Source organism: Odocoileus virginianus, chromosome 27 (genome assembly GCF_023699985.2).
Source record: "Odocoileus virginianus isolate 20LAN1187 ecotype Illinois chromosome 27, Ovbor_1.2, whole genome shotgun sequence".
NCBI classification, from domain to species: domain Eukaryota; kingdom Metazoa; phylum Chordata; class Mammalia; order Artiodactyla; family Cervidae; genus Odocoileus; species Odocoileus virginianus.
The window spans coordinates 4,979,709-5,046,915 of NC_069700.1; the positions used below are offsets into that span (position 1 = coordinate 4,979,709).

Sequence of the window (67,207 nt, forward strand, 5' to 3'; positions counted from 1 at the left end):
ATTGATTGGATTTCTTCTATGTTATTCAGGCACTTACAAGTCAATTTTATGAATTGGCTTAAGTTCCTTGAAAGAAACCTTACTTTTCTCATCTTTGTGTATGACATGGTTTGACATGTCTGCCATAGCCTATTTTTTTAAAAATTTATTTTATTGAGGTATAGTTCATTTACAACGTATTAGTTTCTGTTGTATAGCAGAGTAATTCCGTTATATATGCATATATATATATATATACACATAATTCTTTTTCATATTTTTTCCATTATGGTTTATACCGAATATTATAGGATCTTGTTTATCCATTCTGTATATAATAGCTTGCATCTACTAAGTGGAAACTCCCACACCATCCCTCCCACCTGCCCTCTGCTTTGAAAACCACAAGTCTGTTCTGTGTCTCTGAGTCTCAATTTCATAGGTAAGTTAGTTTGCATCATGTTTTAGATTCCACTTAGAAGTGATGTCGTATTTGTCTTTCTAACTTCATTTAGTATATAAATCTCTGGGTCCACTCATGTTGTGGCATTATGTCATTCTTTTTATGGCTGGGTAATATTCCACTGTGTGTATGTACCCTGGCTTTACCTATTTGTCTGTTGATGGACATTCAGGTTGCGTCTCTGTCTTGGCTGTTGTAAATAGTGGTGCTGTGAACACTGGGGTTGCCTGTATCTTTGAATTACTGTTTTCTCTGGATACCTTTCCAGGAATAGGATCCCTGGATCATATGGTAGCTCTATTTTTAAAGGAACCTCCACACTGTCCTCTATGGTGACTGCACCAGTTTACATTCCCACCAACACTGCAGGATGTTCCCTTTTCTCCACACCCTCTCCAGCATTTGTTCTTTATAGACTTTTTGATAATGGCCGTTCTGAGTGGTGTGAAATGACACCTCCTTGTAGTTTTGATGTGCATTTCTGTAATAATTAGCAATGACGAACATGTTTCTGTGCACCTGTTGGCCATCTGTATGTCTTTGGGAAAGTGTCTATTTAGATTTCCAGTTTTATTTTATTTTTTTTAATATATTGAGGTGTATGAGTTGTTTGCATATAAAATATTTACTCTCCAATCCAGGACATTGTATGTCCCTTCATATAGTTCAAATTTTGGGGTGTTTTTTTTAAAGTGTCTTAAAGCATTTATTCAGTTTTTAATTTTAAACTAATACCCATTTTCTGTTGCATGATCTCATCTAGGATAGCATATTACATTCAGTTGCCATGTAGGGTCCTCTTGGCTGTGACCATCCCTTCGACTTTCCTTGCCTTTGGTGACGGAGTTTTGAGGAGTACTGATCAGGTGTTGTATAGAATGCGCTTCCATTGAGATTTGTCTCCTGGTTTTCTCATGAGTAGACTGAGATCTGGATTTTTTTAGGAGGAAGATCACAGAGGTGAAGTGTCGATTTCATCACATCAGATGGAGGTTACATATATGAACGTAGATACATTATTGTTGATGCTGACCTTGATCATCTGGCTGAGGTAGTGTTCCTCAGGCTTCTCCATGGTGAAGTTACTCCCTTTTCCCCCACTTTCCCATGTGGTACTCTGAAAGGAAGTCACTGCATGTTCCAGAGTGTGTACATAAAAATTACATGGAATTCGGCTGCATGGAAGGTGTCGCCTCATCCCTGTTGGGTGTCCATCTGGCCATCCACTCGTTCAGTGTGGGCTCAGGTATTTTCCAGTTTGGGTTGTAATCCAATACTTCTCCATTGATTTTCTTGTTCGGATTCTTGCGGTTTTGAACATGGGGAACTCTTTTAGTTGGCCCATGGCCCATTGATATAGCCAGTCAGTGTAGGCTTTTTTTGTTTTGCTTGCTTGTTTTTATAGAACTTCACTACCTCCTGGCACTGTAAGAGGCTCCAGGCTCATCTTGTATGTTTCACACCCCAACGCTAGAATTGGCCGTTTCTCCAAGGAGCCCTGGTTCTTTTATTGGACAGTGTATCAGAAACCACTACCTGCTGCTGGATAACGCTTGTTGCTCCTGGGATGTTATGTTATACTTTCACCTTAATTCCTTTTTACTCTTGAAAGTTATTATTCCTCTTTCTAGTTTCTTAAGCTGAATGCTCAAGTTCACCATGTCTTCAGTGGTTTTGTTTCTCTCAAAATGAAACAAGTGTATAGTTTTTTCTTTGCAATCTGTTTTGACTGACTTTTACAAGTTTTAATACAGAAGTCTGTCTTTCTCCATTTCTGAGGGTATTTATTTCAGATTTGATTTTCCCTTTTGACTTTGAAGTGTTTAGAACAATATTTTTGAATTTTCAAGGGATAATGTTTAAGTAATACTTTTTTATTCTACTATTACTATACTGCAAAAAGAAGTAGTTTACATATTTCTATATTTGAGATTTTCTTTGTAGCCTAATATAAGGTAAACTTTTTGTGCATGTTAAATGTTAGTATTTTGCCTTATTGGTTAAAAGTCTATATAGTATGTATGTTGGATACCCTTTGTTTGCTATGTTACTCATGTCTTATTTTTAAGGCCTTTGAATCTGTTTTCTAAGAAAAACCTCCCACTCTGTGTTTGTCAGTTTTTTCTGGTATTTATGATTAATCTTTGCTTCACATATTTATGTTGTCTTAACATTTAATTTAAAAAATTTTCAAACCTAGTGAAAAGTTTTGATCTCTGTTTCTCTATATATATATGAACATAGGTGTAGAAATATATATTAGCAAATCACATCCAACAATATATACAGGGAATTATGTAATATGATCAAGTGGGATTTATTCTAGGTATACAGAACTGTCTCAAGCATTTGAAAATCAATGTAATCCATTGTATCAACAGACTAAAGAACAAAAATCTCATGATCAGTGATCATTCTCAGTAGATGCAGAAAAAGCATTTGACAGAATCTAACACCCTTCATAATAAAAACTCTTGAAAATATAGGAACATCTTCAACTTAATCAAGAAAGTCTACAAAAAAAAAACCCTACAGTTAACATCTTGTTTAATAAGGCAAAACTGAATGTTTTCCTGCTAAGATCAGGATGAGGGCAAGGATGTTCACACTCACCACTTCTATTCAGCATTGTACTGGAAGTCCTAGCTAGTTCAATAAGACACAGAAAGGAAATTGAAAGTATGCTGTAGATTGAGAAGAAAGAATAAAACTATTTTTGTTTGCAGATGACATGATTGTCTATGTAGAAAATTTCAAATAAATTTTCCAAGGGGAAAATTCCTGGATTTAATTATTTAATGTTATAAGTGATTAAAACAGGTATTAGGGTACAATTTTAGTATAAAAAAGTCATTTGCTTCCTTGTAAATGAACAATGAGCAATTCAAATTTGAAATTAAAAATTATAGTAGAATTAAACAGGTATGAATCCAACAAATACGTATAAGATCTATGAGGAAAATGATAAAATCTAATGAAAGAAGTCAAAGAAGATGTAACTAAATAGAGCGACAGTTGTTGTACATGAACAGGAAGGCTGAAGAGTGTCAGGATGTCAGTTCTTCCTGACTTGACCCATATTGCTTGTTCATTGCAATCCCAATAAAAAAAAAAATCCCAGTTATGTTGTGGATATTGGCAAACTGATGCTAGAAGTCGATACGGAGCAGAGAGAGACCCCAGATAGCAAACATGATACTGAAGGACAGAAACAAAGTTGGTAGGCTGACATTATGTAACTGATACAAAAGTGCTGGAATCAAGACAGCTGGTGTTGGTGAGAATACACACATAGATCAGTGGAGCAGAACAGAACCCAGAAAAAGATGCACATGGATATGGTCAGCTGATCTTTGACGAAGTTCCAAAGGCAGTTTAATGGAGAAGAATCTTTTCAACAAATGATGCTGAAACAACTGAACATCAACGTGAAAAAGAATCTTATCAGAGACCAAATACCTTTCCAAAAAATGGATCTTAGCTAGGTCTAAATATAAAACTGCAAAATGTCTAGAATATAGGAAAAGAATTTCTGGTGACCATGGGTTTGGTGATGGCTTTTTAGATACAACACCAGAAGCATGATCCATGAAATTAAAAGCTGATAAGTTGGACTTCATTTAAATTAAAAACTGCTCCACAGAGAACATTGAGAGAATGGAAAGACAAGTTGCGGACTGGGAGGTAACATTTGCAAAAGATAACTGATAAAGGTCTTGTTCAAAACATACAAAGAACTGTTCAAATTCAGCAATAAGAAAACAATCTAATTTTTGAAGATACACAGACAAGCGTGTGAAAAGATGCTTCACATCCTATGTTATTAGGGAGTTGCAAATTAAAAATGAGATCCTACTGCACACTTAACGAGAGTACCAAAATCCAAAACACAACACCAAGTGCTGGTGAGGATGTGGAGCAACAGAAATTCTCATTCGCTGCTGGTGGGAATGCAAAAGGGTAGAGTCACTGTGGAAGACAGTTTTATTCTTACAAAATCAGACATGCTCCTACCATATGATCCAGCAGTGAATCAAGTGAAGTGAAAACTGACATCCACACAAAAACGTGTACATGAATGTTTATAGCAGCTTTGTTCATCATTGCCCAAACTCTGGAAGCAGGCAAATGTCCTTCAGCTGGTGAATGGATAAACCATGATACAAGGGGCATATAGACAAGGGAACACTATTCAGTGATAAACAGAAATGAGATACCAAGCCAGGAGAAGACAGCAAGGAGGTTTAAATGGATATTACAAAGCAAGAGAAGCCAGTCTGAAAAGGCTACATGGTACGTAATTCCAACTGCATGACATTGTGGAAAAAGAAAAACTGTGGAGATAATAAAAAGATCAGTGGTTGCCAGAGGTTTCCCGGGAGGAAGGAATGGGTGCAACAAGGGATTTCTGGGGAAGTGAAACTGTTTTGTAAGATACTCTACAACTTTGGTTGTTAAATGTCATTAGACATGTTGTCCAAACCCACAGAATGTACAGCACGAAAACCTGAACCCTGATGTAAACTGTGGGCTTTACTAACAGGGAATCAATGTTGGTTCGTCAGTTGTAGCAAATGTACCACACTAAGGCAAGATGCTCATGGTAGGGAGAACTGAGGAGGGGGAGAGGAAGGAGGATATGGAAACTCTACTTTCTGATTAAACGTTTCATAAACCCACAACTGGTTTAAAGAAAAAAAGTTGACATTAACAACAAAAACAGGCCTCAGAGTACGAGTACAAAGTTTAAAAATGTAAAGAAAACAGACTAGTTAACCATATCAATTTTAATATCTATTCACAATTTAAAAGTTTCCCAGCAACACAAAAGAATATTTTAGCTTCGAGACATTAAAACTACAAATATATATGTGCCATTATCACTAATATTAATATAAATTACTCTTTAGATTTTAACATTTTTCAACAAGGTGAGCTCAATCTTCTGTACAAAAATACCATATTCTTAATACAATGTGCCTTTATATAATGTCCACAAGATGATACCAGTTACATTTGTTATAAAGTCATAAAATGCATAATCTTATGCATTTTGATAAGCAGTTTGATAAGTTATCAGCAGTTTGATAACATTATTCTTTAAAAAGAATATCCAGTCTATAAAATGACAGGCTTAAATAGACCAGTCCTAAGTTCAAAATGTCGATTTTAAATAGCAATTTAAAAATAAAACTAAGAAAAACATGTCGTAAGTGAGATCATCGCTATAGCAACCGAATGCATTTGCTCTTCAGAGCAAGTGTGACGTTCAGAGCTGAGTCAGTGATGTGTCTGCAGCAGCAGCAGCAAGAACTTGCTTTGGAGGACAAGCTGGCGTACTGTGTGTCTGGTGGGAATGCGGCAACAATGCGTTTTGAAAGTGATGAACACGCTGGATGTGAAGATGACAGAACCTTGACTTGATCAAGCTGGAAGGCATCAAGCATTGGGTTTGATACGTCACCATTAAATCACAGCGGTTGTATTGGTCAAAATCAAACAGGAGACTCTTTCTTTGCTATAATCAGGTGATGTAATTTTGAAATCTTTGTTAAAGAAGTATTTCTAAGAAAGACACCCTGCTCTAGGTTGGAATTATCATTGCTTCCAAAATTGTCTCATTCCAAAAGAGGAAAATGATGAGGTACCATCTTTTATAAATTGCCACTGCCCAATGGTAGAGCAGAACCTCGGCCACACAGAACTGTAAGGGACAGCCCACAGCCATCTACGGAATTGCTGTAACAAAACAAACCTTTGAGGCCAAGCGACGTATTAGTTGGGGCAAATATAAAACACTCTAAACACTTAATTTCTGGAGGCATTTTTCTTTTTTAAAAAAAGCTTCTTAGAGTATTTAGTATCTACTAATTTATAGATCAAATACTTGATACTTTGGCAAATAAAGTTTATTCAATACTTTGTAAAGTCCTACCCGTATTATCAGCACTGTGGGCAATGATGCTAAGAAAATGCATTTCATTTCTAGGAAATAAAATAGATGAGTTTTGCTCTTCAGGGTACCCACTGTTATATATTTCTTTCAGAACACAGCAGAAATAGACATCTGTAGACGTTTCCCGGGGTCGGGGGACTTGGTGAGCTCGGCGGCGGGCGCCGTGGGGCTTCACACTGGATCCCTACCGGCGGCCCCCGTACTTGGCCGCCCAGTCTGTCCTCCCGTGCACGGAGGGCACCGGCTGTGCCCGGGCCACAGTGTTTAGACCCTTGGCTGCAGGACTGTAAGTAGGTCCTGAAAACTGCCCCCGACCAGCTTTGGTGCTCCAGGAATGTTCTGAAAGAAAGCACAATCAGAAATTAGAATTTTATTCAGATGACCATGCAAAATAAAGCAGGTCATTTCATGGGGGGAAATCTGAATTTAAAAGATTAATTTGTTATTCTCTGAAGTTTTTTTATATATATGCATATATAAACACCAAAAATTCTAGTGTAGAATTGTGCTGATGCCAATTAGCATTTTCAGCAGCTTCAGAGCCATAATTTTGGTTTATAGTTCTGACACCGCCGCTCTTCCATGTTTTGCTCACTGAAGCACCCATCGTATTTAGATAGGCAATACCATCTTGGGTGACCAAGAGCCGCTCCTTGGTTTCAGTTCAATGGACAATACCCACACGGTTGTTGATCAGTCGCTAAGTCATGTCTGACTCTTTGCAACCCCGTGAACGGCATCCCCAGGGAGCATGCCAGGCTCCCCGGTCCTTCACTATCGTCCCTGAGTTTGCTCAAATGTCCGTTGAGTCACTGATGCCAATCAACCATCTCATCCTCTGTTGCCCCCTTCTCCTGTTGCCTGCAGTCTTTCCCACAGTGTTAGTAACTATTTATATCACACTGTGGTTACATCTAAATGACACTTGAACACAGCTTCACTACAGAAAATGCATTCCCAATTGTCAGTCCTGTAAAGTCTGACTTCGTGGGGTCCCATTGTAGGTTCCTCTTTAAACCTGAAAATGTGGTTTTTAGAGTCAAGAAACTTAAATGTTTTATTGGGAAATTGATGGATGACAACAAACACCCTTTGAATGGTGAGCCATCTTCGGACCCCAAACCTTTCATTACGAGGCTCGTTTTATTCATACTTAGATTTGGTAGATGAAGACTTTGTGAAACATTTTACTATGTTAGACATTTGTTACCTGAACCATTTCTAAGCTCTGATTGCTTGAGTATCTCAAATGACAAAGCAGTAAAATCATTTTCTAGAGAACTTCTCAGTCCCTCCTCTGCCCCTCCTTGCTTCCAACTGGCAGCCAGGTGTCAAGCTGTTCTCACTTGATGGTCCATCTTTCTGTTTGGGATTTAAATACCTTTTGACACGATGTGGTCAGTATCACTCTTGGATTATAGGAGTCAATTCTGAAATGACTAACCATTCTGTACACTTTAATACTAGCTCTGCTCTATTTATTCGCATGCTTTTCCTGTTCTTTTCTTACATTTTTACTGTAGAATCGGGAGTGTAGGAGGAACTCATGGGGGCAGGTGGGTCCTGACGTGCTGCTAACCTTGGCTGACAGGGAACGAAGCCTTAAGTGAGGCACCATCCTGGTGACGGTCAGCTGGGGGATTGGTGGCTTGGTCGGGACAAGGAGGCCAGGAGCTCTTTCTTGGTTTTACCAGGTCATTTCATCCCACGCGTACTGGGTTTAAAGTTCTCAGAGGCAACACAAAGCTCCCTAACAAAGACAGGGACAGCGTCTAGAAGGGCCAGGTAAGTGCGCCATGTTTTCTAGAATCGCCCTTTGGTTATAACCCCCTGGGATACAGACCAGCATCAGTATGATAAATTAGCGGCCTCACATCTGAAGACGCCGGCTGAGCAGAATGGTACCACGGGCGGGCGGAGGAGAGGGCACTTGGGAGACGGCCCCCCGTAGCTCAGAGACGGGGAAAGGGAACCCACTCCTGAGTTACCAGTGGGTGAGAAGCGAGGGCCCGGGGAGTGACACCCAGAGCAGCTTTCTTTCCTCATCGTGACAGTCTAAGTCAAGTCCCGGTGCATTTGAAGGAGACTGTTCAGGCCAGTATTCGTAAAACCCTCTTTCAAAAGGGAATCATCTTGCCGGTGAGGCAGGAGTCCTTCCTGGGAAGTAACTGTTTTAGGGCTCCAGCCCCCCGGGGGTGACAAACCTGGTGCCCACCCTGCACCACCCCCCCCGAGCGGAGCTGAGAGCCTGCAGACGCTGGCTGTGCGTTCGTTTTAAAGCCGGCCTGTCTCCTCTCAGGGTCGTTTAGCCCCTTGCCGAAAACAAGGAGTTCCTTGTTGGCCAAAGGAAAAGGTGTTTGCCTCCAGTTAAGAAGGTGATCCATAACTTTTAGCAAGACAGAAAACCTCTGTGCGGTGGAGCTCACGACGGCGCCTTCTGCCGCAGAGGCGCTGGGAGAATTCAGTGAGTTAGCGCGCCTCGGGGCAGACAGTGTCTGAACCGGGTCCCTGTGGCCGTCAGAGCAGGGGACACGGAGGCACCAGGGGGATGAGAGACAGCCTGGCGAGGGAGGAGGCGGCTCATCTGACGTTTCTGCTCCAAACTCGAGGATGAGGACTAGAGCAGAGAGGGAGCCCGAGAGACGGGAAACAGGCAAATAAATACGGTAATGACCTGGTTTATTCTCTTGTGGGCAACTGTCACACCAGTGGGAGGGCTGGAAGACACATCTCTTACAGAACAGTGTTTTCCTAAGGATTTGCATTGACCACTTGAGAATGGTTAATATTTACTTCTTTTTTTAACCTTTCCTCCTAGCACGATCTGTAGGAAAATCTGATAAGCAGAGTAAATGGAAGAGATGAAAAGTTATGAGAGAGCATTTTACTTAAAAAATGAAACCAGGAATATGCATGCTAATCTGACAGAATAATTAATATATAAAGGCCTCCAATCTCTTATAAAATAATATATTCAAAAGTACTCACTTTTACTTTCTCAGGTACTCAGAATAACTTTAAGACATTATGATTTTCTGTCTTCATATTAAAAAGTGCTAGCAAGTCGTGGCTAATGACTCGTGATAATGCTGGCTTAAAATATTTCAGGCTTTATAAAAAGTATTGCTGGGTAAAATGTTTACTTATATATTTTGTTTCAGCAGAGAGACCCTGAAGCATTTCTTTTCACAGATAAGGTAACAGTACTGATTAAGCACTTCTACTGTGGTAAGACATAAAATGCGAGAGTCCAGTGCTTTTTACACTTTTAACTCCAAGAGTGTGAACTTTAAAGAGTGGTGACTCTAACTAGGATTTCTAATATAAGATCCTGGCTGGGAGAAGACTTTTGAAGTCAACTTTTAAATTAAACTGTAACTTGGTACCCTATCAAACCTGAAGTTATCTGCCTCAGTGTTTATTTTAGGTGCTTTAATCAGGCAGGATATCTATTTCAGATTGAAATAATTTAGACAACATCCATGGTCAAATCGGGTCAATCCCAGTCCAGAATCCTCACTTCAGTTTCAGTAGTGTCCCCCTGCACGTGGCTGCTGCACTCCACACCACCACAGAGGAGTGACCTAACTCCTCCTCGCGTCGGAGGGTGGGGAAGGAGACTTCACCGCCTACTGTATTGCAAGGCAAGTGCCGGTGAGAGTTCTGCGATTTATTTCTAAAGTCTTAAGACGGACCTGCAGAAGAGCCTCCCGTTACCTGACACGTGGCGGAGCCTCAGCATCTGTCACGGTTTTTTTTTGCTCAGTGCCCGGTACCAGGCAGGGAGCTCTGAGAGATTCACCCTCTCACGTCTCCTCGGGCAGCACAGCCCTCTCTCTGGACTTGGACGGACAGGCTCAGTCCCAACTCCGCCGCTTACGAGCCGAGTGACCCTCAGTGAGCTGCTCACAATGTCAGCTTCCTCATCTGTAAAAGGTCGACCTGATGAGGTCGTTGGGACAATTCAGTGGCAACATCCTTGTGTAAGTGGCTCCTGTCATTAGACTCATCAAACCACATCTTTGGAAGGAAAATGGGACATTTTGCCAAAAGCTATTAGAACTGTACTTAATAGATGAGACTAATTTAAAGGTCTTCACTCAGGAAAAGTGACTACAGCCTTTGGAAGTGCCATTCTCATCAGAATTCTCAAAAACTGTGATCTGAAGTTGTTCTTACCTGAAGCTGTCGCACCAAGAGGTGCGAAGTGTATCCTCTGGCCAGCTGACCCCACTTCTTTTTTGAGAAAGGAAGGAATATATCCTGCCTGATTGTAAGGAGCATAACTTCCAAGATTTCCTAGTGACGTATCATAAAGTTTCAGAGTCAAAAGGTGAATACTTTTAAAGCACCGGAGAGTAACTTTGATTACAACCACTACTAACGCTAAATTCTACTTGGAGGGCACCTTCTATATTTCATGCAAGGCACTATGAGCTTAGAGGCACTCACTCCCATTCAGTCCGCATAGCAACCCCCTTAGAGGCATGTTACCCACACCTGACCTGGCTAAGTTCTCACAGTAAGTGACTGAGATCGAACGTGAACCCAAAAGGTCCCCTGAGGTTTGTGTGACTCCAGTTCGTGACCTGAGAATGGGTTTCCTTCCGGGAAGCCCCCATCCCTCTGGGCACTTCATTATCTCATAAAATCACCCTGGCGAGTGCACCTGTTCTCATGGGGTTGTTGTACGGACTGAGCGAGGTGGATCCGAAGCGCTTAGCACAGGATCTGCTGTCCAACATGTGTCAGCTGTTATCACCCTCCACCACCATCAGTGAAAATACTCTTTCAGTTATTTTCAGCAGATTTGCTTGATTTCTATAAATTGTCACAATTTCAGAAGACAAGTGTAGAGCTTTTTTGAGAGCAAATTACTCTTAGAATCCCAACGACTGAAGAAAGAGGCCGCTCACGGTGTGGACGCTCCTGTCTCTCCTAGTCCTGATCTGACCCCTGGAAGCAGGTGCCTTCGGCCATCACAGGGGCCTCTTACGACCATGTTTGGGATAGATGTGGAGAGGCACATTGGACAGGAGATTCGAAGGACACGCTGTACTCATCTACCGAGCCCAGAAATTACCTTGTGGGTCCTCTAATTTTTCAGGGAAGCTTTCATTGCATGATAGCTTTTCAATGGGTTTGATTATGCTTTCTTCTAAAGAGAAGACAGAAAGAAAGAATGAACAAGAAGGAGAACGTTACAGGAAAAGCAGAGGAAGAAATGGATTCCATGATTAGTGATGAGATCCAGAAAGAAACCTTAAAAGGAGAATATGTTTCCTGTGCAATCACAGCTTTCATTTTCTGTCGATCATCTATTCCCCTGAGGCTCAAAGCTGTGGGGCTGTTGTTTGTATTCAACCATTTGGTTCGGTGAATACTGTTTTTAAGTAACTGAGAGAAAAAGAAGCCAAGTGCAGTGCCGCAGCGTGGGACACCTCGGCACTGTTGGGTGGGCCGAGTCTTCGCAGCGTGGAGAGTTTGTGAGGTGTCCAGAGTGTGTGGTGTCGCTCAGAACCCCTCAGTGGCCAGAGCAGTGACCCTCACCCTCTTGATCCAATACCACCTACATCTCCTTTTTAAAAAAGAACTCACTTTCAGCTGCTATCTAAAATGTTTCATCATAAGTCTTAGCAGTGCCAAAGGATGTACCTTCTGGCATAGTGTGATTATAGACATTTAAAAATAAAATATTACATCTCTCTCTTAAATACAACCAATGGAATCTAAATACCATAGTGATCTTAGCCTCACCAATACTGACTTAAGAAATTCGTGACCACAGTCCTTTGTGACAGGTAGAAATTTCACATGAATCTCTTTTCTTTCTAAAATTTTATTTTTATTCATGTTAACTCATTTTATCCAAACATAATATTAGATTTAAAAGCCTTTAACCCGTCAAAAATATGTATAGATTAAAACCTTTAAAAAGGGTCTCATAACCAACCATAAGTATATTAAAATACTTTTTTTCTGTTTTAGTTAGAATGATTCATTGTATATAATTAATCAAAAAGATGAATATTATAAAACTTTATTATTAAAAATGAAAGGTTGGATTTTTAAAAAAATTCATCTCTTAATGAGAAAGATGGACCCGTTTGCAAGTGGTTCATATATCCATAAATAAATATAGCATGCTAGTCGTGTCTGACTCTCTGAGGTCCCATGGACTGTAGCCTGCCAGGCTCCTCTGGCCATGGGATTTCCCAGGCAAGAATACTGGACTGGGTTGTCATGCTCTCCTCCAGGGGATCTTCCCAACCCATGGACTGAATCCCCATCTTCTGCATTGCAGATGAATTCTTTACCACTGAGCCACCAGGGAAGCCCAAATAAATATTATTTATTGCTAAAATCAGAATTCAGCTTCGATTTTTTTTTTTAAGATGGGAAGCAATGAGAAATCTCTAGAAATCTCATAAATGTTGGAGTACAATGGAATTAATACAATATTGTATTAGTTTTAAGAATGATTTTTAATTATTCAGCTGTAACTCAGGTTCTCCTTCAATTTTCTTACAAGTTAAGAACTGGAAACCACTTGACTTAAAAAGAATCTGTCCCCCAATCATCAGAGGAACTCACTTTCTCAACACTGACACCAAAACATCAAACTGGCCCTCTGACTGGCACCCCAGATATTTTCACACTTGAGTGGTGGGTGTGAGAGGGGAACACATTGTAGTGAGTGGTGACAAGTCTTTTCTTTTGTAAAACAGGAGAAAAGAGACCCCTGCTCAGGCAGATCCATTTTAGGAAAGAACCCACAGAGAAGTTAAGGTCTAGCAAGTGATTTCCTGAAAACTCTCCTGCTGAGGACCAGCTGGAAGCCCTCCTGTGCCCCCCAAAGGCATTTTGGTTGGCAGAAGGCAGCCACAGTACATTTTAAAGTAAAGATCTGCAGAAGGAGAACAACGTAAATTCATACTTTGGATGCAATCTTGCTTTACCTGCGTTATTCCTTCTGAAAGCAAGCTCTGCCCCCAAGGGTCCCAGGGACTTAGGAAACAACTGGCTGTTCCAGACATATGGGTTCATATCCTTCCCACTGGCAATCAGGGACACGTCCTTGGGGTTTACACCTTAGAAGGACAAAACAGTCATTTCAGAGGTTACAGTGTGATCATAAACTTGAAGAAAAAAATATACATTCAAACTAAGACTAGAAACAACTTGGGGGAATGGAAATAAATTTTGGCTGTAAGATAGCAAATACTTACTATGTGGACCCTGACACCTTCCTAACCCTCAACACAATCACCTGAAATCCTCACAGTGTCTTTTAGAAATATAAGTTTGGTTTTTTTTTTTCATGCAAATAATAATAAACATTGGACATTTCCTGCTAAATGTTTTGTAAAAACTGAGATGGCACAAAAATCTTCCAAAAGACATTTCCATGTCACTCACTCATTTTGAGTGTGCACTCTGTGCCAGACCCTTGCGGAACACTTGGTTGGTTTCAAGCTGGGTAAACATGCTGGATTCAGCTGGAAAAACAGACATGTGGCCAAGAACCCAGGGGAACTGAGAAGTTGGGAAGTACACATAAAGATTCATCTGGGAAGCTTATTTGCATGTCAGATACAGTAAAATCTCAACAGTTTATTTATGATTTTCCAAAATCTGGGAAAGGTGGAATCAGCCTTCGTTACCCAGTGGTCAGAGGGTGTTGGCTTAACATGTGTTAAAGAGACTTGGACACTTCCTGAACTTGCTGTCTTTTCACTGATAAGGAAATCGGGTTCAGTTTAGGAGACACCGGAGTCGTCACACTGTCTAAGCCTCTGGGTCATACGCGTAGGTTCCCAACTATTAATGCAGTGAGTCAGAAACTCTCCCCAGGGGATACGGGCTCTGGCTTTTCACAGACTGAGCTCCTTGACAAGGTTTCACGTTTATGAGACATGTAATATCCCTTGTTTGAAAGCCAGAAGCAAGCCTGGTGGTTTCTGAATTGAACCTCAAGGTTACTCATCATCAGTTCTCTAAGGAAACACTCCATCAGGCAAATCATTTCCCTTTATTGTAGGATGTAGCTCCTTATGGAGTTTGGTTTCTGATGAAATTCCTACAAATAGAGCTACAATAAGCAATCACCAAACAATAAAGAAGATGCAGCAAGTAGCAATGACTCAGGTTAAAAACATCTTTAGATATTTACCCACAGAGTAGGTATAAGGTCAGGGGGAAAAACTACAAATCTCTCTAGGTGAACATTTTTTATAGTTCAACAAAGAATGGGCCCTGAATAGTTAAGTTATTTTAATACAATTAGCCTTGCGATACTCCGAGTTCTTAAAAGTACATACATACTATTGAAGGTAACTGCTTCAATTCTTTGTCTTTTTAAAGATTTCCGTTTTCTTGGAAATAGGCAAAATGTAGAATTTTAAAACATGTATTAGTTTACAGGCTTTTCTAGACCACCTTCTTAAACTAAACACTCTTAAAGAGAAGCAGAAATCACTCTATCATCCCTCCCCTCAAAGGAAGTTAAAAAGTCAGTTAGCAAACATTTACTGAGCACCTACTGCATGCCAGGCAGTGTGTGGGCATTGGAGAAAACGTGGTGAACAGAACAGACCCGCCTCTGCCCTGTGGCCCTTACAATCTACTCTGATTAAAAAGGAGACATCAACAGCTGTAGAGAAGCCAGTTATTAGCAGTGTGGGGATTATTTAAGAATCTGGTGCCGAGGGGGCAAAAAACAGAAGCAACTAAGCCGGTCTCTTTTAAAAGGTAATTTAAAGCTGAAATGTGAATCATGCTGGGGACCGGGTAGTGGGTAGGGAGGTGCGTTTCTGGAAGGGAAAGACCTTGGGGCCAATCCCAAGGATGGCGGGGGTAGGGGGAACATGACATGGCCTGAGTGGGCGGCAGATCCCAGAATTCTGTCCTGCTAAGAAAGTGTGAGTACAGTTGGGAGGGGCACACACAGAAATGACACAGGACGCTGGGTTCACCGGGTGGAAGGAAGGACCGTATGTGATAACGAGACTCGAGAAGGTCCACTCGAGCCGGGTTTCAAAAGTGCCAGAACCAGGAGTGAGACCAGAGGGCATCGCGGAGATGGTGAGCATGTCCTCCGTACACTATTTGCAACAACTACCATGTGATCATGAAGTTCCTGAGGCTTACAGGGGGAGCTGATGACTGCAGTCCCACTGCAGTAACAAAACAGAACCTCAGAGTCGTGCTCCAGTACACGGCCAGTCAGCAGCAGCTCAGTAACTGTGACTCTTGCATCTCTCTCCCTGAAGGCCTGTGTCACAGATCTGCCAATCCTTGCAGTATGATGTCATGCTGCCCTGAAATTATATGGCACATTTTGGGAGCTCCCATGATCCTGAAGGTTGATGTTTCATAAGACCTTAATACTTAGCTTTACAGTTAAAAAAAAAAAAAAAGGCAGGGGCCCAAAGGCAATATTCTTTGTTATTCCTGAAGATATTCAATGAATAACTATGGCCAGAAATAAATGTCAAAGATCACTTCTTTGTGTATCTGTTCTCTGCTGGCTCACGGTAGGTGCTCAATAAATGTTTGTCCAAGTGACTGAGCTGAGCTCATTCTAGTTTCAATTCTCATCCAGCTCTAGAGGGGCTGTCTTTGAGACAGAATATGTCAGGACAGGGTACAGAAAGGCTCAGGTTTAGATTGCAAACAATTCATTCTAATTTTGAGTGTTTCTCAGGCTTCAATTTACAGCCATGCTTCTGACCCAGAGTAAGCAGAATTGGTTAGAGCTTCCTGGGTAAAAAGGAAACAATCAGACAGGTCTCAGATACCCTGAAATAACTTGAAAACTACATTAGGAAACAAGCAGAACTGGGAAAAGGGCGTTTGGGATCCATTCATCTTCTGCCCTGCTGGCTCAGACACTAAAGAGTCTGCCTGCAATGCAGGAGACCCAGGCTCAGTCCCGGGTTCGGGAGGATGCCCTGGAGAAGGGAATGGCAACCCGCTCCAGTATCCTTGCCTGGAGAATCCCATGGACAGAGGAGCCTTTGTCGCAAAGAGCCACTAACACTATCCTCGGCCGAAAATTTTACAATCGCCTTTCCCACCACGAGAGGGCGCACTTCTGTAGGTAACATAATCACTGATTTTATTTCGGTGAGGTGGATTCAGCTTAAAAAAAAACAACAACAAACGGGGAAATGTCCCCCAGGAATCTGTGTTCTGAAAACCTTATTACACTCCTGCTCTTGCAGTCAGAACAGAACCTCCGCATGGTTTCAACACCAAAACTGACAAGCTGACTGATGCCTTTGCACCTTTCCAAAGCGCAGCCTCTCTTACGGTCATAATTCCCACCCCTCCCGCCGTGGTCCTGAGGACGTCAGTCCCAGAACAAGTCATCGCCCTCTCTACCCAGATACGGGCAGCGGCCCCGCGACCAGTCCCCCCGACCCCTTTTGAGCCCCTAAGCTGGTCTACCTAGCAGTTAGATGATCTTTTTAAAGCACACAGCAGATTACTTAGTGAACAGCATATAAATTCCATCTCTTATATATATATATATATATATATATATATATATATATATATATATATATAAACTAGTAATGGGAGTGCAGAACTGTCTGAATCAAGTTCTGCTTTTACTGAAGGCACACTTTGGTGGGGAGGGTGGTGTTCTCCGGAGCACTCTCGTCATCTTGATTTGCGGCTCCCAGGCGTTTCATGAGCCCATTTCGCAGGGGCAGAAAGTCCAGAACAGTGCCTGGTGACAGGCTGGGCCAGCGGAGGGCTGCGACGGCGGGTCACGGGCGCCCTTGCGTCAAAGACTCAGGGACGCCGGAGCACGACCCGCTATAGCGTGCTTTCGTCACCAGGAAACACTTTGTGGTCTCTACTTACCCGGAAGGTATCTTGACTGTTTCAAATAGTACTGTTTGGCCGTGGAAGCAGTTGACAGTTCCGAATCCGATTTCAGGGTCGCAGCAGCAGGGAAGCTCTTGTTTTCCCTCGGTGAGTAGCTGGAGCCCGCGGGCACCGACTCTGGAAGCCTCGAAAGTCAACATGAAGGGATGTCACCGGGTGAAGAAGAGCAAGGTGACGCCGCGAGGCGCTCCCCACCCTCTGCACACCTCTTCAGACCCGCCAGCGGTTTCCATCGGCGTCCTTTGGCCGATAAGACACCCTTGAGTGTCAACTCCGGCTGAGCGGAGACGCGGCAGCGGACAGAAATCCTTCCCGATCCCGGACAGCGTGCAGCACAGATTTTAGACCTAAGCGGCAACCGCCCTGTGGACAGTGTGTTTCCGTTTTTTTTTTTTTTTTTTTTTTTTTTTTGTCTACACCTGTGGCAGCTGTGGGTTCAAGATGTTGTGTTTAAAGGGGAGAGACTCTCAGCCGTGTCCACCCGTCTACTCCGGGAGTGCGGCCCCACGAGGGGTGTTTGTTGGGACACGCTTCGGGCTGGGCTAAGGAGGGCTGCGTTAGGAAGAAGGGCTAGGAGAGATCCCAGACAAAACTTCTGCGAGCCTAATGCCCTGCAGGGAAATAACGCGTTTGCGGAGACGTGCCAGGTCCCAGGAGGAGGGACCCACGCGGCCCGCCGCGCCCGCCTCCCCAGCCCCGGTTCGGCGCCGGAACGCAGGCCTCCGGTGAGCCGGCCTGGCTCTGTCCAGCGCGGAGGGCATTTCTCCGAGCAGCAGCCGTCGCTGCCAGAGGAGGCATTTGTGATTTTGGCTTTTTCGCTGCCTGTTGCTCTGCACGTGGCCCCTCACCACCACCTTCTCCCCGCTCCTCTGCGGAGGCCTGGGCCACACTGGCTGTTCTTGTCACCTATCTGACCCCAGGCCTCCGTGGTCACCCCGGGAGGAGTAGGGTGGAGTAGGGTCACCCCCTACTCACCCACTCGACCCCCTGAGAGATGGACACTCAGGTGACTGGCCCTCTACGAACCACTGGCCACAGCTTTGGGGTGGCCCTGGACACAGGGAGACCCTTCATGAGAAACAGCCCTACTGGAAGGAGGGGACACATGTATTCGTATTGATGTCGGGCAGAAACCATCACGATATTGTAATTATCTTCCAATTAAAAATTTAAAAAGAGACTGCTAGACATGTTGAACTTTCAGTAAGAGTCCAGAAAACGAGCAAAAATTCAGAGCAGCAAGCAAACGATCCACTCTGAACACCACCGGCAGAGGAAACCGTGACTGCAGACTGTGCTTCGCTTTTTGCAAAGAGGCGTGTGGGCTTCGAAAGGCAGTAACGGTGGATCGTAATGCAACGGGGGCACACGCAACACTGAACGTGATAACCTCTCACCGCACACCCTCAGTCAGTGATCCTGAGAATCCTTCCCGTGCGGAGTCAGGGGTCTAAACTTCCCCAGCGGGAAGCGCAGAGATCTGGGTTTGAGAGAAGAAGGCACCACCAAGCCACTTCTTACCTTTTACCAGCTACACTCATTTGCGCTTAGTGAGTAGAGTTAAGTTGACGCGGGCTGAAAATATAGGTTCCCGAGAAAAACGCGAGACCTCCCTTACCGAAACGGAGACTCCTTTCTCCTTGCTTCCTTGGACAAGCCCATGCTTGGCTTCTTGGAATGGGAGGCTCCAAAGTCGCCGTCCTCCAGGTCTGCCCAGCCGTCTCCAGCCTTGAACACAGCCTGGCCCCAGCGCCTCCGGGCGCCTTTGTGGCCCAGGGCGCCGCACGGCTTCTGTGGTGGGAAAGCGGCATCGCTGTCTTTAATCGGGGGCCGAGGGCCTACTGTGTGCAGGCTGGCACACTCGGTGCTGACTGTCCCCGGCCTCAGGGAGCTTTGCGCAGAGTTAAGGAGACACACAGGTGCAGTGTTCTAAGATGCTGACAGAGACAGCCCAGGTTAAAAGTGTGATAGGATGCTGAGAGGTCTCTGGGATCCTGGCTTGGGGGAGGCTTGAGTACTTAGGATCAGAGCTGAGTCTTCGTTGATGTGCAATCTAGAAAACTGCCCTGGGTGGCTTTTTGGGCAAATGACCTAACTTTTCAAAGCCTTCTTTTCCTTCCCCTTAAATGGCAGTGGGGGTGGGGGTGGGGGGGGCAGATACAGTGTTTATATCTAACTTCAGTGTTTTTGGATTTGATAGTAAAATGTATTCAAAGTTTTTAGCACGGGTCCTTGTACACATGGGCTTCCCTGGTGGCTCAGCTGGTAAAAAATCCGCCTGCAATGCGGGAGACCTGGGTTCGATCCCTGGGGTGGGAAGATCCCCTGGAAAAGGGAATGGCTACCCACTCCAGCATTCTCGCCTGGAGAATTCCATAGACTGTATAGTCCATGGGGTCACAAAGAGTTGGACACGACTGAGTGACTTTCACTTTCTTGCACGTAAGTGTGACCATGTTAGGTATGCTGGGTGTTGTTGCTGTTGTTATTCTACAGCTTGGAAGAGGAAATGGATAAAGTATGTCTTTTTAATAAAGAAGTGTCAGTGGGTGTTCCAGGGAGAAAAGGTAGACGGAGCTGACTGGAGTGGATGTGTTGTGCTGGTTGGAGGACAAGGCTGTAAAGACAGACGGGTGCTCTGTGATGAAAGGCCTTCCATGAATCCCTAAGACGTGGCAGCTGTCCTCTGGGCCGTGGAGAACGGTGGATGTTTTTGAGCTAAAAAAGTGATGTAAGAAAGGCAGCATTTGGGAAAGGTCAGCCTCCTTAGAGAGGAGGCCTTTGCAGTTAGAGCGGCATGCAGTGACAAGGACAGTGGACTCATTGTGGTTGGAATGCTTGAGAAAGCACACGCTTCTGTTAACAAGGAATAAAGGGTCTGGACTCAGTGTCTCTCTGAACAGAGGTCAAGGTGAGTGTGGCAGACACTGCTGGCTGCCCCTCAGTGGCCACCCTCCTCTGTCTCCTTACTAGGATTCTCTTCTGGGCAGCAGTCTGCCCATGGAAAATATCTTAAAAAAATGCCAGCCTCGCTCGCAGCTCTGTGGAGCCAGGGGCCACGATCTAGCCAGTGAGATGCAGTGCGCATCTGTTGGGAGGGGCTTCCAGGAGGACCAGAGTCAGGCTCTGCCGGTGGCGTGTGCCTGTCTGTTTCTCTCTTCCCCCGGGGACAGCGGGCGCCACCCCGGGGAGCAGCAGCCGTCCGTGGGACCGGGAGCCTCCCGCGGAGCGTGGTGGCGGGGAAGGGAGACAGGGCAGGCGGGTGCCCTTTACAAGGGGCACCAGCCCTGGCCGGCCCACCACCCGCCTTCTTGCCATCAGAGAAAAACAGCCCTCCTGGTTTAAGCCACAAGGGGGCAGGTTCTGTCTTAAGTCACCGGGTGTGATCCTACGGGACACAGAGAAGGGAAGGCAGGCAAGACTTCACAGTGTGCGCCCGGCTGTCTCAGAGGGGTGGCTCCGTTAGCAAGGAATGAGGAAGAAGACCTAGGCTGGGGCAGACAATGAGGCGGTTTTATTCAGATTAACGTGGGTGTTCTGGGGCTCACGTAAACTGAGAAATCCCCAAGGTGACTGAAAATTGGGAATTTGGAAGCAAGGTCAGCAAATTCAGCTGCATTTGAAGCAAGAAGATGCTTAAAGAGTGGATATGCCATTGCTCGAAGCTGATGGTGCCATAGTGACGGGTGATGAACAAAAGGTGGTGTTTGAGAGAGAATGACCTCCAGACTGAGGAGAAGAAGGAGATCCAAAGCCTCAGGCGGGCAGAGTTAATCAGTTATCCTTGCCTGAGTCTGAGACTGAACTGTATGTTAGGTGCTGCTGAACACCGCCAGTAACATCTAGTCGTCTTATGTCTGAGAAGACTGGAAAAGGGAAAGTGTTAATAACGTCTGTAACGTAGCAGGTGGATTTTTACGAACTCTACATTAGTAAGTTTGGTACCAGCTGAGGGCAGAGACTCTAAGGGCAGTTAGTAAAGAGAGCGCGCACTAGAGGAGGAAGGCGGTGAATGGTACAGGTCACTTTGGGAATGCACACGGGGGCTGCATCGTGCAAGGCACTGAGTAGCTATGAATGCGAACTTCCTTTCTTCCCCTCCTGGTATGAGTCCCATTCTATGTGCCTTTCAAGGGGGAAAAAAAAAAACCAGATAATCCTTGATGGCACGAGCGAACACAGCATTCCAGAACTTCGGTGGTGGTTCACCCAGTTTACATTTCCTACCTGCTATCCGCCGCTAGTTCTGGGGAAGGGGAATGCAGGATGGGAAGGGGACGCGGCGGGAGTCAGCCATCAGCGAGTGGAGGGAACTGGGAGTGTGTTTCTCCTGGAGAAAGCGGCAGGTAAGGGAAGGGTGACTTTTCAGTATCTGAAGGCTGCCTTTCTGGAAGAGTGATTCACTTTTAAAGCTACAGAAACCAAGGACTTCCCTGGTAGCCCCATGGTTAAAAATCTGCCTTCAAATGCAGGGGCTGTGGGCTTGATCCCTGGTCTGGGAACTATGATTCCACATGTCTCCCAGATGAACCAAAATATAAAACAGAAACAATATTGTAACAAATTCAATAAAGACTAAAAAATGACCCACATCAAAAAAAATTTTTTCTTTTGGAAACCAGATTTTAGTTCCCTGTGAGGAAGAACTTTCTAGTAGTCAGAATTGTCCCAAAGATAACGTGGACTCCTTAGGACCCTGGGGGTGGTTCCAAATCGGTGGACGTTTATTTATTTATTCATTCAACAGATAGTTGTTGAGAATTTACCATGTGTCAGACAGCTTCCCTGGTGGCTCAGACGGTAAAGCATCTGCCTGCAACGCAGGAGACTCGGGTTTGGTCCCTGGGTCAGGAAAAGCCCCTGGCGAAGGGGATGGCTACCCACTCCAGCATCCTTGCCTGGACAATCCCATGGACAGAGGAGCCTGGCGGGCTACAGTCTATGGGGTCGCAAAGAGTTGGACAGGACTGAGCGACTCACACTTTTGCTTTTAGACACTGTTCTGGATTCTGGGTCTGTTCTGATAAACGAAACAGACAAACATCTTTTACATCTTCCCGGACACTGAGAGAATGCCTAGAAAGGAAATCCTAGTGGAACCAAACCTCTAAATATCACATCTAAAGTGTCATACTGGGCTACTTACGGTGGGCATGCTTTTGACGATACTTGGAAAGAGGGTTGGCGGCCTTTTCTGCTGACTGTGCTGCTTGGGTGCTGGCTGGACACCCACGTTCTGCGGCGGCTGGATAGACCGCAGTGGCTGGTGGCTGTTCTTCAGCTGGGGCGGTCCAGCAGCCTGGTCGTTTATGTCCGGCAGAGGCTGAGGTTCTGGGTCCACTGCAGATGGCTTTGGTTCGAGTGGTTGCACAAGCTTATTTAAAGGCTGTTTCGATTCCAGATGATGTGAGGAAGGGCCTAATACTTGACCAACTTGAAAATATGGGTGTTTCAAAGCCTGTAGCAGCATGGCAAAAACAAAAGAAAAATGGTTTCTCCTAAATTTATTGCATATACACTATCGTCTGGCATTGGGCTAGGCATGTATCACTCGTCTGGGTAAGTTTCAAAGATTCACAGAGCATCCACTTTTTCCCTTATGTGATGACTTTAAAAAGACACCTGGGGGGGCCTTCCCTGGTGGTCCAGTGACTAAGACTCTGCGTTCCCAATACAGGGGGCCTGGGTTAGATCCCCTGTCAGGGAACTAGATCCCACATGCCACAACTAAAGATCCTGTGTGCCAAAACTAAGACCCAGCAAAGTCAAATAAATAAATAAACATCTTAAAAAAAAAAAAAGATACCCAGGAAAAATAATTTGAGAACTAAATTTCATTTAAAAAATGAAAAAGTACACGTTAGTAGGAGACTATAAGACTCACATTCAGTAATTTTCACATCCAGTCAAAGCAAATGTTCTTTTAAAGACTTTGTATGAAAACAAAATCTAGCCTTCTACATAGTTTGTTTTAAATGAAAAACTCTAACATCATTTAAAATTCAGGGTTGTTCTAACTATAACTCCATATTGACTAGCAATACAAAAAATTCTAAGAAGACTGAAAACATATACATGTTAAAGTCTATTTTAACAATATACCAGCATAGAGAAGATTATTTAGGGGATAGAATATAAAAATACTAGTTAAAACAAGAAAAAAAAGAAAGAAAATACTAGTAAAAATGGTCACTATTTGATTGGATCAGTCATCAAACTGCTGCTATTACGTGGAAGTTGGGTGGGGGGACCTGAAGACTGGGTGACACAGTCTTGACCAGGGGTTCTCTCCTGGGGAGACTTTGCCCTTTAGGAGATATTTTTTACTGTTACAACTCGGGGGATGGGAAGTACTCCTGGTGTCTAGGCATGCTGCAGGAATGGTGCTAAATATCGTACAGTGAACAGGACAGCCCGCCCCCCACCCATCCCCTCAACAAAGAATTATTGGGCCAAAAATGTCAGGAACACCGAGGAGTACTTTGGCCACCTGATGCAAAGAGCCGACACTGGAAAAGACCCTGATGCTGGGAAAGATTGAAGGCAGGAGGAGAAGGGGACGACAGGGGACCAGATGGTTGGACGGCATCACCATGAGTTTAAGCAAGCTGCGGGAGATGGGGAAGGACAGGGGAAGGACATGGGGTCACAAAGAGTCGAACATGACTGAGTGACTTAACACACCACCAAGGTTGATGACAATTAGTCTGGACGCTGTCTGAAGGTTTCTCTGCAGCTCAGCTGTGCAGATAGATCTTTGTCAGTATTACATGTCTGGATGCGGAGGGAAGTTCCCAGTTCTATTGTTTTGTGTGTGTGTGTGTTGGTGGAGGGTGGCTCCCTAAGATAACAAGTCCCATTCTCCTGCACTTCCTGCCCTAAGCCAGTCCCCACCCGCCACGTGGAGGCAGAGCCGTGACCCCCGGTGAACATCTTAGGTGGGCAGGGGCAGAGTTTGAAGGAACAGAGGCAGCATCTAGAACTTAACCATGTCTCCCTGCTTCCACTGAAAAGCCCAACACCGAAATAGTGAACAAGAAGAGGTTAAGAGCAGGGAGGTATGTTTTGGCAGAAGTGGGGGGAAGTTTTACTCTGAGTTTTCCCCTTAGAAACTTTGCTGTGTCCCCTACCACACCCGATGCAAGGGTTAATTACACGGACACTGCTTGGTGGACCTCGACCACCGTAGGCGATTTAAATACACCAGTACCTGGCAGCCAGGAGGCAAATTCTGAATTAAGTAGTCCCATTAATTAACATGTCAGTATTCCTCAGGCAATGATGTACATTTTGGAGCTAGAACATTTATAGGAGCGTGTTTTGCAATTTCAAGGCTTCATCTGTAACTTTTCCCCTTTAAGATACCAGCTACCATCCTTAAAGAAACAGGGGATCTTTAAAAAAGAATAACATTTTTTCCTGTTTGTTGAGGGAATACTGATTGCATAGAATAAGGAATGTATAGAAAGTTTTCAAGAAAAAATTAAAATTATCTCTAAAGCCAACACCAAAGAGAAAATTACTGCTCACATTTTGATGTTTTTCTTTTCAGTATTTCTTTTTAGTCTTTCATTTACATTATCTTTCATATACATACATATGGTGTGGCAAAAAAAATAAGTAACTTGTATTTGTTATAAAAAATGTCAAGTGATAGTAATTACAACAGTGAAGGCACTGGCATAAGATACAGTTGCAGAAGCTGTGAGTCTGTCTAAAGTAAATACACATATATTTATAAAAAATTAGAAAAGTCTCGTATTACCACTCAAAATATATTAAACTATGAGAATTTAAAATAGAAAATGACCCTATTAAAGTATTTTGTGACTGTGCCTTTTGCTATTTACCTTACTTAACATTATCTCACTTCAACCAATTATTGACTATACAACAATGCACAAATTATGCAATGTCTGAGTTCCTCAGTTTATTTATTTTTAAGCAGTGAAAATTACGTGTACCTAATAGAGTTTTTGTGAGGACTGCCAGAAATTTTACATAAAGCCCCTGCTCAATAAAAGTTATTGTCATTAATTAATATCAGTATTACTGTTAAGGACATGAGTCCCAGGGTGGCTCAGATGGCAAAGTATCTGCCTGCAAAGCCAGAGGCCCAGGCCCGATCCCTGTGTTGGGAAGATCCCCTGGCGAAGGGAATGGCAACCCACTCCAGTATTCTGGCCGGGTGAACCCCACGGACAGAAGGGCCTGGTGGGCTACAGTCCATGGGGGTCACAAAGAGTCGGACACAACTGAGTGACTAAACATACATATGCCAGTATCTTCACCGTTGTAATTACTATCACTTAACAGATTATGATTTTCTTGTAATAAATACAATTTATTTTTCTGGCCACACCGTGAAGCATGTAGGACTCTCAGTTCCCCAACCAGGGATGGAACCCGTACCCCTTCCAGTGGTGGAAGCATGGAATCTTAACCACTGGACTGCCAGGAAGTCCCGTTAGAGATTACTTTAATATTTGATAGGGCAAGCCGTCTACCCCACCACCATCCCCCAACTTACTTATTCTCGTTCAAGCCTGTCTTGGTTATTCTTTCCTATCTGTTCTTCCAGTTGATTTTAGAAAATATTTTCCCAAATTAAATGTTTTAAAAGCCAAACTATTATTTCATTTATTTCAACACTTAATGAATAGTTAAATAACAATAAGAACACCATGAAGCCCATCATGACTTTTTAATTTAAGCCATTTGCAGATAAAATTGTACTGTTTTTAAGACCATGAGACAAAATTCCTCCAAAGGTATCAAAGGTTTAAGTCACAAAGAAGCCAAGCGTGGGTGTCACAGGCTGCCCTCTTGTTGGGGGAGAGAGAGATGAGACTCCCTTCCCGCGGAGGGACGACCGGGCTGTGCAGGGAACAGGAGTCCTCTAACCCGCAGGAGAGCAGTGCAAATTCTACGAGGCTGTCTTAACTGAAGAGGCGCTCTTTTACCACTCATGACAAGTTGCTTCCTAATTAGCTTGTCCATGCCTGAATTTTTATCATTAGAGATTGACTCCTTTCAGCCTCAACCTCCGTAGGGTTCCTCATTTGAACCACAAAACACAGAAAATCACTGGAGTGGCTATTTTTTGCAATTTTTCCAAGAATCTTACACGCCTAGAAGTTAATTCATTAGGTACACTGGGTGCCTTAAGTTTTAGGGCTTACTTCTCTTGGTAAAACTCTGGTCAAAAATAGACTTGTCTTTGCAAAGGAAGATAACCCCCAATATAGTAAAACCTCAAATTAAAAGAAGAACAAAGAAGCTATACCAAGGAGGTTTGTCTTACCTGGCTTGCTGTTGGTCGTTTCTTTGGGTCCCAGTTCAACATTTCAGTCATAAGCTGAATAGCTTCGTTACTGGCATTGGGAATAAGAGTTTTTAGGTTTATAGGAACACATTGGGGAAAACGGAAATTCATAGAGGATGCAAGCTGGTACCCTTCTGGCCAGTCACTCTGTTGAAGGAATATATAAGTGGGGGAGAGAGAGCAATAAGAAAATGTTTTTAGTGATCAGTTTAAAACATAGTAATAATATAAAAATCACTCGTGTATGATGTGTTGACTCATAAATAAATGTGAAAATGAAATCCAATGACATACCTAGTTCAGTGCTACAAACAGTATAGACAGAACATTGAATTAAGAGTTAGGGGAAAAAATGAGAAAGCACTCTTATAAATTTCAAAATGTTAATGATGATGGTACCCAGGTGAATCTGAACAACTAAGGACAAGTGATTTACAAAGAGAATAACTATTACAAAGATCCTCATTATATGTTAATGCATTGCGTCCAATGTCAAAAACTGCACAGAGTTGGGAAATGACAGTTTTGTTAAAGTTTTAACAGCTGCGTTAACTTGTCTAATGTTAACTATGAGGCACAGACTCAAGTAAGGCCTAATTATACATATTTAAACTTATTAAATAAGTATAACTCAGAAAGTGAAGTCTAGCTGAGTGCAGTAGTTAACTGAAAAGTCCTCATTTCAAGAAATTAAATATCTGTGGCAGAAGTATATAAAAGTAAACAAAGAAAGGTTAAGAGGATATAAAATCTAGGACACTTGGCATTAATCAGTTGATTCCAATGGACAGTCACAGAAAAAGGAGGAAAGATTCTGAGCAAGGATGTCTCCATAGCCATCAGCTAGTCATCTGCTCAAAGTTAAATATATAGAACTCTAAATATAGAAAATCTTCCCTTATGTTCTTCAAGGGAGGCAAGCACCTTTTTTCTACAACCTGACAGAATTCAAGCTTCTTGCAGTCCTCATTCCATCCCAATTTAAAAAAAAAAAAATTATAAGAAAAGTAACCGTTAAAGCATAAGCCTATTTGAAAAATGCAAATACCAGCTAGCTAGCTGAAAGTTATAAATAATGAAAAGTTACAACTTAGGGACAAGTGTACTTACTTTTTTGGGAGTCCCTAAAACCTGGCAAATCTTAAAGATTTCATCGACCTCACTTGTCCCCGGGAAAAGTGGTCTTAGTGTATAGAGTTCAGCCATTATACTGCCGACAGCCCACACGTCGATGGGAGAGCTGTAGGCTGAAGATCTTAACAAGACCTCAGGAGCGCGATACCTATGCAAAGAGAACACAAAATCGAACAGGCCATTTTGGGTGTCGTCTCTGAGATGGAGGGGCAGAAGGCTCTCATTTTGTTTGGTCGTGCATTTCAGTCGAGGACCAGGTGTTAAGTGCCTTTCTGTGTTGGGATGGAGCAGATGTTTCCTGACCACAAACTCATAGCAGAGCTCGAGACAAATATCATGAAATGTCCATGTGACCTAAGATAGGGACTCCTACAAACAGATGTGAAAATGCTATATAATATACTAAGGAAAGGGAGGAAGCTCTGAATGGAAGCAGATATATCCTGAATGGGAACAGCTGTGTAATTTTACAATGCATTACATCCTGATACATTCATATGAAGGACAGAAAACAAAAGATTAACAAAGATTATCCCTGAGTAGTGAGCTTTTTTCCCTTTTTTTTTAAAGTTTATTTTATTCAAGTATAGTGATTTACAATATTGTGTTAATGTCTGCTTTATAGCAAAGTGATTTAGTTACACGTGTATACATTCTTTTTCATAGTCATTATGGTTTATCATGGGATATTGAATATATCCTGTGCTTATTTATCCTTTTTTTTTTTTTGCTTATCAGTTTGAAACGGCAGTTCCTCAACTGACTCAATTCCCTTAATTGATAATATAGTATATTCACAGAGTTGTGTATCCATCATCACAATCAACTTGAGAACATTTTCATTATCCCCCAAAGAAACCCCACATCGCTCCAACAGCCCTGGGTCCAGCATCTCTAGTCTACCACCAATCTATTGATTTGCCTGTTCCATCACTTCATATCAATGGGACCACACACTGTCTGGTCTTTTGTGACCAGCTTCTTTCACTGAACATGTTTTCAAGGTTTATCCACATTGTAGCATGTATCAGAACTTCTTTCTTTTTATTGTTGAATAATATTCCACAGGCTGGAATCAAGATTGCTGGGAGAAATATCAAGAACCCTAGATATGCAGATGATACCACACTAACGGCAGAAAGTGAAGAGGAGCTGAAGAGTCTCTTGGTGGAAATGAAAGAGGAGAGTGAAAAAGCTGACTTAAAATCCAACATTCAAAAAACTAAGATCATGGCATCCAGTCCCATCACTTCACAGCAAATAGAAAGGGAAAAAGTAGAAGCACTGACAAATTTTATTTTCTTGGGCTCCAAAATCACTGTGGACAGTGACTGCAGCCCCAAAATTAAAAGACGCTTGCTCCTTGGAAGAAAAGCTATGACAAACCTAGACAGTGTACTAAAAAGCAGAGACATTACTTTGCCAACAAATATCTGTATAGTCAAAGCTATGATTTTTCCAGTAGTCATGTGTGGATGTCAGATTTGAAGCATAAAGAAGACTGAGTGCCAAAGAATTGATGCTTTCAAACTGTGGTGCTGGCAAAGACTCTTGAGAGTCCCTTGGACTGCAAGATCAAACCAGTCCATCCTAAAGGAAATCAACCCTGAATATTCATTGGAAGGACTGATGTTGAAGCTGAAGCTCCAATACTTTGGTCACCTGATGTGAAGAGCCAATTCACTGGAAAAGACCCTGATGCTGGGAAAGACTGAAGGCAGGAGGAGAAGGGGATGACAGAGGATGAGATGGCTGGATGGCATCACTGACTTGAGGGAATGAGTTTGAGCAAGCTCCAGGAGATGGTGATGGACAGGGAAGCCTGGTGTGCTGCAGTCCATGGGGTCGCAGGGCTGGACACGAGTGACGGAACAACAATATTCCACTGTGTGGCTATACCACATTTTGTTTATCTGTTCATTGGTTGTTTCTACTTTTGGGCTATTACAAATAATGTTGTTATGAACAGCCACAAGTTCTTGTGTGGACATATGTTTTCATTTCTCTTGGGTATACACCTAGGTGTGGAATTTGCTGGATCACATGGTAACTATATGTTTATCCACTGAGGAACTGCCAGACTGTTCTGTACCATTTTACAATCCTACCAACAACCTATGAGGGTTCCAATTCTTCCACATCCTTGCCAACACCTGTTACTATGTTTTGATAGTTTTATGAGACAAAATTATTTCAAATGTTTTGCCAGGTTTAGATGCTGAAAACAAATAGTCTCAATTTCACTCCATTTCAGTACAGGATCTAAATTTACCCAGTTGAAAATAGAAGCTCCCTAAAAAGATTCTTCCCCGAAAGAGGAGATTTTCCAATTCTAACTATACATTTAAACAGATAAAAACTAGTATACTTTGAGCTCTTAGCACTTTATCTGTTCAGTTCCTCTTTTGCTTTTGTAGGGATAAATATCATTATCTTTCTGTTTGCAAGCCTCATTTTCAATAATTCCAGTTTGCTATAAACTTCAGAAGTGTGAGTTTTTGACGCTCTATTTATCAAAAATTCTGAAGGAGGATTTCCAAGAGAATTGAGACAAAATGCAACCAAAATATAAAGGGATTATTACAAAAAAGCTAGGCACCACTGTAAATCATTAAAATTTACTTACAAAGCAGTTTTTCAAAGGTTCAAACAATTCTAAAATCCAAATGGCAGCAAAGAGAGAAAAACATACAGCCATGCTGCAGCAGTCTTTGAAGTCAACCTCAGTGTCATCAGAAAATGTGTGGTTGGTTAGGCTCTGTCTGTGTGTATGTGTAACGTGTGTATTCTGACAACTTCAACTTGTTATTTTGTTAGAATGCAATTTAGCAGCTTATTTGGAAGCAGTTACAAAACAGATGTGCATCCTCACCAAATACCCTTCAGCTTTCTAGGTTTCTTAGTTTAGTAAGAATACTGTTTTAATGATGTTCAGCATCTTTAAAATTTGTATTTGGTTTATCACTGCAAAAAGAAGGCTATTTTCAATGCAAAAGTTTTTTAACTAAAATTAAGTAGCAATCCCAGTCATGTCAGCCATTTCACTTTTCAAAGAATGACCTTCCTAAAGTTTCACACTGATTCCATGGATTGTGATGAAAAAAATCAAACCATTATTAGAAATCAGGTAACTAATTTTTCTCTTCGAAGCCAGTTTGAAGACACTCATTTTGTAAAAATTGTTAAAAAAAATTTTTAATTGTTAAAAAAATTTAAAAATAAAAAAGCAAACTGGCATTATTAATTAGCTATGTGTTAAAGTGTGAACTTGGTTCATCGTCTCTCATGTTCCCAGCTAAGACCGGGGGAGAAGCAAGAAGCATATGGTGCCGGGGGATCAGAGGTGACGCAGCTTGCTTTAATGACACTATTGAAAGCAGGCCCCGGCCAAGACTGTCCTGAGCAAGTCCGGACACACCGCACCCTTTCCCGGCTCCGTCCTCAGACTGATTCACTCTTTCCCCACACTTGCTCCCTTAGTGGCCTCGTCCAACGCTGTAATTTTTAACACTGACATCTCCCAAGCTGACGTGTCCAGCCCAGCCCTGCCCCCTGAACCCAGGCCATAGGCTTGCTGCCTACAATGACATCTCAGGGGCACCCCTCACCTAAAAACAGCCTCCCCCAACCTGGAGCTCCGCAGCGGCGCCATCCCCATCAGGGCCCACTCCAGCCTCCCAGCTGCTCACAGAAAGGCCCCTGAAGTGCCTGACTCCTTTCCTCACTCCCCCGTCTGATCCCCCACGTCTGCTCTGCCTTAGAAACACACTCCGCGTCCTGTCCCTCTCCCCACCTTCACGGCCACGAGATCCAAGTCATTTCCTGCCATCTTCTGCCCCAAAAGTGTAACAGCCTCCTCCCTGGTCTTCCGGTTCTGCCTGTGCTCCTCTAGATTCTGTTTCCAATCCGGCAGCTCAGAGCCCCCCAAGGGTCTCCCCAGTTCTCGCAGATCAGCAGGCCACCCCCACCCTTACTGTGATCCACAGGGACCTCTGAGATCTGGCCACCCCACAAACACTCTAACCTCGTTTCCTGCTCTTGCCATGAGTGTTCATTCTGCTCTGTGCAGAGCGATCCTGCCTCCAGGCCTGGTCTCAGCATTTACACTCAGCATTTTCTCGGTCTGAAAAGCTCTCAACATCCGGCATCTCCCCAACCCCACACCCCAGCATCACTGAGACCTTCTGTTTAACAGCCGCACGGGGACTTCCCTGGTGGTCCAGTGGCTAAGACTTTGCCTTCCAATGCAGGGGATGCAAGACAATACAGAACAAGGCCTTCCAACGCAGGTTCAATCAGGGAACTAAGAGGCCAAAAAACCCAAAACAGAAGGAAAAAATAACAGCAACATGCCCTTCCCCTCCGGGGCCTCCTCCAACCCCATGTCCCCTTCCAAACTTAATTTTTCTCTGTAATAACATATCACTATCTGATACTCAAATATTCTTAACTGCTTTCATTGGAGTATAATATAAATACTTTGGCCACCTGATGCGAAGAACTGACTCATTGGAAAAGACCCTGATGCTGGGAAGATGGAAGGCGGGAGAAGGGGATGACAGAGGATGAGATGGTTGGATGGCATCACCAACGCAATAGACGTGAATTTGAGCAAGCCCCGGGAGTTGGTGATATACAGGGAGGCCTGGCGTGCTGCAGACCAGGGGGTCACAGAGAGTGGGACACAACTGAGCGACTGAACTGAACTGATACATACAGAAAAAAGCACGTGTCCCAGGAATACAGCTTGCTGAATTTTCACAGTTAGAACGGACCCAGCACCCAGATCGAGGGACTGCATGCTGTCAGCACCCCAGACGGTCCCTCTCCTGCACTCGGCCAGTCACTTCCGCCCCCGCTCACCCCACCGTGTGGCCGCTATCCTGACTTTTAACAGCGTAGATTAGGTCTATTTTTGTACACTATATGGAATCCCATAACGTGCTCTTTTTCCGTTTAGCTCTTGCTCTCAGCACTGGATCTGTGAGATTCATCACACTGCTTATGTGGCTTGTAGGCCTCTCATTCTCGTCGCTGTAAGGCAGTCCAGGCGTCACATCTCAGACTACCCAGACGGATGGGCCTCTGATGTCTTCTGACGGACCTGTGCATGTCTCTCTGCTGGTAACTCACGATACGTTTAATTTGTTTGTGTATTGGCTGTCATATAAGTAGCATGAGGCAGAGATTCTTGTCTGTTTAGTTCTCTTCTTTGTTGATGTTGTTGTTTAGTCACTAAGTCGTGTCTGACTCTTTGCGACCCCATGGACTATAGCTCACTAGGCTCCTCTGTCCATGGGATTCTCCAGGCAAGAACACTGGAGCGGGTTGCCATTTCCTTCTCCAGGGGATCTTCCCGACCCAGGGATTGAACCTGCGTCTCCCGCATGGGCAGGCGGATCCTTTACCACTGAGCCACCTGAGAAGCCCTCCTTCTGTGTTCCCAGTGCCTAAAATAGTATCCGTCCAGCAGCAGGTGTTCAACAAATATTTGTGGAATGAGTGAATGGGTGTGTGAAATCCTTTTTCCTTCTCTTTTTAATAATAAAAGAGTCATGAGCCAATCTTCCCCTCTCTCCAAGGAATGTAAAAAAAATTCAGTTCAGTATTTTAAGTACTTGAATTGGAACCTCCAGAAAGACACAGAACAATCTACTGTAGGAAAACGTCACCCGGGACGCATGTCCCTGGACAGCTGCATAAGCTACTCACCATCTGGTGGACACATAGTCCGTATACGGCGGCTGCGACCTCAGTTCTCTCGCGAGTCCAAAGTCGGCAATTTTCACAAGTTCTGGACCCATACAAAGCAAGTTTTCTGGTTTCATGTCCCTATGGAAAAAACCTTGGTAATACAGAGAGGAAAAACAATAAATTATCGTATCTAGACATATTTGATTTATTAACAAGATGTAGCTGAATCTCTCTGTTCTAATTAGGAGTGTGAACTTAGGGGGAAAAATAAACCTTATTTATTGTCTATAAAATGATGGGAGGTGGGGACCGTGCTTTCGGAATAATTTGGCAAGGAAATTCATACAGTATATATGATGGGTAAAAATAAATGTGCACATGTATTTCCTTTTCTTTCTTTTTTTAATGTTTATCTATTTATTTGGCCTCACTGCATCTTAGCTGTGGCACACAGGATCTTTGATCTTCACTGTGGCATATGGACTTTTTATAGTTGCGGCATGTGGGATCTAGTTCCCTGACCAGGGATGGAACTCAGGCCCCCTGAATTGGGAGCAGAGTCTTAGCCACTGGACCACCGGGGAAGTCCCTCCATGTGTATCTCTGTTTGTGGATCTGGTGCGTTCAGGCACTGGGTTAGTACTGCCACGTGACGATCATCTCTGTGAACCTGCGCAGCGGCCCTGAGGAGGCCCGGTGATCACGAGTGTGTAACACACGAGGAGGTTCAGCCTGGAGAGAGGTGGTCGCGTGACGCTCAAGGAGGGCTGCACATCAGCTCACACCCGTGCAGCTGGTCTTCCTGCTGCTGACAGTTTAACCGCGATTCCTTGAGTATAATCACTTATTTGAGAAGTGCATTAAGCACAACAGGAACACCACACATTTGAACCAACTCCTTGCTTTAAAATCATTTACCAGCTCAGTTCTCTCCAGTAGCTGCCTTGTTGACAATCCCAAACATTATAATGCTTATTTACCAAGTCAAAGTTGCTCAGTCGTGTCCGACTCATTGAGACCCAGGCCAGAATTCTCCAGGCCAGAATACTGGAGTGGGTGAGCCGTTCCCTTCTCCAGGGCATCTTCCCAACCCAGGGATTGAACCCAGGTCTCCCGCATTGCGGGCAGAGTCTTTACCAGCTGAGTCACAGGGAAGTCCCTTACTGACCTAACTAATGTGTAAAACAGATGGTTCCTGAAGCTACACGGCAGCCCCGTGAAAATGAGGCAGAAAGCCCTCCTTGCAGACGCCTAGGCAGCATGTGGAGCACACAGGCTGTCCACAGATGGCCTGTATCCTAACGACCCTTCCGGGTGGAGAATGAAGAACGGCCAGTTCATCGGTTGTAGGTGATCGTCATCATTCCAAGAGGGTTTGAGCTCGGAAGACTTCTCTAAGCCTGAACCGTTCTAATCCCTTCAGGGCAGTTGTGGGCTGTGTGTGACATCGGTACTCCTTACTCCAGATAGCTATTGAGATCCATTTCATTCACATCCAAGAGAAACACGTCGTAATTTCACAATGAAGACAGGAGAGGGAGCGCGTGACATTAATCTATAAAATCTTACAGAATTAAACCAGAGTTGAGGTTTTCTCCACCTTATATAGTATAAATATATTGTTAACTTGGTCCTATTTTAACCAAAGTATTAGTTCAATTTTTTGACAGCTACTATTTTAAAAGTGTCTGTTTTCTCAAAGGATTACATCTGAGATGTTTAAATACGACAAGAATAAATTAGCTTTTGTAAAAATGTCTATTATTCTTGAGTCTGGTTTCCCAAATCACTATGGAGACACTTAAAAAGCGATCTCTAGATTACCCTTTACTTCTGGCAATGATTTTTAAATCCCAAACTAGTTTCCTCTTTCAATCCCTTATGCTCTGAAGTTGCTGGTAGTTGCTATATATCCAAGAAATCTAAACCAATTTTATTACTAGCCTAAAAAAATAGCAGTAAAACACAAAGCTCTTTAAAAAAAATTAAAAGAATTCATGAGGCTTTTGACTTTTCACACAACACTTTCTTCATTAGCATAAATTAACATATGCAAAAATCAAGCGTTACCATGCTGATCAGAGTTTTAAAATGGGTTGAAGATAAGGAATCCATTAAGAACAATTAAAATAGCATATATCCTTAATTTTAATTAACAAATGACTGACTTTTACCAATCAATTGTAGTAAATTATCATGGGTTTTAGATTTTGAAAGACCTTAACAGCTTATCTGAGACTGGGGATTCAAGAATGTTCTTACAAGGTTTATATGGGATTCTGCATGGCACTTTTAGAAAATTCTATGTATTTTTGCATGGCATAATTTTTAGAAAATTCTATTTCCTGTAGCAGTTAAAAGAGAAAAGAAAATATCATATGAAACATGAAAGGAGACTAATGATGGTGATTTTTGAATGCCTATGCTCAAAATGCAGCAATAGTAGCATAAACTTTTCTCATTTAATATCTAAACAACTAGTGATTCTAAACATTCATTAACATTTTTCATAATAATCATATTAACTTTTCAGGTTAAGTTACTTTGGTTTGAGAGAGATGCAAAAAACAATATCAGTTACAAGATTAACATAAATAAGAAATTCATAAATATAAGAGCAAGCATTTAATTTCTTCAAGTATAGAAATAACTATGTGTGAATACTAAGGAAAACTAGAAAATACTATAGCTTGGGTGGCTTTAAACTAGTTAAATGTTAGTAATTGGTCATGATAGATCAAAGCATTTCAACCTTTTCCAAAAGAGGAGACTTATATTTTTTTCATTTCCATGGTAAAATTAGGTGGAATAAGGTAGCAGGGTGGGTTTATGATGACAGACTAAATGCTGGTGATCAAACTGTTAAAAAATTCTGATATAGAGGAAGATAATTATAGATTATAGAAATTCTATTTTATTTAGAATTGTAGAAATTCTGAAGTTTTTAAATATGTCATTTAGTAGGCACATATTCCAAAGTTGTAGTTATCTAACATAATATTATTTAATAATAGCTTACATATAATTCCTATCCATAACTGACAATAATCTAAAGATGTAGGGATATAAAACCTACCATGTTTATGGATAAATGCCAGCCCCTGCAATATCTGATACATAATATTTCTGATGACAGACTCAGGGAACAACTTGTTTCTGTGAAGAAATGAACAAATAAACAGTAATGTAATTCACTTTGTAAAAAGAATGTAAAAAGAATACTAAAGGTACAGCCATAGAATCAGAGCCAATGTTTTGTGCATGGGTCTTCAACTGAAATGGAAAAGAAGATTACTTGAATAAGAAAGGCTTGTAAATTAATCTCAAAAACAATATTTCAGGAAGTTAAGCTACCAAAAACAGTGTAAAAATAGCACTTAACTTCAAATAGCCCTTTTACCATGTACAGTTGTTAGTAGTTTAATTCATACTTTTTTCTTCTTATTATTTTTTAAATTATGAAAGTATGATAACACATTTATAGGGGACTTGGAAATAATTTACAATTTTGACATTGAATAATATTCTAAATATCACTTTTATTTCCATTTAATTTAGAAATCCAGAATTGAATCATGAAATTTCAAAGCTTACTCTTTCTTTTTTTAGTGTTCATTTGCAATTGTATTAACTACTTCCATCAACAGGTTTATATATTTTTTAAAAATCAGATGAATATATAATATTTGTTACATTTATATGTACTTAATTTTTTCTTCAAAATTATATCTCAACATATCTTTTTTACTATTTTATACATTTAAAAGACCATAAATTATTATTCAAAGACAAAAAGATTACCCATAATCACACCACCTGATGAAGAAACTATTTTGACTCTTTAGTATCTAACCCAGTCATAATCCACATGTATAATTCTTATATAAGATGTCAGTGTTACATAAATATAATTTTGGTTTCTGTTTTTTACCCACTTGTAAGCACTTTCAAATCAAATCCTTTATGACTATACAGTGGAAGTGAGAAATAGATTTAAGGGACTACATCTGATAGAGTGCCTGATGAACTATGGACGGAGGTTCATGACATTGTACAGGAGACAGGGATCAAGACCATTGCCATGGAAAAGAAATGCAAAAAGGCAAAATGGTTGTCTGAGGAGGCCTTACAAATAGCTGTGAAAAGAAGAAAAGTGAAAAGCAAAGAAGAAAAGTGAAAAGCAAAGAAGAAAAGGAAAGATATTCCCATTTGAATGCAGAGTTCCAAAGAAGAGCAAGGAGAGATAAGAAAGCCGTCCTCAGCGATCAACGCAAAGAAATAGAGGAAAACAACAGAATGGGAAAGACTAGAGATCTTTTCAAGAAAATTAGAGATACCAAGGGAACATTTCATGCAAAGATGGGTTCAATAAAAGACAGAAATGGTATGGACCTAATAGAAGCAGAAGATATTAAGAAGAGGTGGCAAGAATACACAGAAAAACTGTACAAAAAAGATCTTCACGATGCAGATAATCACGATGGTGTGATCACTCACACCACACACTCATTCCAGACATCCTGGAATGTGAAGTCAGGTGGGCCTTAGAAAGCATCACTATGAACAAAGCTAGTGGAGGTGATGGAATTCCAGTTGAGCTATTTCAAATCCTGAAAGATGATGCTGTGAAAGTGCTGCACTCAATATGTCAGCAAATTTGGAAAACTCAGCAGTCACCACAGGACTGGAAAAGGTCAGTTTTCATTCCAATCCCAAAGAAAGGCAATGCCAAAGAATGCTCAAACTACTGCACAACTGTACTCATGTCACACGCTAGTAAAGTAATGCTCAAAATTCTCCAAGCCAGGCTTCAGCAATACGTGAACTGTGAACTTTCAGATGTTTAAGCTTGTTTTAGAAAACGCAGAGGAACCAGAGATCAAATTGCCAACATCCGCTGGATCATCAAAAAAGCAAGAGAGTTCCAGAAAAACATCTATTTCTGCTTTATTGACTATGCCAAAGCCTTTGACTGTGTGGATCACAATAAAATGTGGAAAATTCTGAAAGAGATGGGCATACCAGACCACCTGACCTGCCTCTTGAGAAACCTATATGCAGGTCAGGAAGCAACAGTTAGAACTAGACATGGACCAACAGACTGATTCCAAATAGGAAAAGGAGTACATCAAGGCTGTATATTGTCACCCTGCTTATTTAACTTAGATGCAGAGTACATGATGAGAAACGTTGGGCTGGAAGAAGCACACGCTGGAATCAAGATTGCTGGGAGAAATATCAATTACCTCAGATATGCAGATGACACCACCCTTATGGCAGAAAGTGAAGACGAACTAAAAAGCTGCTTGATGAAAGTGAAAGAGGAGAGTGAAAAAGTTGGTTTAAAAGCTCAACATTCAGAAACTAAGATCATGGCATCTGATCCCATCACTTCATGGGAAATAGATGGGGAAACAGTGGAAGCAGTGTCAGACTTTATTTTTTGGGGCTCCAAAATCACTGCAGATGGTGATTGCAGCCATGAAATTCAAAGACACTTACTCCTTGGAAAGAAAGTTATGACCAACCTAGATAGCATATTAAAAAGCAGAGACATTCCTTTGCCGACAAAGGTCTGTCTAGTCAAGGCTATGGTTTTTCCAGTGGTCATGTATGGATGTGAGAGTTGGACTGTGAAGAAAGCTGAGCACGGAAAAATTGATGCTTTTCAACTGTGGTGTTGGAGAAGACTCTTGAGAGTCCCTTGGACTGCAAGGAGATCCAGCAAGTCCATCCTAAAGGAGATCAGTCCTGGGTGTTCATTGGAAGCACTGATGCTGAAGCTGAAACTCCAATACTGTGGCCACCTCATGTGAAGAGTTGACTCACTGGAAAAGACTCTGATGCTGGGAGGGAATGGGGGCAGGAGGGGAAGGGGACGACAGAGGATGAGATGGCTGGATGGCATCACCGACTCGATGGACATGAGTTTGAGTAAACTCCGGGAGTTGGTGATGGGCAGGGAGACCTGGCGTGCTGTGATTCATGGGGTCGCAAAGAGTCGGACACGAGTGAGCGACTGAACTGAACTGAACTGAAGCACTTTCAGAATTTCCATAGTTATCACTTCTAATGGCTACAAAATAATTACATCATATTATCCATTGTAATTATCAACCTTTTCTCCCATCGATAGTTACTTATTTTAAATAGTGCAGAGAGATAAGCGAAGCTTTGTATAGTCCTTTAACAGAATATACTAACTGTGGTCACTATGGATATTCTGTATCAGCATTAAAAGAAAACCTGTAAGTGGATAAATCAAATAAGAAATGTATCACCACTAAAATTACAACTACATAAAAAGCACGCAAGCCTGCATACAGGGGTTAGAAAGAACTTGAGAAAAATAAACACCAATTTGAGAGGTAGAGATTTTCTTTACTTTTAACTGCTATTAATGTCATAATGCTATCAGCCTGGAACATAACATATATTCAGTATTTTTGAAAGAAGGAAAAATATGATTAAAGAAAAATTCACTCATCATCCTTAGAACTTAAGAGAGAAAGTGTGTGTGTGTGTGTGTGTGTATAAGAAAGACAGAGAGAGAAATCAGCATCAATCCACTGAGAAATTCATCTCATATTTTAGGATCTTTTGCTGAACACCTCTGGCTTTAAAGACAGGCAAAATGGACATTAATCTCCAGATGTGGTCAGTAGCTACCACAAAAATGTTATTCTTTCCACGCTCATGCACATGACTGAAACTGCCCTTGTTTAGAGATTCTGTTCGTATGTTTAAAAGGAGAATTTTCCTGGTGTTGGTAACAGGTTGCTGTCATTCACTTAAGCATTCTAATGACCCAGTTTATTAGGTCCTTTCTTAAAAACAACTTCATTTTTTCCTCCATTCTTTAATTAACCTTCACAAGATGCGTGGGAGAGCAAGTAGATGCTTCTCTCAGTTTTGCTCAAGGCCAGCTTTATTACTATTAAACTATAGATTTTTGTTTCAAAAACTATAGATAGTATGTTTATATGAAATATTTATCTTGACTTCTAAGAGATTACAACAGAAAAGTGATGGTTCTTCTCCAATTAGACATTATCCTTTGATAAAGATAACAGCTAATTTAAAGCTACTCCTTGGACCTGTATATTGCAAAGTGTGATAATATTGCAGGGCTCCTAAGGGACTGATGGAGGAGATAGTAAGGGAAAACTTAATTTTCATAAAGACATACCTGTCTTTCATTAATTGATAGAGGTTTTCTTTCATATATTCAAATATAAAATAAAGATGGTCATTTTCTCTGATAACTTCTTTCAGTTTGATCACATTGGCATGATTAAGTTTCTTCAGAGACTGCAACAGAGCAAGTAAATATTAAAAATTCTTAAGGCAAAGATACCAAATTTGGCAAAGTCTCATCAATGCTAGGTATGATAATTACCTTATGTAATTTTCTATTTCTTCTAAATTCATTAGTGAATTGTATTTTAATACCTATAATATTTTACACATCTTAAAAACACCTTAGTACACCTATTTAAAGTAAGCAGATAGGGCTTCCCTGGTGGCTCGGGGGTAAACAATCTGCCTGCAAAGGTAGGAGGCGTAGGTTCGATCCCCGGTCTGGGAACGACTAAGGAGCCTGCGCGCTGGAGCTCGGGAGCTGCGACTACGCAGGCCGAGCGCCCTCGGGCCGCGCTCCCGACGAGGGTCACCGCCGCTGACCGGCGCAGCCAGAGCAAGCCCGAAGCGCGGCCACAAGTAAAGAAGTAAAATCTTAAAGTAAGCAGTAATTGTTTAAGGAATGAGTGTACGTGCCGAAACAAACCAGGTCAACAATAGCTATCAAGCATTTCACTCTGTGACTTTTTTTTTTCTTGGCCATTAAATAGGTTTAACCTTGTTTCTGACTTAACCGTGTGCAAATTCATGCAAAAGTCTCCGAAAATGTATCCACACTGTACACATAAAATATAAAGAAATGGTATGTGGTGATTTTAAAATTTGTCTTTCCTTTGATAGTATGAATTAAAGCACTCTTTTAAAAGTGAGAGTGTACTTTCACGGCTATATTTAAAATGGATAACCAGCAAGGACCTCCTGAACTCTGCACAGGGAACTCTGCTCAAGGTTGTTTGGCAGCCTGGATGGGAGGGGAGGTTCGGGGGAGAATACACATACACATACATGTATTTATATGGCTGAGTCCCTTTGCTCAGTCCTCCTGAAACTGTCACAACACTGTTTGTTAACCAGCTACACCCTAATACAAAATAAAAAGTTTAGAAAAACTGAATAATAAATGGAGACCACTGGCATTAAAAATGTGAGTGTACTTTTAAATGTGAGGGTACAGTTATTTTCTGTTCTCCACTGACATTCTGATGAGAAATGAGTTTAGGAAGATAAAGAAAAACATAAGAAACAGAATTATCTTTGGTCTGCTTCACTCAGAGAACAGAACAGTCTCCTTAGCTACCATCCTCGGGAATGAGAGATGTGTGGGGTAGAACTGAGGTCTTCTCAGGTTCTTGTCATCCCTGGGGTTTTACCTTAACTTCTCTCAAGTTCATACATTCATCCCAAGAATAGAACTTCCTCTTCATTCTGAAATTAAAAAAGAAAAGTTTAGTGCCTGGGGACCGAGGGTATGAAGACACACATTACACTGCTGGCTTTCTCACTCTATTATTAGTTTGCTCCAGGCAAGCTGTGTGTCTCTCTTCCCTCCTCCTTAAAAGCAGATCATTTCCATTCCGTGCATCTCAGGGCCACTTGGTGCAGGCTCATGACTATGTCACTTCTTGGACAAATTACCTAATGACCCTCCGTGCCGCAAATTCCTTAGCTATAGAGCAGAAACTGCTGCATAAGAGAAGCTTATTGTAAATGGCATAGGTCAGCACTCAGTAAATACTAGATGTTCCTATTTTTACCAGTATTTGTGGTTGGCTACAGTGAGATAACAAGGGCATCACTGCTATTATTTCTGAAATATTCTTAGTGAATCAGAATTTCACTTGTATGTATTCAGGTGCTAGGAATTTATGAAGGAGCTTGAAAAAAATTGAGGGCTTACAGACTTACCAAAAGAAACCTTTCAGTACTATAGCCATAAATGTCTAGTTGAAATAAGAAAGTAAGTCCAGCACAATGCTCAATTTGAAATAAAATACAAGTCAATTCAAATATAGTATAAAAGTACTTTCATCAATGATCAAATCCATCCAAAACTGTACATATAATCTCTATGATTCTTAAAAAATAATTGTAGAATTTTTAATACAACTTTTAGAGGCTAGTTAACATATTCAGGTTTTTTTTCAAAATTTAGTACAAACTGAAACGTTTACTCTTCTTAAAAGTCTGTACTAGCTGCAATCCACATTTACTAACATGCTACTTTCTCCTCAATAGTTACTACTTTTTATCAATACTACCTTAAAGTGATACAGGTATCTATATGCAAATATAGAAGTTTCTTCACAAAACAATTATCCCACTTTCTTAGACCAATTTAAAGAAATTAACTGTAAGAAGTTAAACCAATTTGTTAGAATTCCTCTTAGACTCCCTGCCACCTTCTCTTCCATTTATTTATTCATCCAACACCTGCTACGTGCCCGGATGATGAAATCAGGGATGGTTACCACGGTGCTTCCCATCTCACAGGAAATCGACTTTAGTTAACACAAAACAGACATACAGATCAGCTTTAAGTGTCATGAGATAAACTGGCCAGGCCTCGGGCCTTTGTGATGAGGCAGTGTTTCAGATGAGACCTGCAAGACAGAAGGTGCCAGCCAGAGAAACAGCTAGAAAGAGCTTGGCTGGTTAGAAGAAAGGAGAGCACTTTCACCTCAGGCTGATCCTTATTCCTTGAATGCCGGAGGCTGGCTTTCAGGGCTCTGAGGTCACCTTTCCTGTTCTGCTTTTTCTCCCGTAGCACTGACCACCTTCTTACACACCGTATAGTTTAATTATTACGTTTAGACCTTGTCCCCTCTCCTCAAGCACAGCAGCAAGCTCTTTGAGGACACCTCCCCCTGCCTGATGGGTTTTTGAGACACAGTTTAAGTCTCAAAGGATATTTGCTAAGTGGTGGCTTGATGGATTCTGAAACCCCTCAGTGGGGCTCCTGAGCAACTGTCCCATAAACAGGAGACCCTCTGGAATGGAACCGCCTCTCGGGACTTTAAAGGACACAGAGCTTAATAAATATTGTTAATTTAATGAGGTGAGAAGGTCTTATTACCAGCCCCTATAGCTTTTTTAAAACTTTTTTCCCCTGAAATGGCAGCAGATACTACAAAGTTTCTTATGGTAAGAAACCTACAATAAAATTTCCCAAAGGAAAATCTCTCCTTCTTCATACACGCTATTGTTACAGCCTGGCTATGCCTACCTCTCCTCTTCATAGCTTTTTCTCATTCTCAAGATCTCATTTTCTGTGGGAAGTCTTCTAAGATGATACCATGAGACTCAACCCTCATTCTCATCTTCTTACCCCTCTCCCCCGAGGAGCCACAGCATTCATGAATTTTATTGTGAATATTTCCAGTCCTTTTAAAGATATTCTTACATATAAATTTATGTGTGTGTAATGAAGTATTTGGGTGCATTTACATAATCACTTAGCCTATAACTAAGAATGATTTCATCTCATTTTGGCTAATACTTACACCTCGCGTATTACTTTCTTCTCTTATTGCACCAGTTAGGGGCTCCAGTACAATCTTGATCAGTAGGAGATACAACAGGCATACTGGTCTTAAAACCAACTTTATGGGAAGTACCTGTACTATTTCACCTTTCAGGTCAGGGAAATTTCTTTTTATTCCTGTTTTTCATTTCAGTTATATAAGCATGCTAAGTCACTTTAGTCGTATCCAACCCTTTGCAACCTCACGGACTGCAGCCCATGAGGCTCCTCTGTCCATGGGATTCTCCAGGCGAGAATACTGGAGTGGGTTGCAGTGCTCTCCTTCAGGGGAATCTTCCCAGCCCAGGGATCAAACCCACATCTCTAAAGTCTCCTGCACTGACGGGAGGTTTCTTTACCACTAGCACCACCTGGGAAGCCCATTCATTATACATTATACATTTACTTACCTGATACTAATGGCTATTTGACAATACTTTATAAAAGTATTTCCTTATATATGTAATATTTTAGATCATCATATTCTAAAGTGTTGTAACATTTGATAAACATTTGTTAAAGCATTTAAATTTTGGATGATCATCCTTTGGTTGAAGTGGTAATCAGTTTTCAAGACTTGTTGCGGTGCAAGCCAGCTACCGTGTCATGAGAACACTCAAGTGACGATCTGTAGAGCCCCATATAGAGAGAAATTGTCTTTATATAAATTTGTCTTTATATAAAAAAAAGAAATTTGGACAAAGAAATATGCATCAAGGGAAGCTGACATGGGAGGTGCATAGAGAGAAAATGCCATCGATAAGCCAAGGAAAAGGGGCCTAGGAGAGAGCCTTTCCTCCCAGCCCTCAGCAGGAACCAACCCTGCTGACACCTTGACTTTAGACTTGTAACCTCCCAAGTGTCTCAATAAATCCCTACCGTTTAAGCCAACCAGTCTGGGCTTAAACTGGCATATACAGAAGTCCAGTCTGAGCCACACTGTGTCCCCCCAAATCCATATCTTGAAGTCCTAAGCTCCCAGTACCTCGGAGAATGACTGCATCTGGAGATAGACCTTACAGAGGTAATTAAGGTTAAGAGAGGGCTTTGGGGTGGGTCCTAATCCGATATTACTGGTGTCCTTATAGGAGGAGGAGATTAGGACCCAGACATACACAGACAGAAGACCAGGTGAACACATGGGGAGAAGAGAACTGTCTGCAAGCTGAGGAGACAGGTCTGAGGGAAACCAACCCTGCCAACAGCTCGATCTCACTTCCAGCCTCCAGACCGTGGGGAAATAAATACGCTGTTTAAACCACCCAGTCTGGGGTACTTGGTGAGAGCAGCCCCAGCAAACTGACACGGCGAACCAGCTTGCAAGTGCGTCCTCCAGCCCCGGTCCAGCCTGCAGATGACTGTGACCTGGGCTGACCTTTGCCATCACGGCAGAGAGACCTGGAGCCAGAAACACAGCTGAGCTGCTCCTAAATTCCTGACCCACAGAAACCATGAGTTAACAGATGTTTGTTCTTGTCTTAAATCACTAAGCTTTGGGGTAATTTTTTTTTTAACATATGATAGATATCAAATACAGTAGATTAAAGAAATCATTAAGTTAATAATTCCTCTATTTCATATGGAGCTCAGGGAAATACCATAGGCCATTCAGAACTCAGCCTGATATTGTGAATACCATCTGATTTTGAGGCCTGTTGTTTTAAAAGAAATAATAATAAGCTCTACTCTGTACTCCACTTTAAGTGCTAAGAAAAATTCTACGCATTACCTTCAGTCTCAGTTCAGAGTTGTCATGCATAAGAAGCAGAGCCCTAAACAGATAACCAATGGGAGGCTGGGTGTAACACAGGGCGCTCAGCCTGGTGCCCTGGGACCACGCAGAGGCTGGGATGGCGTGGGGGTGGGAGGGAGGTGCAAGACGGAGGGACCATATGCACACTTATGGCTGGGTCACGCTGATGTATTGCAGAAATCAACACAACCTTGTAAAGCAATTACCCTCCAATTAAAAAGAAATAAATTTTTTTTCAAAAAGCAGAGCCCTTATTTTGCTGGACAAATCAGAAAATTAAACTCATATACGTGGGGACCAGCAGAACTCCTTTCTTGCAGTGCTGTCTCCAGAATGGCATTCCACCATGGCCTAACAAGCATGGGGTCTGGACCAGACTTCTCTCTGCGCTTGTGTACGTTCTCAAGCAAGCAAAGGAGAGGAACAGAAAGGGGTGAACGTGGCAGGGTCGCCCGAGGTACCTTTTGATGGCCACCAGCTCCCCGGACTCGTTGCTCTTGCCCATGAGCACGCTCCCGTATGTGCCGTCCCCCAGCTGTCTCATGGTCGTGTACCGGTTCATCTCGGAAGAATGATGCAGCGCAGGCTGTCCACGGGAAAGGACGTCTTTGTTGAATATAAATATAAACGCGTCTTTTATTTTTATTCGTTTCTGCCCTCAGGCCGTTGTTGCTACACTGGTGACAGGTTTTGTCATCATTAAATACAGGTTCTTCCCCAAGATTCTGTAGGTTCATAAGATGCAGCAGTAAGGAATCTGGCAAGGAAACGGTGCTTCCATTCTTATGAACACCCTGTAAAAAAACAACAAGAATAAAAGGAATGCTCATTAAAGCATCACTTCCAAAAATTTACTGGTAATCTAGGAAAACTGTAAGACAAATACTAATTTTTAAGCATGTGTCAATAAATCACTTGTGCTATGTGGAATGATGTTCACATATGATAGACTGCTGAAAATCACTGTAGAATGCTTCATTTATTAATACTTGGTACCATGTAATGAAACTGAACCCAATAAACGTTGACTTAATGATGTTTGTGATTCCCTTTTTTTTTTTAATGACTATAATAGAATCTATTATTCCCTGGTAGCTCAGCTGGTAAAGAATCTGCCTGCAATGCAGGAGACCTCAGTTGGATTCCTGGGTCAGGAAGTTCCCCTGGAGAAGGAATAGGCTCCCCACTCCAGTATTCTTGGGCTTCCCTGGTCTCTCAGCTGGTAAAGAATCTGCCTGCAATGCGGGAGACCTGGGTTTGATCCCTGGGTTGGGTAGATCCCCTGGAAGAGGGCATGGCAACCCACTCTAGTATTCTTGCTGGAGAATCCCATGGACAGAGGAGCCTGGCGGGCTACAATTCATAGGGTCACAAAGAGTCAGACACAACTGAATGACACAGCAGCAATAGAATCTATATGAGTCCACATCAGACTGTGCAAAATCAGATTCTCCAATATATCCATTCTTAGAATCTATTTTTGCATCGTGTTTAATTTGGGCCACACTCCCTTATGTGAAATTCCTGGGCCAGATGTGTTTGGAATCCAGGTATTTGCATATTTTAGAAAAGAAATAGAGGCGTTCCCTGCTGGCTCAGGGGTAAAGAATCCACCTGCAACACAGGAGACCCAGGTTCGATCCCTGGGTCAGGAAAACCCCTGGAGAAGGAAATGGCAACCCACTCCAGTATTCTTGCCTGGAAAATTCCATGGACGGAGGAGCCTGGCAGGCTACAGTCCATGGGGTCACAAGAGTCAGACTCGACTCAGCGACTAAACCACCAACCACAGAAAAGCAGTAGGGTACATAACATCTCCCAAAGAGCATCTTAATGTACCTGCAGAAAAATGTAAGAGAAGTGCACTAAATAAAAGAAATGAAGACCATAAGCGGCCTCACATCACTCGGGCCATATTTTATTTCAAATGAATTTGCATAAATTAATTTCTGAAAAGTCATCTCTCAGAGCTTTGTGGATTTCAAACTACAGAAAAGGGGTTGTGGATGTGTATATATTGGAAGGGTACAGGTTTCTATAGGTTCTGATTTTATTACTACAATTAAACGAAAAAAAACGAAGCACATAAAACAATAGTACCCCCTTCATTACAACTCTGTTCAATAATTTCCTCCCACTCTTCTGTCTCAATTCAGCATTCAAGGAACAATTTCTCATTTCATACCTGTTTATCATTCTTATGTTGCTTTAAAAAATCAATCCTCCTGCTACAAGGCTGTATTCTTAGCTGCAGAAGGTAACAATGTTTGGCACTATGAAAGGACATAGCTTGTTTTAAAATGTCTTTTATAGGGAATTCCCTAGAGGTCCAGTGGTTAGAAACTGTGCTTTTGCTGTCGAGTGTCCGAGTTCGATCCATAGTTGGGGAACTAAGATCCGACAAGCTGCGTGGTTCAGCCAAAAAAATAAAATGCCTTTCATAATCTGATGCTTCAATCAATGATTATTTTTCTTTCACTGTAGCACTACTTCCACAAGATAAAGTCACAGAAATTCCTTCTCTATTAGATGCAGAAATGTAGGAGCAACAAGAATATATTGTAGTTGTCAAGGTACCCAAGGCTTCCAAAAATAGGCTTTTCTGCAGAAACACGGCAGAGAAGTGCACTAAAATGATGTAGTTCCCTTTATACAGAAACACATTTGTCCACCGGAAGCCCTGGAAGAACCTGTGGCGCTTTTAAATAACAGGGAGTGTGCTTTCATTTATCATTTATTTCACTTCATGACAGATAGCAACCCCTTCAAAGGCAAGGGAGTAGTTTAGGCCACACTACCTCTGTGGCCAGGATCTTGACAAAGAGATCTCAATAGTAAATTCCATTTCTATTTAGTGGTTCCTTCATCTGGCTCAGTTATGTCTTAGCAAATGGTTTCAACAAATGTCAGCATCAACCTAAATAAAATGTGAATTTTGTGTAAAAAAAAAAACAAATGCCAGCAAATGCTTCCCCATTTGCCTGAAAATGAAGTTCTTTTGCAAGTGGTCTTTACATCATACATAGACACAGGTTCTAAACATGAGGGTATTAATATAGAGAAAGGCAACATCCCCCTGCATGGTTCCTGACTAAAATGTGTATTTGGTTTCCTTAGTTTTTCCATTATCTAGGTAAGGAAAGACAACTTTGAAAGCTCTTTGGGGGTCTGTTTGGTAATACTCTGTGCTATGATTAAATAAAACATGGGCTATAAAACATATTCCTTCTGATCACTTAGAATTTTATTAAGTCAGTATTTTGCAGTTTATTATCAGATATTAAACTGCCTGGCATTCTTTTTTTTTTTGGCTGCACCACACGGCTTGCAGTAAAAGTGCCAAGTTCTAACCACTGAACCACCAGGGAATTCGCTAAATTGCTTGACATTCTTTTCTAGCTTCTCTATTTAAGGTCTTTTACAGAAGTATGCTCTCCAGAAGTTTACCAATTCTTTCTGGTTAAGTAACAATACAGAGAATAAATTTGTCCAAAAGGCCACAGTGTTCATCATATCAGTAACAACGTACAACAAAAATGCAGAGGGATTAAATGACCTAGGATCGATCAAGAGAATCATTGATGGAGTTAGTCTAATAGCTGCATTAGCCTGAAGCTGTTTGGTATTTCAGCACAGTCCCCAACTTCTAAACAATCCATCCTTGCTAGCTTTTACAATCACTAATGCAGCTAAAAGAACCACCCCTCTTCACTCCCAAACCGGCAGAATCTACCCCACAGTGAAGGCTGCCCACCCCCACCATCCCCTAAAGATTCCTAACTCCTCACCCTAACAAGGCAAGATGCTATAAACAACCTGGAAAGTACACAGGGGTTCTCCCCACCCCGACGACACCGTGGGGCTAGATCTGGCTCATGGTGATAACTTGGAAGGACACTGAAAACTTAGGCCAGAAACAGTGAAGGGAGAGTGAGTTGGGGAGAAGGGAGTCTAACTGGAGTTCGTTAAGAAATCTATTTTCACCCCACCCCCAAGTTACTGAATTAAATTTTAATGGGATAAATAGTAGCATCTTTTCTTTGCCAATCTGCTGCGCATGCAGCAGATTATTTTCATGGTAACACCTAAGTGAGGACAACCACTGAGGGTCTGAGAGGTAGATGGCAATTGTAGGCACCTCTAGAAAAGGACGAAAGAGAAGGGAGTGAAGAGGGAGCTGCCCAGGGTGGGAGAGAATTTCAGAGGTAAGAGGTGCCAGAAACGTGGAACTTTCACCTTGCAGTGGCTCAACCCCCTGCAAAAGCGGAATGAAGGGCCTCTTTCTCTTCCACCGTAAAAAGCATCGACCATACCATCACCAGTACTATTACAACACAACAGACCGATCAGTCACTGATGCCTTCCTGCTCCAGCTTGGAAGTCCGGATGTTCTGTTTTTGTTTTGGAGTAGCTGTAATAGAAACCTCACTCCAAGTCTTCAAAAAACAGAAAAGAAAAAACACTGGAAACACGGTTTGTTTCAAGTGCTATAGCATAGGATACTTATATTCAGGGAAAAATAAAAGAGGTACACGGCCGATTCTCAGCTTCTTTTGTTTGAGGGGGTGAAGATTATGGGTGTGACATGGATTTTAAAAAGTCTGATGTGTGGTTCCAAGACAATTGGAGCTTACACAAGTTTACATACTATGCTCCCAAACAAAGTTTCAGAAAGGTCCCTTTTGAGTCATTTAAATTACAAAATAAACAGCTGTCCAGGGTGAGAAGCTGACCATTCCAGCTGTCTCGTTATCCCCCTGAAAACAAGGATAATGGCCCAATGTAGACAGGCATAGATGTACAAGGGGTTTTTTAAATTATTCCCATGTACCTACTCACCTTAAGGGCTTTTCAGGTAGTGCTAGTGGTAGAGAACCTGCCTGCCAATATAGGAGACTCAAGAGATGCAGGTTTGATCCCTGGGTTGGGAAGATCCCCTGGAAGAGGGCACAGCAACCCATTCCAGTACTCTTGCCTGGAGAATCCCATGGACAGAGAGCCTGGCAGGCTACAGTCCATCAGGTCACAGAGTCAGACATGACTGAAGCGACTTAGCATAGCACAGCACAGCATCTACTCACTGATAGCACGTAAACAATTGTTCTTATGAGTGTAGCATAGGAAGGTCCTAAACGGATTTACTAGTCAAAAAGCAGTATATGTAATTTACAAGACAGACTGCCTATAGGTCCCCAGTTCACATTCAATGATATTTCTCTGCAAACTACATGTATTCTTCTCTGTGGTTGTGTTGTTCTGTCGCTAAGTCGTGTCCGACTCTTTGTGACCCCATGGACTGCAGTACGCCAGGCTTCCCTGTCCTTCACGATCTCCCAGAGTTTTATCAAATTCATGTCCTTTGAGTTGGTGATGCTATCCAACCATCTCGTCCTCTCTTGCCCCCTTCTCCTCCTGCCTGCAACCTTTCCCAACATCAGGTCTTCTCTGTGGACCCCCGGAAGCTAATTCTGCAAAATAGGGGTGTATTAATATGATTTCTTTTGCACATGAATATTTCCATGTATGTATTTCAATATGTATGCAACAAGGCAAAATACAGATAAGTGTAATTTAACTATGATCCTCAATTAATTTAACAGAATTGTTAGGAACTTGGAATTTTCTACAATCAAGTTACAGTACTTTCTTATGAATTATACACATCTTATATTCTGGTTTAAGGAAAAAAAACATTTATCGAGAGGCTCAATTACAGACTTACATTAGATAAATACCCTTACCATTTCTCTCCCATTCTAGCTGTCTTATTTTTAGCTAAGTGCAACTTGAGCTTTATTCTCAACAGCTTCTACCAGCTAATAAGGGATTTAGAAAGGATTAAAGAAGATTAAGAGAGAGGGCAAATGGAGGGTAAAATCTGTGTCTGCCCAATCACTGAGCAGATAACCTCTGCAGGTCTTCAACTTGCTTTGGTACAATCTGCCCTAATTTTATTACTCTGAGGCTGGAATTAACATTTGTTTGTTTTTAAAGTAACGCCATAAAAACCATTAAGTTGTTTAAAAAGCAAAACAGAAAAAAAGTTATCAAACTAACCAAGTCATATCTTTACAGAAATTAAAAGGGAAGTTTTGCAATGGGAAAACAAAGATTTTGTGTTTAAAAAATAAAAGTATGGTGTTCTGTGCTAATATTCACAAACTGTTTTAAAACGAAGCACAACCAAATCAAAACACACACACAGACACACACACACACACACCCATCCCAACAAATAGATCAAACACCTTGCCCAAAGCCCGTTTAGCGAAGGGTCTCTCCTTTTCTGGGCACACACACACACACCCATCACACACACATCACACACACACACACACACCCATCACACACACATCACACACACACACACCCATCCCAACAAATAGATCAAACACCTTGCCCAAAGCCCGTTACACACACACACACACACACACACCCATCACACACACCCATCACACACACACACCCATCACACACCCATCGCCCAAAGCCCGTTTTGCTTAGGCAGGTGGCCTCCTTGGGCGGAGCGAAGGGTCTCTCCTTTTCCGGTCACTCGGCCTCTCGGCAGAGATGGAGGTTGGGGGGGGGGAGGGGACGGTAAAGACAGGTCGAAAGGCTGGAAAGTAACTTTTGCCTCCATTATTATTTCGACTCTAGGAATTGTTTTTCTGATTAAAATAACTCCGACACATTTGACTCTATGAGAATTCCGTTACAATTCGAACAAGTGCCTGATCATTTTAAAAGATTAAACACAATTACATAAATTTTTTTCCGTTTAGAGTTGAGATTACAAACACTTTATAAAAAGCCAGTTTTATTGCCTCCCCTCCCCGACTCCAACTCTGTCCTTAAACTAAGTGCCCGTCTTATTTGCAAGTCAGGAAGCAGTTTTCGCTCCCTGACGCTCTGATTTCTGATTCCCCGCCCCCCTCTCCGCCCCCCCTCCCCCCCCCCCCCCCCCAGCAAACAAGGGACCTTAAGACTCCGGGGGCGCAGTCCCGCCGGCCAGCGGGAAGGGGTGGTCCTGGGGGACCCGCGTGTCCCGCCGACCGCAGCGGCGGGCTCGGCGTGGGGGACCCGGGGTCCCGCTGGTCCACCCTGCGCCGGGATTCCGCTTTTGCCTGGGAGCCATTTGGGATGCACGAGTGAGCACTGAATTTGGACCCAGTTTCTCTTTCCTCTTTCCTCCTTTTTCATTTTTATAACAGTTCTGAACTCATTCCGCTGCCTTCCCGAGACCCGATCCCGCCCCCTCATTCCTCAGAGCAGCGTCCCCTCCCGCCCAGGCACTAAAGGGAGAGGGGGAGTTCCGGGGTGAGGGCGGGGGGTGCGGTGGGAGACTCTAGCATAGATTCGGGGGTGAGGGTCTCCCAGGCTGATGTACGCCCACTGTCATCCTCCAACCCGGGACTGAACCCCGCCGGCCAGGGCCGCAGGAAAGTGGCCAGGGGCGCTTCGGGGCAAACCCAACGCGCTGGGAGCAGGTAGACAGTCCCCGCCGGCCAGCCCCGCCCCTCCCCGAGTCCTCCCCCCTCCAGTCCTCCACCCCTACCGGTGTCCAGGCCCCTTCTCTCAGCAGAAGTCGGCCCCGGTAGGACAGGGCGCCTGGGGGACATGCCGGGCCGCCTCGCAGGACAGGCTCGGGTCGGACGGGCGGCGGCCGCCCCGCTGCCCGCTCGGGATTACCTGCCCGCGCCGGCCGCTTACCTCGTTAGCTCCCTAATGAAGCTCCGGCGGCCAGTGTGTTCCATCTCCTAGGAAACGGCGTGCGTGCGTCCGCCTCCGCGCCGCCCTCCCGCTTACACCCCGCCCATGGGGCGGGGTTGAGTGGAAAGGCCCCGCCCATGGTCGTTCGCCCCGCCTCCCGAGGGGCGGGGCCTCCGGGAAGGCCTGGAAGGCGCGGGAGTCCCTGCTCTTCTGCTGTCTTCATTTGGGGCTTGGGGCAGTCTTGATTACCTTTGCGCTTATTTATAAGAAGTTGGATTGTGTGCCCTTTGTTCCGACTCGTTCTATAAAGTCTTGATTCATTAAATCTGGTTCCCAGGTTTGTGAAGAGCAAGAGGAAGCCAACTGTTCGCCTTGTAATCCTTGTATTTTGTTTAGACATGTACTGCCGGGGGAAAACTGAATTGCACTGGATTGCAATTGTTTATATTGGTCAACTTCACACATATATGTTAACTCCTGGGCCACACTCCTGAGCTCATTTTCACTCATTCGTTCAAAGAATGTAGTACCAGTCACGGTGTTAAACTGTGGTAAATCCCAAGATAAATGAGTTGATGGTGAATAAATACAGTAGTGATAGTAACTAGCCTCGAGTTGTGAGAGAAGGGCACACTTGTGTTTCTACCAAGAAGAAGCTCAATTAACCAGCAAAAAGGCCCATAAATTAGAAGCATGAGACAAGGGGCAGTGATGTACCTGCTAGCAGTTATCCATGATGTGTCAAGGCTCTGGAATAATGACAGGATAGCTGGACAGACATGATCATGGTTCTGTCATAGCTTAAAGTGAAAAAAACGGGAAAAGTATTCATAAGAAGCATAAGTTAGATCATGGATGTCTTATAGCCTGCTATGAACCTTACCAGGCAATAGCAAGAGAACTATAAAGAATTTTCTACAGAGGAGTGACATGCTCACTTTTGCATTTCAGGAAGATCACAAAAGCAGCAGTGGATAAGGTAGATTTCAGCAGTGAGTCTAGAGGCGAAAGAATAAAAAGGAGGCTATGGCAATTGATCAGGAAAAAGTGGTGGATCCAACTATAGCAGTAATGACAGAGATAGAACAAGGGCTATTTAGGAGTTCAAATTGACAGGACCATGTAACTTAGACAGGTGGTGCCATCCTAGCACTGGGACCCTCTGCACCTACCCCCGGGGGGTGGTCCCAGAAGTTTCAGGCAGAGGCCAAGGAGGGCTCACATGGAGGAGATCAAAAAACATTGAAGCCAAAACACCCATCTGGAACTTAGCCAGGAAGAATCCCTATGGATGACTTTGATCATCTTGAAGGGCCACAGGGCAGGGTTGGGAACCTGAGACCTGGCCTGTCTGTCAAGGAGCAGCTACTTCACTGCACTGTGTTTGCACAGACTATTCAGTTCACTTCATAACTTTCACAAATAAGCCTAGAATCTGTCTTGTTTCACAGGAAGTCATAAATTATATCACCTCAAGTGTGTTTGCTTCTGTCAAAGGAATTTGTGGAGCTGATCTTTATCAATATGTTTCTAGGTTCAGCAACTTTGTTTATGTTTTATTCACTGACTTAGATGATTCTACTGTAATACGATATGTCATCAAATTCCTGACCAAAAGGAAGTTCAAAAGCTCTCCAAAAAAATTTTTTTTTAATACTAGAGGGGCATCGTAAAGAGAAGTGACTACTGAAATTCCAATTTTCATTCCCACTTTTTTTCATTTATTAAAATGCATACTTTTTGATTTGGGTCACTGTGGGAGGAGGTTAAAGTTTAAAAACTCAGGAAATCAATGCAACTTTTTAAAGCATGAGAAGTAACTGTAAACCTCATGTTTTAAAAACACCACACATATATACAATGGAATATTACCCAGCCATAAAAAGGAACACATTTGAATCAGTTCTAATGATGTGGATGACCCTAGAGCCTATTATATAGACTGAAGTAAATCAGAAAGAGCAAAACAAATATCATATATTAATGCATATATATATATATATATGTATATATATATATATATATAAACTAGAAAGATGGTACTGATGAACCTTGATGCAGACATTGAGAAAAGACTTGTGGACACAAAGAGGGAAGGGGAGGGTGGGATGAATTGAGAAAGTGGCATTGAAACATACGCATTACAGTATGTAGAGCAGATAGCCAGTGGGAATTTACTGTATGACACGGGAAGCTCAAAGCCAGCGCTCTGTGACAGCCTAGTGGGGTAGGATGGGGAAGGAGGTGGGAAGGAGGCTCAGGAGGGAGTGGCACATGTATACCTACGGCTGATTCGTGTTGATGTAGGGCAGAAACCAACACAATATTAGAAAGCAATTATCCTCCAGTTAAAAATACAGAAATTTAAAAAATAAAAGTAAAGACCAACATCATTAATAAAAAATAAAAACACAAGTCTTTGATTGGTAAGTATAACTTTGGCTCCATACAGATGGAGACATTAGAGGTACTTCTTTAAATGCTTTTATTTACTTATTTAGTTAATTGTTTTGGGCATATTTCCCATGGCTTGCAGGTTCTTAGCTGCCCAATCAGGGATTGAGCACAAGCCGTGGCAATGAACGCCCAGAGTCCTAACCAGGGAATTCCCTAGTATTGCACTTTTAAAGATGGGTTTGCAAATAAACAGATAAATAAATAAAACAAAATAAAGGACTGCCCTAGTGATCTAGTGGTTAAGACTCTGGGCTCCCATTCTAGGGTGCAAGGGTTCAATCCCTGATTGGGGAAGCAAGATCCCACATGCCATGCGGTATGGCCAAAATAAATAAAGAAAGAAAGATGAATTTGTTTTAGTTTTGCCATTCGTTTTGGGGTATGTTCTTTGGATCTAGGATATAACCTTTACTCCCTGTGGCCGTTCTAGCGTTCTGATGGGAGGCCTGCGGTGTTTGCGGTCCCTTCCAGCTCCGTGAGACTGAACACTAGGTTCGGTCTCCCTGGCAGCGGGTAGACAACACGGTTGCTCCGTTTCAGCAGTTTTTTCCAGCTGTTACTTTAACAGTGTCCTTGGAGTCTTGTCTAAACAAGCCCAGGTCAGGGGTCAGCCCAGAGTGTAAGGTGAATTTGTAGCCAGATTTGGGGGACTTCCTCCCTGTGGCTGCTCTGTGGTTCCCCCACTCGGTTTCCAGCTCTGCCGGCAGCCCTAGCCTCCACTCTCCGGCAAACCAGAAGCCCTGCGGTCTTCTGCTCCGGTTCTAGCTGCCCTGCTGGTGTAGACTGGGACGCACCCTGAAGAGATATCGGAGATGCCGTGTAGCCCCGGACACCAGTCATCCTGGTTCTCTTCCCTCGGGGCTCCAATCCCCCCACCCAGTTTCTGTTTGACTTTGGTGGTTTTTCCAGGGCCTTCAAATAGTTAAGCTTTATATTTGTCCAGAGTTTATAACCGCCACCTGAAGGAGAGTTAGTTCAATACAAGCCACTCCACCATTTCCAGAGCTAGAAATTCAACAATTTACTTTTGAGTGTTGATACTTCAAATATTGCAGAGCAATGTTGTATTCAATATTGTATTCTTAAATAGTCCTATTTGTAATCTGATGGACTGACATGTAGATATGTAACAGCAAAATGGCAAAATATGTGTTCTGAGCCCAGCATAGCATCAGGATTGGCAGTGATTTCATGTAATCATTATTTGGGGAATTCCCTTCTATAAACCCTCATCCTTGTACTTTCCATAAACTGTGTCATCCTCAATAAATTTTTCAATGCTTAAACCTTAATTGATATTTCTTGCAATTCTCCTTACAGGATGAAGTGTTGAAAAGTGTGTATATTTTTAAACTACCTGCATATTCCTTATCAAAGATTAGTAGCATATCCTTCATTACATGATTCCTATCAAGACCGTAGCTGACCTAGCAGCCTCGAGGTTCTTTTGAGACTGTATTCCACATTTTGAGCTCTTCATTTCCTAGGAAGATAAGCATTCTTGAAGAAGATGTCATTATGTGGCCTTCTCAGAGCTTCCAATTGGTAATACTTTGTAAGCCTAAAATCAGTTGAGAACCTCTGAACTTCTTAGTATTTAAAATTGACAATAAAATAATTGAGAAATAGAGCAAGAAAAATTTAGCACTTGTATATATATCCTATTTTCCAAAAAATTGTATTCTGTTAAAAAATGTTTTTCATAAAGTATCTTTTTTAAAAATTGAAGTATGGTTGATTTACAATGTTCTGTTAGTTTTTGGTGTACACCGAAGTGATTCAGAGATAGATAGATAGATAGAGTCTCTTTCAGATTCTTTTCCATTATAGATTCTTACAAGATAGTGAATATAGTTCCCTGGGCCATATAGAGAGACCTTGTTGTTTATCTCTTTTATATTTTGTATCTGTTAACTCCCAGTGTGGTGCAGTTAGTGGTCAGTGGCATCTGACTCTTGGTGATCTCTTGGGCTGTAACCTGCCAGGCTCCTCTGTCCATGGAATTTTCCAGGCAAAAATACTGGAGTGGGTTACCATTTCCTACTTCAGGGGATCTTCCCAACCCAGGGATCAAATCTGCTTCTCTTGTGTCTCCTGCTTTGGCAGGCGGATTCTTTTTTTTTTTTTTCCATTTATTTTTATTAGTTGGAGGCTAATTACTTTACAACATTGCAGTGGTTTTTGTCATACATTGAAATGAATTAGCCATGGATTTACATGTATTCCCCATCCCGGTCCCCCCTCCCACCTCCCTCTCCACCCGATCCCTCTGGGTCTTCCCAGTGCACCAGGCCCGAGCACTTGTCTCATGCATCCAACCTGGGCTGGTGATCTGTTTCACCCTAGATAATATACATGTTTCGATGCTGTTCTCTTGGAACATCCCACCCTCTCCTTCTCCCACAGAGTCCACAAGTCTGTTCTATACATCTGAGTCTCTTTTTCTGTTTTGCATATAGGGTTATCGTTACCATCTTTCTAAATTCCATATATATGTGTTAGTATACTGTAATGGTCTTTATCTTTCTGGCTTACTTCGCTCTGTATAATGGGCTCCAGTTTCATCCATCTCATTAGAACTGATTCAAATGAATTCTTTTTAATGGCTGAGTAATATTCCATGGTGTATATGTACCACAGCTTCCTCATCCATTTGTCTGCTGATGGGCATCTAGGTTGCTTCCATGTCCTGGCTATTATAAACAGTGCTGGCAGGCGGATTCTTTACCAATGCACCACCTGCGAAGCCCTTGTTAATCCACAATTCCTAACTTATCCCCCCCTGCCCTTTCCCCTTTGGTAACCCTAAGTTTGTTTTCTAAGTCTGTGAGTCTGTTTCTGTTTTGTGAACAAGTTTGTTTGTATCATTTTTTTAGATTCCACATATAAGCAATATCATATGATATTTGTCTGTTTCTGTCTAACTTACTTCACTTAGTATGATAATCTCTAGATCCATCAATTGCTACAAATGACATTATTTCTTTCTTCAAAAAGTAACTTTGGTGTTCCAAGGGGTTAGTGGGCCAATGATTGTTGCTGTGTTGTTCAAGAGTAACTACTAGTAATGATACTTTATATTTGAATAGCATTTTACAACCTACCAATGCCAAGTTTGATTTTATGTTGGTGATTCCCAAACGTGTCTCTCTAATTTTCTGCCTCCATCTTGGACTCTAGACCCATGTATCCAATAACCTGCTCAACACTTTACTGAGAAATCTGATAGTTTGAACTTAACATGTTCAAACTCAGCTCCTAATATTCTCTCCTTGCCCCACTTCCCCAAAGTGCTCCCCCTTCAGCCATCCCTGTTGTTGAGGCAGTCTGAAAGCGAGTTGGAAAAGAATTTTCAGACACAGAGTCCTGCAGAAAGCAGTGAGTTTATTAAGGACAAAGTACAGAGTTAATGAAGGTGCTACAAATCCAGTAGGCCGACCTCCTGTAAGACCAGTGAGAGCTAACGCTTTCCATGGGTTAGTAGCCAATTATAGCCTCAAGACAAAGAAAATTCCTGCTGGAAGTTTGGTATTAGGTGATTAGTTTGGGCGCTATGGGGTGACTACCATGGGTGGGCATTTTTGCCTAATTTGGGGTCAGGAAGCCTGCTAGAGATGATGGCGGGAGGGCTTTTGGCAACATTTACAAAGGGGCTCGGTCAGTTCCGGAGCCTTGGTTCTGAACCGGCCTTGGTTCTGGTCTCTGCTCCTGTGGCCTTGGTACAGGGTCTACGCCTGTGGCCTTGAGGCAGACTCAACACCTACCTCAGCTGATATGTATCACCACTGCAAGCATCCAGTAAAAAAAGGATAATTCATTCCTTACTCCTTTTCTACATTTTTTTTGGCCGCACCATGCAGCTTGTGGGATCTTAGTTCCCTGATCAGGGACCAAACCTGAGCTTCCTGTAGTAGAATCTTAGAGTTCTAACCACCAAACTACCAGGAGAGACCCCATTTCTACATTTTAGAATTGATTTCTTTCTTAGTTTAGAATTTCCCTTGGAGAGCACTTAAAGTGTAAGAGGTAATTGTGGAGATTCAAATTATATTTATCTATTCTTTCCTGGATTACTTAAAGTAGATATGTTTATATTTTTGAGAAAAACTTTTACATTTACAGTTCAAGGAATACTCTAGAAACTCTTTTGGAATGTCTGATGTTACTAGTCAGCAGCCATTTTTGATTCATGATCTATTACAAATACCTGAGAAATCACCTTGAAATTATTTTCCTGGCATTTGCACAACTGATACAGGTCACTGATAACATTTGTTATTCTGTCACCACCTGCTACACCCTTCAAGTTCAGCAAATGCTTGGTGTAACATTTCACAGATTCAAGGCATCTTGTCCTCATTAAAGAAATGAATCTCCAGGGTCTCATGAAAATCATCAGTATCTCTTCAGTGTTTTCCATCAGCAGAGCAGTGTAAAGCAATATCATTAGCTATTAATACCAAACAGTAGCAAAGTAAAAGGAGATCAGTCCTAGGTGTTCATTGGAAGGACTGATGCTGAAGCTGAAACTCCAATACTTTTTGGCCACCTCAAGTGAAGAGTTGACTCGTTGGAAAAGATCCTGATGCTGGGAGGGCTTGGGGGCAGGAGGGGAAGGGGACGACAGAGGATGAGATGGTTGGATGGCATCACCGACTCGATGGACATGAGTTTGGGTAAACTCCAGAAGTTGGTGATGGACAGGGAGGCCTGGCGTGCTGTGATTCATGGGGTCACAAAGAGTCGGACACGACTGAGCGACTAAACTGAACTGAACTGAAGAGTTCCAGAGTACTATGGTACATTTACCATGCTGAGGAGTAGACAAGGTCTTACATATATGAACTTTGCATATAACTAGTCCTCTTTTCTTCTCCACATAAAATGCATTTTAGTTTTTTAATGCATAATCTTATCCAATCTCAGATCATACGAATTAAATTTTGTCAAAACAAGCCAAGGTTTTATTCCATTTTATTTAAAAAAATTTTTATTGGAGTGTTAGTTGCTTTACATTGTTATGTTAGCTTCTTCTCTACAGAAAAGTGAATCAGTTAGATGTCAAAGCAAGCCTTCAAAGTGTAAGTATCCCAGGGACTTCCCTGGTGGTCCAGTGGCTAAGACTCCCCACCCCCGATGCAGGGGCCTGGGTTCAACACCTGCTTGAAGAACTAGATCCCACAATCTGCAACTAAAGATCCTGTATGCTGCAATGAAGATCACAAGTGAAGACCTGGCAGAGCCAAATAAATTTTTTTTAAATGTATAATTAAGTGTGAGTATTCTAAGCTGTGTTTTACGTATAGACAGTTTGCAAGTCTGACCTGAGCTCTGATAGGGAATGAATCATGAAAGAAGACAAAACAGGAGATGTGTGATGGAATCCATGTTTGAAATGTTGGCATCTTACCATCTGTCTTCCTTCTAAGGATGTACTGAGTCCCATTCTCAGAGGGCTGAACTTGATCCAAGGGTTCCAAGATCCATGGAAAAGACTCTAGGATAACAAACTGCTTTTGCTTCATCTGATGCGTTTTTCTTCAGTCTTTCCCCCTGTATCTTAGGGAGGTTGCTTGTAAGCAAATTTCTAGACTACATCCTGTTTTCTGGCTCATTTTCACTCAATTATTTCAAATTGTAAAGCACAAGTTTCCATGTTTCTGTACAAGTCCTCTAAATAATACAGAATCTCAGGGACGTTCCTCCTGGAAGCCCAGGTTCAATCCCCAGTCAGGGAACTATATCCCAGAAGCTACAACTCGGAGTTCTCCTTCTGCAACTAAATTAGATCCTGCATGTCACAACTAAGACCCAGCAAGGTCAAATTAATTAATTAATTAATTAAAAAATGTAAAACCTCCACCCCTGAATAAGAAGGAGAAATTTCAGTTCCCCTGAGAGGAAGGAACCAGAGGTCAAATTGCCAACATCTGTTGGATCATCGAAAAAGCAAGAGAGTTCAAGAAAAACATCTACTTTTGCTTTACTGACTATGCCAAAGCCTTTGACTATGTGGATCACAACAAGCTGTGGAAAATTCTTCAAGAGATGGGAATACCAGACCACCTGACCTACCTCATGAGAAACCTGTATGCAGGTCAGGAAGCAACAGTCAGAACTGGACGTGGAACAACAGACTAGTTCCAAATAGGGAAAGGAGTACGTCAAGGCTGTATGTTGTCACTCTGCTTATTTAACTTATATGCAGAGTACATAATGAGAAATGCTGGGCTGGATGAAGCACAAGCTGGAATCAAGATTGCCGGGAGAAATATCAATAACCTCAGATATGCAGATGACACCACCCTTATGGCAGAAAATGAAGAAGAATTAAAGAGCCTCTTGATGAAAGGGAAAAAGGAGAGTGAAAAAATTGCCTTAAAATTCAACATTCAGAAAACTAAGATCATGGTATCTGGTCCCATCACTTCATGGCAAATAGATGGGGAAGCAGTGGAAACCGTGGCTGACTTTATTTTTGGGGCTCCAAAATCACCACAGATGTTGACTGCAGCCATGAAATTAAAAGACACTTGCTCCTGGGAAGAAACGTTATGACCAACCTAGACAGCACATTAAAAAGCAGAGGCATTACTTTGCCAATAAGTGTCCATCTAGTCAAAGCTATGGTTTTTCCAGTAGTCCTGTATGGATGTGAGAGGTGGACTGTAAAGAAAGCTGAGTGCTGAAGAATTGAATGTTTTTGAACTGTGGTGTTGGAGAAGACTCTTGAGAGTCCCTTGGACTGGAAGGAGATCCAACCAGCCCATCTTAAAGGAAATCAGTCCTGAATATTCGTTGGAAGGACTGATGTTGAAGCTGAAACTCTAATACTTTGGCCACCTGATTCGAAGAACTGACTCATTGGAAAAGACCCTGATGCTGGGAAAGATTGAAGGCAGGAGGAGAAGGGGACAACAAAGGATGAGATGTTTGGATGGCATCACTGACTCTATGGGCATGAGTTTGAACAAGCTCCAGGAGCTGGTATGGACGGGTGTGCTGCCTGGCATGCTGCAGTCCGTGGGGTCACAAAGAGTCGGACACGACTGGGCAACTGAACTGAACTGAGAGGAAGGAACTACAGCCCCCAAGTCATCCCACAAAAGGAACAGCCTTCCCGGTGTTCAGTGGCAGGAAGGGCGGGGTCCAATCTCAGCTCCCACTACACAGCTGTGAGAGGCCCAGAAGAACCTTTCCTCTGCTATTTTCAGTTTCGTCTGAAGCCCATGTCCCTAAACGCCACCCAGCACTACAACACCATCTGTGCATACGTGCTAAGTCGCCTCAGTCACCTCTGACTTTCGACCCCATGGACTATAGCCCACCAAGCTCCTGCGTCCATGGGATTCTCTAGGCAAGAGTGCTGTATGGGTTGCCACCTGCTCCTCCAGGGGATCTTCCTGACCCCGGGATGGAACGCATGTCTCCTGAGGCTCCTGAATTGCAGGCAGATTCTTTACTGCTGAGCCACAGGGTAGCCCATGTACTGGAGATGACTGCAAACACTTCTAGATTTTATCACATCCCATCTGAGTCTCTTTTTCTGGCTGTATATCCCTGGTCCCTTTAATCCACCTTTATCAAGTAAGGTGGGTAGTTATACAAGGCTACTGGGCTAAATCATTTTTCCAAACCTTATTCTAGATGTTTCTGTGAAGGTGTGTACTGACGTGAGTCACATCTAGATTGGTAGACTTCCCATAAAAGCACAGCCCTCCACTGTATGCCTGGGCCTCATCACATCAGTTGAAAGTCTTAAGAGGAAAGACAGAGGTTGCCTGAAAAAGAAGCAATCCTGCCTCAAGACAGGATTTGCCTCAATCTTTGCCTCAAGCCTGAATTTCCAGCTTGCTGCCCTGTGGAATTTAGACTCAGGACTGTAACATCAACTCTTGCCAGAATTTCTAGCCTGTGGATTTGCCTTACCGATTTCTGAATGGTCAGATCTGACAGTTGTGAGCCAATTTCATATACAGATAGATAGGTAGATAGATAGATAGATATGGATGTGTATATTCAGTTGTTTCAGTCGTATCCACCTCTCTGTGACCCTATGGACTGCAGCCCACCAGGCTCCTCTGTTCCTAGGATTCTCCAGGCAAGAATACTGGAGTGGGTTGCCATGCCCATCCTCCCAGCCCAGGGACTGAACTATCGTCTACCTTCACCTCCTGCATTGCCGGTGAATTCTTTTACCCACTGAGCCACCTGGGAAGCCCTAGATGTGTATAAGGATATAGACATATTCTCATCTAGAGGTATATTATATTGGTTCTTACTAAATTTGATCCACAGGACTTAGCGACTGAACAACAAAAATTTGGTCCAAGCACCAGTTGGATCAAAATCCTATACAAGAAAAAGCCTTTCAACAGAACACAAGCAGGACCTGAGGTTTTGGATACACAGAGAAGGACGTTTTTGTCCTAGTGAAAGGCTCTGCTCTATCGTTCCTTTGTGTGTAGGAGTCTGCTGTCAAAGGTGGGATGCAGGAGGTGGGATATTTATTTAAACAGATTCAATTTATTAAAATAGGCCTTTCCGGGGCAAAGACAGGGAGCACTGACTAGCAGAGATGGGGAAAATTAGGGCATTAAACTATACTCTTCACTGTAACCTATAACCACGGGCACTGATGCCTGAACATAGAGACCGGAATAGATGACATCTGTACATCCCCTCTCTGGAATTCTGCGTGCACTTGAATTGAGGTGGGTTTTTTTAATTTTTTTTTTTTTTTTACTACATCATGGCAACAGTTAGAAAAGGTCTTTAAAAGCATAATGCTCAGGGTGGTTAAGAGAGGAGTTCAGGTGGTTTATGGGAACCTGGGTCAGGAATGTAGTATATTTGGAGAAAACATCTCTAAGCAGAAGGCTTTTCCATTGGTGTTGTTTTTGTTTTTTTTTTAAACCTCGCCCTTAAGAAACATTAAAGAAGAGAATGCCTATTTTCCGCAGGCGGAGGCCTCCATAGGTAGCCAGGTGGCTGTTGGACTCAGCGGTGCCCTTCTGATTCATCAGCGGGGAGCAGCACAGGTGGCTGCGGGCACAGAAAGGCTCAGCCACCCTCTTCTCCCCAGACCGTGGCTCGGACTGCCTCGCGTTCAAAGAAGAGTCGTCAGATGATCCGTAAGACACAATGCGATGTGGGTAGCTCAGCTGCCTGAGAGAGAATCAGAAGACCCAGTTCTCAAGGGCTGATTAATGGAAAATCCATTACTGGTGCAGAACACTCTCTGCTTTAACCAGGCGGTATAGAAATAGAAATAAACAGGGTGACCATCACATGAAGGGGTAGCTGGTAGGACTCTGCTTGTCCCACCAGCAAGGTTGGTAAATATAAATGTTAAAGGGTGGTGCTTGGCTTTTTTAAATCTTTACTAAGTTATCTCTGATTTTTTTTTAACTTTTTTTGAAGAAAATATGCAAGTATATTTTTCTTTCATGGAGCAGTAGTTTTAGATTTGGAAAGGAGAGGGAAGTATCAAGTAGAAACAGCAATATCATTATTAAAGTGACATAAAGGCAAGCATAGAAATAATGTCAAACTATGTTTTTAAAAAATGAAACACAAAAATAACTATAATTGGAGATTCACATACCATGAATTTTACATTCTAAAATATGACACAAAGATATTCTCTCCCATTAAGTAAACAACTCGTAAAAATATGTTATTCCCACACAAAAGTTCAGCAACCAAATTGTTCTATATAATGACATTTTTAGCCTCTTAGTTTATCAAATGACCTTTACCACATTTTGACCAGGAATGAAATTACATTATAACATTCTCCCCAAGAAGGAAGGCCAGATAAAATACAGAACACCCAGTTAAGCTTGAATTTCAGATAAACAATACTTTTTGTATGTCCATGCAATAATCTTCCCAACCCAGGGATTAAACCTGGGTCTCCTACATTGCAGAAAGATTGTTTACAGTCTGAGCCAATAGTGAAGCCCAATTTGGGATATACTTACACTCAAAAAGTACTTATTGTTTATCTTAATTCAAATCTAATAGGGAACCCTCTAAATTTTTTGCTAACTCTGGCAACCCCATCACCAAAACAAACTTCCCTGGAAGGAATCTGATGCTCTCAATGTACTTTTTAATTGAAAACATACACTTTTCTCTACAGTTCAAAATCTACATTATCCATAGAGTAATCACCTTGTCACCAGCTGCTTTGTCTGGTTCTCAGCACATAGAGCCCATCACATCATACAAAAAACTATTACCATGAACACCAATGCTTTCCACATTGCCAGAGCCAATAAACTGAATCCCATAAGTTTTGGTATGTTATCTTTTGCTTTCATTAATCTCAAAATATTTTCTACTTTTCCTTGCAATTTCTTCTTTGATTTTCTGATTATTTAGAAGTATGTTGTTTACGTTCTACATATTTGTGAATTTCCTAGATCACTTCTATTATCGATTTCTATTCCATTGTGGTGGGAGCTCATACTCTGTAGGACTTCTATCTCTTTAATCTACAGAGGCTTGTTTTGTGCTCTAACGTGTGTTCTGTTCCGGAGAATGTTCCATGCACACTTTGGAATACTGTATATCTGTTGTTGTTGAGTGTTCTTTGATGCCTGTTAGGTTTCCTTAGTTTATTGTGTTGCTCAAATCTTCTTTATCCTTATTGATTTTTCTGCCTAATTGTTGAATGCTGCTGTTTAGTCGCTAAGTCGTGTCCAACTCTTTGACGACCCCATGGACCGTAGCCTGCAGGGCTCCTCTGTCCGTGGGATTTCCCAGGCAAGATTACTGAAGTGGGTTGCCGTTTCCCACTTTAAAAACTTGGAGGCAGAGCCTCGATGGTGGGCTCTCATGTGTATTTCAGGCTCTAGGCAACGTTCTTCTATGAAGGTGGAGAGTCAGCATGACCGAGCACAAGGCTTAATGCTAAGGGAGTGGATGTAATATGGAGACAGGTTTGTTCTTCTCTATTACAGTATGTCTTCTTACTCAGTGGCTTTCAACAGTTTTGATGACTTTTTGGCATTTCTTGTAACATCTGTACTATTATTTGCTTAATATTTTCCCTTAAATTGCCTTGTGGCTTTGCCCCGTATCAGCAAAAATAACCTGAAATCATAGCTTGGATGTGTTGTTCTTTCCCTATTGTACATTAAAATAAACCCTAACTCTTAACATGCAAT

The 67,207-nt window shown here is 42.4% G+C and overlaps 1 protein-coding gene across 7 annotated transcripts; it reads right to left on the bottom strand.

The window, feature by feature from the left end:
• Positions 1–5,214: 5,214 nt before the first annotated feature.
• On the bottom strand, positions 5,215–53,656 carry MAK (male germ cell associated kinase). Of its 7 annotated transcripts, none has more exons than XM_070457020.1 (16): positions 53,574–53,656; positions 46,325–46,657; positions 41,961–42,015; positions 40,640–40,761; positions 36,527–36,606; positions 33,469–33,601; positions 27,733–27,904; positions 26,602–26,769; positions 22,444–22,755; positions 18,916–19,088; positions 17,274–17,422; positions 13,358–13,489; positions 11,482–11,556; positions 10,578–10,697; positions 10,116–10,340; positions 6,676–6,737 (listed from the first exon to the last, which is right to left on the bottom strand). In XM_070457020.1, the coding sequence occupies exons 2-15, from the start codon at positions 46,423–46,425 to the stop codon at positions 10,144–10,146; spliced, it is 1,989 nt and encodes a 662-aa protein (XP_070313121.1). In that variant the 5' UTR covers positions 46,426–46,657; positions 53,574–53,656; the 3' UTR covers positions 6,676–6,737; positions 10,116–10,143. The 7 variants fall into 7 exon arrangements, with proteins under 7 accessions (XP_070313123.1, XP_070313125.1, XP_070313126.1 ...); XM_020891076.2 differs by lacking the exon at positions 6,676–6,737 and adding an exon at positions 9,181–9,234; XM_070457021.1 differs by lacking the exons at positions 6,676–6,737; positions 53,574–53,656 and adding exons at positions 9,181–9,234; positions 53,419–53,520.
• Positions 53,657–67,207: the final 13,551 nt, after the last annotated feature.

What these genes read in the sequence shown, in the direction of transcription:
- MAK (XM_070457020.1), bottom strand. Translation starts at nt 46,425, where the DNA reads ATGAACCGGTACACGACCATGAGACAGCTGGGGGACGGCACATACGGG. An exon ending in TCGTCAAAAGCATGCCCACC is followed by an intron (nt 19,089 to 22,443) that starts GTAAGTAGCCCA and finishes TTCCCACCACAG; the next exon opens with AAGCCGTGCGGCGCCCTGGG. An exon ending in ACAGTCAAGATACCTTCCGG is followed by an intron (nt 13,490 to 17,273) that starts GTAAGTAGAGAC and finishes TGTCCTTCTAAG; the next exon opens with GTGTAAACCCCAAGGACGTG.